Genomic DNA, 72,089 nt, shown 5'->3' on the forward strand with positions numbered 1-72,089 from the left:
CACCAAAGACATAGATTGTAATCTCTCCGGGGCAGGGACTGTGTCTGCAAAATGTCTCTGTAAAGCGCTGCGTAAAACTAGCAGCGCTATATAAGAACAAACAATTATTAATTCATTATTTCTGGACATTTTGTCACCATTTATTAGTGATTGTGTTAGCGCCCTAGTTTTTTTGCCCCTCCATATTTCTCAAGACAAGTGAAAACTTCCTTTCTGGGAGCTGCACCACTTTCACTTCACATTTTTAAAATCACTTATTTCACATTGGATAATTAATTTGTGCTTGTTTCACCCCACTCAAAACACTTGAATTATATGTCTCCATTTGCCTCTCTATGGATCTCTGTTTCACTTTGTCACTGGTGTTTGTGATCCTCTCTCTGTGTCACATTCTCACTGTCTCATTAGCAGTCTGTGTCCTTGACCCTCTCTGCATACTGTATATGTATCCGTGTCTGTCACTCTGTCAGTGTCCAGTCTGTTTTGCTTTCTCTGTCACTCTCCGCCTCTGCCCTCCTGCTCTCTCTCTCATTATCAGTATGTGTGTCCTTGTCCCTCTCTCTGTGTATTTACCACTTTTCCAGTCTGTGTGCCTGGTTTCATCACCTGTGTGTGTGATTCACTTTCTCACAACCTCCCTCTCTCCTCTCACTCTGTCCTCTTGTGTCTGCCCTTGAAGAGTCATACCTGATTCCTTTTACTATAGTTACTGTTTGCATTTTTAACATAATCTGACTCAGGAGTCGGACAGTTTTTTTATTTTATTTTTAACTGCGAGACCTCCGTGGTTACATAGAAACGTAATTATTTTTTCCCCTTGGACCTTATTTATCATCTTGGGGAAATATCAAGGACACGAGGGTCAAATCTCATTACACAGACAACAGAAAACTTTGCAGTGATTGGGACTTATTATGTGGAATTCAGCCATGGTAAGTAAGCAGTGTTTAATCTGGGGTTGTTACTTTAATTATACATATATTAGGCTACGGCCCCGCTGCTTGCGCTGCACACGCGCCTGTGAGGCAGGCGGCGCGTGCAGCCGAATTCCACGGTCTGCAGTGAGCTGCAGGGGGAAAGATTGGGGTTGGGGGCGTGACGGGGCGCAGCCATAACTTCACCCGGCAGGTTCGCCCTCATTTGCTGAACCGCCAGGGGGCGTGGCCTAGCGCTCTGTCACCCGTGTCCATGTCAATTTTTGGGTCTGGAAGGAAAACTCGCCGCACAGCGGGCCCGGCCCCATTGAGAGGCGGCTCTTGTCCTCGCAGAGCCCGCCATAGCGACCGCTGCAGTAGCCAGTGGGGACCAAGCCTTAGAAGCTATATGTGAAGTTCTTAAAGGAGCAGGTTTTCATATTTAATTTTTTCTTCCCCATACAACACAGGTGTGATTTCACCTCTCTAGTCTTCCCGGATCAGTCTTTTTTTTTTTTTTTTAATATTCACTATGTTTTATTTCTAGAAAATGAGCCCCAAATCTCTGTGACATTAATAGATCTCAAAGGGCTAGATCCTCAAAGCTGAGTTAAATCAGGGCTCGTAACGGGACCCCACATAGAACAGGAACGGAGCTTCCCTGAGCACTGCCTCTCAGTTGCATAGGCTTAATATCGCATTATTGCAGCGAAACATTTCATTATCTTCCAATAATTGGCTGTGTGCGGCAATCCCATGGAAACATGCAGCGGGATCCGGCTCCCGCCGTGGTGGGGGAGCACAGGTGGAAAGTGCATAGGCAAGGGGTCGCCAACTCCAGTCCTCAATGACCACCAACAGGTTAGGCTCTAAGGATATCCCTGCTTCAGCACAGGTGGCGCAATCTTTATGCATGTCGGTGACCATACCACTTTGATTTACAGCTTAAGGGCTCGGACTACACAACTGTAATAATGTATAGGGCTTTATTATAGGGCATTATATTTCACTGCACACTTATCTGCTGCTTTGGTAGCCGTTGTGTGTTGAGAGGCTCAATTTTGGCAGGTAATCTAAATGACTAAGATCCCATCATTTTACGGTATTCAGCAATATGATTAGCTCTTGTTCAGTAGGTTAACATGCCCTACTGTGTTTTCCTTCAAGCCTAAAAAAAATGAGTCATCTATTTAAGATGTTTAGTCATGCCGCAGGCAAAACATTCAGGCTCACAGCCTGGGGTGCTACGTCCTGCAAATTAGGATATGGATATATATAGATATATGTGAAAACAAAACCAATACGAGGTAGCGCGTACTGCTTATTAAACCACACTGTGGATAAGGCTGGCTACAATGAAGCTATCACTGACCAATGGAAAGGAAATGGAGTGCTAATTGTGAATATATAATGTTGTTGACCAATGTCAACCCAATATACAGCCTATATATAACATAAAACAATAAAAATACAATGAAGATGGTGTGAAAAAATGCAAAAAATGCTTAAAAATTAAAACGTGCATATAAAAAAGAAAAAAACAGCCCCAGAACACAATCCTCCGGAGTCTTGCAGCCTGAATAAGAGGATCACCAATCCCACAAAGATATCTGCAAAAAGACAAATAAAAAACAGGCGCACTCCTAGTGTGTTAAAGTATAAAAATAATTTTATCGGGCTGGAAAAATATAAAATGTGCACTCACACAGAGCTTGAATCACAGCATGTATGAGAAAATCTCAAACCCCAAAAATACAGCACGGATCCAAACAGAGCGCCCTTGGAGGATATGGTGCCTCTCTCACTGCACACGTTGTTCCATGTTATTTCCTGGTTCCTCTGTATACCGGATAAGGTAGTCGCACCCTGTGTCTCACAGTGCTGTCTCCTCCAGCTACAGACACTCCAAGGAATAGGTACCCACACAATAAACACCTTGCGGTAAGGACCCGACAAGTTACACTGATCCTCTGCTGTTCAGGGATAAGTAAGCTCACTCTTCTGCTTGCACTCAAAAACGCGGCTGTGTCACTCGCTGCTCACTGCTCCAGAAACACCCTACGCGTTTCGTCACAGGGAACTCGTCAGGTGATGATTCCATTGCTCAGATAGCTTCCTTATATATTGTGTAAACTAACTAGCGTTTCAATTACCAATATTCCAGATACAAATAATCAACTCGCAAGTAGTTTTAACCCATTAGATTGCTGAACAGAACATAGTACCAAAGTGATCCCTACCTATATTTCCATATGAATTACATGAAACAGAAAACATTGAACAACATTAATCTAACAATGGTAGTAAGATCTAAACATATGCAATATAAATCCCTTTTACCCCACATAATGTGACAACTATAAACTAATACAGAGAGGCACATATTATACAATAATCGTAAAATTACTTGTCTATAGCTAAATAGATAAACTAATCAAAATACATATTACCAATGATTTGGAGAAAAATAATTCATAAAATATTAATGAAATGTATGTATATAGAACTAAATACATACAGTAGATACATTTAAATAGAGGTTTTCAAATAGAGTAGATCATAAAGATAATTAATTACGGGAGAAATAATCCATACGATAATAGATGATAAGTATATACATTACTAAATGAATAGGCAAATTGAAATAGATCTTACCAATTCCCTAGACCTTATTTATTATATAAAGTGTATTGAAATACATTGACTAAATGGTACCTAAGATAGGTTACCAACAGATATAAATGGGTAAAAGAAATATAGGATCCAGTATTCGATCCCAAGATTAAGGAAAGATCTGAAACACATATATATATATATATATATATATATATATATATATATATATATATATATATATATATATTGAAAGATATGGAAACCGATGGTGACCACGGCGGCAAACCTCACACATTATTGTACAGTGTATGGCACGAATATTCACACTTAACCAGACACTGCACACATTAGATCCTCTTAAATGTAAACATGAATAACCAATGGGAGTGATGAATGGGCTTAATGTGAATATTAGATAAAATAGAATGATATACAGTTAGGTCCGGAAATAATTGGACACTGACACAATTTTCATAATTTAGGCTCTGTACGCCACCACAATGGATTTGAAATGAAACAACCGAGATGCAATAGAAGTGCAGACTTTCAGCTTTAACTCAAGGGGTTGAACAAAAATATCGTATGAAACGTGTAGGAATTGCACCCATTTTCATACACAGTCCCCTTATTTAAGGGGCTCAAATGTAATTGGACAAATTAACACAATCATAAATAAAATGTTCATTTTTAATACTTTGTCGAGAATCCTTTGCAGGCAATGACTGCTTGAAGTCTGGAACTCATGGATATCACCAAACGCTGGGTTTCCTCCTTTGTGATGCTTTGCCAAGCCTTTACTGCAGCTGACTTCAGTTGTTGTTTGTTCGTGAGTCTTTCTGCATTAAGTTTTGTCTTCAACAAGTGAAATGCATGCTCGATCGGGTAGAGATCAGGTGATTGACTCTGCCATTGCAGAATATTCCACTTCTTTGCCTTAACTCCTGGGTTGCTTTCGCAGTATGTTTTGGGTCATTGTTCAATCAACTTAGCTGAATTTGGCTGAATCTGAGCAGACAATATAAACCTATACACTTCAGAATTCAACCGGCTGCTTCTGTCTCATCATCAATAAACTCTAGGGACCCAGTGCCATTGTAGCTATGCATGCCATCACACTGCCTCCACCGTGTTTTACAGATTATGTGGTATGCTTTGGATCATGAGCCGTTCCAAGCCTTCTCCATACTTTTTTCTTCCCATCATTCTGGTAAAGGTTGATCTTAGTTTCATCTGTCCAAAGAATGCTGTTCCAGAACTGGGCTGGCTTTTTTAGATATTGTTTGGCAAAGTCTAATCTGGCCTTTCTATTCTTGAGACTTATGAATGGTTTGCACCTTGTGGTGAACCCTCTGTATTTGCTCTCGTGAAGTCTTCTCTTTATGGTAGACTTGGATAATGATATGCCTACCTCCTGGAGAGTGTTCTTCACTTGGCTGGATGTTGTGAAGGGGTTTTTCTTTACCAAGGAAAGGATCCTACGATCATCCACCACTGTTGTCATCCGTGGTCGTCCAGGCCTTTTTGTGTTGCTGAGCTCACCAGTGCGTTCTCTTTTTCTCAGAATGTACCAAACTGCTGATTTGGCCAATCCTAATGTTCCTGCTATCTCTCTAAAGGATTTTCTTTTTTTTTTGCAGCCTAAGGATGCCCTGTTTCACTTGCATTGAGAGCTCCTTTGACCGCATGTTGTGGGTTCACAGCAACAGCTTCCAAATGCGAATGCCACACCTGGAATCAACTCCAGACCTTTTACCTGCTTAATTGATGATGAAATAACGAAGGAACAGCCCACACCTGGCCATAAAACAGCTTGAGTCAATTGTCCAATTACTTTTGGTCCCTTGAAAAAGAGGGGGCTACATATTAAAAAGAGATGTAATTCCTAAACCCTTCCTCCAATTTGGATGTGAATACCCTCAAATTAAAGCTGATAGACTGCCCTTTAAGCCCACATTCATTATTTAACTGTAACTTGAATTTATTGTGGTACACAGCCAAAATAACCAAAATAACCAAACTTGTATCAGTGTCCAATTATTTCCGGACCTAACTGTATATTGAAAATATGTGGATTACATAAGGGTAAATATAAAAGCCAAGCAACTCCAACGCTGCCCCTGGAGAACCCCAGCCCAGCAGGTCTTATTAATTGAACAGAATAATGCTGAAGCTGGGCAGCTGACCTGATTATTGGAGCAGCAAAACCATTTCCCGTAAACCTCTCCTTCCCTGCACACGCACACACCATTTGGGGGGGGGGGGCCAGGGGGGCAGCTGAGAGAGGGGTTTGAGACAGTGGTGGGATTCAGAAATTTTAGAAACCGGCTCTCTCTCACCTCTCGCCCTTTCATAGTGAAATCACCAACATCAGATCTCCTCCTCAGCATCATCAGCTTCTCCCCGTCCCCCTCATCCTCAGACCTCCCCCAGTCCCCCTCATCCTCAGACCTCCCCCAGTCCCCCTCATCCTCAGACCTCCCCCAGTCCCCCTCATCCTCAGACCTCCCCCAGTCCCTCATCCTCAGATCTCCCCCAGTCCCCCCTAAACCAGTCCCGCTCAGATCTCCCTCAGCATCCTCATATCTCCCCCAGCATCCTCAGATCTCCCCCAGCCCCCCTCAGATCTCCGCCAGTACCCCTCATATCTCCCCCAGCATCTTCAGATCTCCCCCAGTCCCCCTCATCCTCAGACCTCCCCCAGATCTGCCCCAATCCCCCTCAGCATCTTCAAATCTCCTCCAGTCCCCCTGTCAATAACTGAGACACCTGTGCTGAAGCAGGGATATCCTTATAACTTGACCTGTTGGTGGCCCTTGAGGACTGGAGTTGACCATCCCTGCTCTAAACACCAACAGCCAATAAAGTGACCACCAGCCCCACGTATTCCCAAGAAATACGGTAATAACAACATCCTAAGCCAACTATTTTATTGACAACATACTGTACACCAAAGTAATGACATCTGTAGTTAATTTTACACAGTTCTACAACTATTTCCAAACACACTTCTTCCTCCTAACTCCACATTTTGAGCCTGAGGAAGCCGTCGAGAACGGCGAAACGCGTTGCTCTAATTCACCACATCATTTTGGACGTTGGAGGCATTCGTAGCAAGTGGAAGCGGACTGCAGTCACAGCCGCGTCAGAAGTTTCCATCACTTCTGAATCCGGATACGGAAGACAGCGCAGCTGGAAGGCGACCTGCAGCCACGCTGATCGGAGTGCCACGGGGTGCTCTAAACATTATTCTGTGAGTCTTTTGTTCTGTTTAAAATGTTTAATAAAACGCTCATTTAATTGAAGACTGTAACTGACGCCCTGCTATCATTTTACCCCACGCATCCCCGTTTCCTGAATCGGGGAGGGGGGAGGATTGGAACGTGTGAGGGAAGGGGAACCGCCAGCAATTACTTTGCCCGCAAGCAGCTGATTATACGTTGCCACGGGAAGTACCACGGACGGGTCCATCAGACAACCCCACATTATTCTCTCCCAGGATTGAGCTTACACATGGCCGTGTAAGTAGTACATGATTATTATTTTTTCTAAACCCCCCCCTTTCATCTGAACAACATTTGGGCTAAGAAGTGGATACCAGGAACAAGATACCCTTACACATATGTGCTCACACAGGGCCGTGTGAGTATTGGATTACAATATACCGTCATTTCGTCACCCCACCTTTATTAAACAGCCAGATATGCTATGAAGTCATCTTAGTTATGTTAATATAGGTCCATCTAATCCTTTGCTCCCCCTTTTTTCCTTTTCGTTCTCCCATACCTTGAGGGTTTGGATACCCCTCTCTGGGGTCGAGCAGAGGAATTCATCGCAAGCCACGGATTGCACTGTGAAAGACTACATCCATTGGTTTTGGGATAAGTATTTTACTTTATTCTCTACCCTGTACTAATACCCTAAGGTAAGCGCCCGTTTTTTTGCCTGCATTTCTTCCTCCTAACTCTCACTGTTCGCGTGCTCCCTTTTGTGCTTCAGAATTTCTGTCGGGGTCAACACCAAATCCTTCTGGCAGATGTCACAGTGGTAGTTCCTGTGCAGAGCAGTCATTGTCGTTGCCCCACTCTCCTGCTCCTCGGCACCTGTCGTGAACAAAGACAAAAACAACTTTTAGAACAGGGATGCGCAAGCTGGGGGGAGCGAGATTCACTGCAGGGGGCGTGGGGATTACAGAGGTGCCGCGCTCTTCCCAAAGGCATTTAAATTAAATGCCGGGGGAGCGGCGAAAGCCTCTGTAAACTTCACGTACCTTGGCTCAGACGTCGCGGGGTCACATGACGCCGCGTTGCCATGGCATGCCACGCCGGAGCCAAAGTGAGGAAGGGGGGGGGGGGGCGCAAGGAGGGAGGGAGAGCCGGCAGGGGGAAAAGATTGCTCACCCCTGCATTAGAACACAAAGACGAGAGAGGTAAGGAGGTAATTTAATAAGAGAAGGAAGGGGTTGAGGAGGTAATTTAATAAGAGAAGGAAGGGGTTGAGGAGGTAATTTAATAAGAGAAGGGCTTTAAAAAAATGTAAGAGAAAGGCATGGGAGAGGTGACCAGGAAGGAAGATTTCCAGGAGGCAGATTCTCTGACGTTGCTGCATGTGGAAACTTCTCTCGCTGAGCTTCCAGGTAGAAAAGGAGCCGGCGGGTTTTTTCTAGTTTTTATTTATTTTGAACAATGAAATTCATTTTCTAAGGTTTATCTTTTACAATAAATGACATTGATCAATTTGTGATGTTTTTTTTTTCTATGGCATATTTTCTCTATAAATTACCCAATGCCGTTATTGTAGGAATTGGTTTGTTATTGCCCACCCCGATACAGAAGAGCTCGATAAAACACCAAGTCTTGATTTCCGGTACTATTCCTGCTTAAACCCAAAACAACAATCACAATATCTTACTTAACCATCAATTTCTTCTGATCGCGTGATCAAAATTCTACAAATGTTCCACCCAGAGAAGGAAAAACAAAAAAAAGCCTTACAATGAAACAAATGAAATAAGAAATATATCTTTCTGGGGCCACTTCTCCCCAAACACTCCTAACAAACAGGACACAGAACTCACATTAGTGCAGCAAAATAACCCTAGAATGTTATTACATCTTATGGATCAGAAAACCTACCTAGACTAAGATGATAGCAGCAGCACAGGCCCCCAATGGACTTTAGCAAATTGACCTATTTCTTTGGCATTGAAGCAGCGATACTTCAGCCCTGGCAGTGACACAGGCTCCTTCGAGGACCCATACTGTACGTTGGTCCTTTAATAAATCGCCATGTTTCTTTTGCATAAACCCTGTGAGCACCGAGTCCTTGAGATGGCAGCTTTTTTTCTTTGTGCCTTGCGCTGCTTCTCCTGCTGAGTTAATTAGACGCTCACACACGCTCAGCGGCGTAGATTTGCACAGATGAGGCCTTACGGTGCTGCCAACCAAACAACGCACAAGGTCAATGCTTATTTCCCTAAAATGAAAGTCAGGCGATGGTTTTCCATTGTTTAAATGTGTCTCAATACTAATGCGGCCAGACAGCAATAATGACCACATAAAATGATGGATTACACTGGCAGTCTCACCAGCTTGAAAATAACTTTAGTAATTCACCTGCCTTGCTGAATGTAAAATAGGGTTGCCAGGTGGCTTGTGCAAAAGTACTGGACACAATGGTGAAAGGTGCGACGCACGAGAATCGTTGGCGAGTAAGAATGTTATTTATAAATGACCTGACTGTTATGTAATTTTTTCTAAATTTCACTCCAAGTATTCACCAATTTGCACCAACTTGTATTCTATTTCGTAAAAAATCTGGGGAGGAGTCTTGTGGGGGGGGGGGGGGGGGGGGAAAGCACCCTTCCGAGGATTGTTTTAGGAAATAGAATATGAAATTGTGCAAATTGGTGCACGCTTGGAATGAAATTTAGAACAAATGACGTAATGGTCAGATCATTTAGAAATAACTGACCTGCAGTCATACTGTACATGGCGAGCAATACTGATCTTACTGCTCCTCCCACAAATTCCAAGATTGTTACACCCCTCCTCATCCTCACTCTCCCTCCCCTTGTCCTCTCACCCCTCCCTTCATCCCCCCCAACCCCCCTCCGTTTATCCTCTCCCATCCCCCTCCCCTTCATCCTCTCATCCCTCCATCCCCCCATCCCTTCATCCTCTCACCCCCCCCCCCCCCGTGTCATTACCAGTACAGTAGCTTTCAAATTTAGACTTTAAAATCCAGCTTTAAATTGCATATTGAATCATGCCATTGATTAAGTAACCTGCTCTGCCTTCTTGGGGATGATCTGAAGGTAAGAGTGCTGCAGAGATTGCAATGCTGCTGGGATGAGAGCTGAGTTATGGAGCCTTTCTGAGAATTTACAATGCTGGTTATTTTTTAATAGATCTTGAAAATGGGAAGACTGTTAGTATAGTAACAGAAAAGTAAGTGGGAGTGAGCAATTAAACAAAGGTGCCAGTACTGTATGTACTGTCTGTCACCACACACACACACACTCACACTCCCACTCACACACACACATATACAGGCAGGACACAGACAGAAAGACAGACACAGACACAGACACACACACACCGAGACAGGACACACACACACACACACACACACACACACACACACACACACATATACAGATAGACAGACACAGCCTCACCTCTCTGCTGCATGCTTTTCCTCCGCTCTTTGCCCCACCCCCCAGGCTTCTGCCACTTCCTGATTGGTTGCTGCTGTGTAATTCAGCCAATCAGAAGCTGCCCAGCCCCCTAAAAGCAGCAGCCCTGCTCTATCCCATGTCCGGTATTATCTCTCATATTTTACCAGACAGGGGAACCAAATACCGGCCTGTCCGGTTCAATACCGGACACCTGGCAACCCTAAAAGTGTTAAGCGAATAAGAAATGGCGGAAAGGCTATGTTGGTAGTGTAGAATCACAATATCCAGGTACTGATATAAACCATCAGAAGTCAGAAGGCTTCACCCTGTGTTTCAGCCTCTTGCATGGTTAACAACTCCACCATTGCTCAGCTACACTGACTCTTAGGCTAAAGTCCATAGTGACTTAAGCCGCGCTGAGGCTGAGGGAAAGCGGGTGCTTTCCCTGGCCTTAGTTCGCGCACCGTCCGGGGGCGTGTCGGGGGGTGGGCCCAGTGACGTCACGGAGCTGGTTCACCCTCATTGGGCGAACCGCTCACGTGACCGGCCCTGCTCTCCCGTGAGCGCCAAAACTAAAACTGAATTGTCGGCTACGCTTCCGCACGCCTGCGGAAGCGTGCGCGAGCCCCTGCTAATGCCGCTCCCATTGCGGCTGCAGGGGCTCACCGCCGAGCGTGACTCAGCGGCTAAGCGCTGATCATGCCTGCGGCCTTAGACACAACACCTATTCTGTACACTTCCCAGCTCCACTCATTCTCACACTGCATAATCACAGAATACAGCTGCGGCCACCTTTATCCCAATGCGGCCGTAGCGGCGCAACTCTGATAACCGCGGGCAGATGCAGTATATTTTCTTTTTTTCCGGTATATGTTCCGGTATTTTAGCGCTCGGAATATTAGCATATTATTAGCGCTGTCTGCAATACCGTCTAAAAACTCAGGGGGGCGTTCGCGAGCTGTTGTCTTCAAAGTCTAATACTGTAGCAGTTGAACCTACGTCAGTACACAGTCTGTGTGCGCGCGCAGTAATTGTAAATTTGCATACTTATACATGCATGTACAGTGCTGTATGTCTCATTTGAACATTGTTGAAACGCATAGGCGTGTGCTGTAACAGTATCACATTTTGGCGTACTGTATACAGCGCTCTCCCCTCGCTCGCCCCCGCGCACACACAGGCTAATTTACTGCACTCACTTAGGGAAAAGGGGGGGAGGGGGAAGGGAAAGGAAAACCCTCGCTCTAACCTGGCTCAAGGTGCTGCAATCAGGGGCAAACTACAATATGCCACAGAAGAAAAAGAAACCCCTATAACGAGAGCACTCTTGGATAGGCCAAATCACTGAAAACACCAGAAATGTATATGAAGTGTATTGATGAATAAATTAAAAATATCTTTATTGGGAGATTACTCAATATTAAAATAATGCAGATTATGTGAACCTGTCTCTCAACTATGGCTAACCTAAATATAACGTGCAAATGTAAAATAAGATAGGTATGAGCTGGGGTATAACGTCCCACTGAAGCGTGAGGTGAATATGCTTGCAAGAGAACCCCTGTTAGAATGGAGAGGAACTCTAAGTGGTAACAAAGTTCCTAAACAGGATGTGGTGTGGTACTGTGATACAAAGTAGTACTACACTGTGGGGGGATGTAGAGCCTTAACCTAATGAATAGGTGAGTGTCAATCTATAACACTTAAATACGCTCATGCCCCCTATTGGATATCCAGTGTATCAAGTATAAGTACTAATAATTGTATATATACACTTAAATCCCCTTTGGATAAATGTATGTATTGGAGCGTATAGTGGCACTCCTGGTGTTAGTATACATTGATCTTAACCACGTATGTGCTCAAGCAAATAGTTCAACATTGTAACTCCCGTGCAGTGAGCATAGTGTGAATACAGCTACTGCCTATGGCTAGGTACATAGAAGGAACGCTGTGCTTGTATTTGTCTGTGTAACAGTGGTACACACTCACTGCCAAGACATAGTGAGTGGATGTAATAGGGCTGCGAGTCTGGACAGATTGTCATACAGTTATTGTATGGCAGAGTGTCACTGTTGACAACGTCTTACGCCAAAGATAGCCTGCAGTGAACATTAACACAATTATGGCAGTGTACTTGAAAAACACACCATGTGTCAAAACTGAATGCTTCAACACCATAACTAGGTACCTGCACAGGTTTTCAGACGGAGCGTGTCTGACAGATTGTTTCTATCCCATACAGCCAATAGATCCACATATAAATTCTGTATTGCTGCACAAAAAGTGTGAAATTACTATATGTGACTGGAGAGAGTGACAGACTGGTATTGTCTGGCACGGTGTCTCCGGTGTCACGGTAAATGCTATGGTAGATCGATAAATCAGTATACCAACTTACAGTATATACCCCAGTCTCATATATGCCCTGTGTAAACTTAAAAAATATAGACGTAATAGTACTTCGTGAAACGTCTATACTTAGAATGCAGAGCGTAAGTAATAAAACTGTTCTTTCTCAAGGAGTACAGTGCTCTGATGTATGTAGGTAGATGGCATTACTAATTAACATACTATTTACAGGTGTTTGATCCTGACTAGAAGAGTGGAGGTGATGTTTAAATAGTACCCTCCCCCCCACTGACCTTGTACTCTTTGAGAAAGAACAGTTTTGTTCGAAACGCGTGGGAGGAGGTTGTTCTGTGTGTGGATCCAGTATCCGTTTTATGTAGCTTCAATAAAGGATATTTTTTAACTTTCTGCCGGTGAGTCTGAGTTTGCTACAGGAGCGGCTGTTTTCCTGATCTCCGCTACTTCCCCCTCTCCCATAAAAGCCTTGTCAGGGTGCGAGTAATGCTAGAGCAACCTCAATGCAGACACCACCGCAGTTTACACTTCATCCCTATTTACAAGCAAACAGCTTGGGGGACAGGTTCACGTCTGTAATGAAAGCCCTGGGGTTCCATAAACTCAGATGGAAAAGCTGCGGGAGCTTGCAACTCTCTCCACTGAACTAAAGTTTCTTACATTGCTGCTATTCCAGCCTCTGCCGCCGCTGCTAATCCAGCCTCTGCTGCCGCTGCTATTCCAGCCTCTGCTGCCGCCGCCGCTATTCCAGCCTCTGCTGCCGCCGCCGCTATTCCAGCCTCTGCTGCTGCCGCCGCTATTCCAGCCTCTGCCGCCGCCGCCGCTATTCCAGCCTCTGCCGCCGCTGCTAATCCAGCCTCTGCTGCCGCCGCCGCTATTCCAGCCTCTGCTGCTGCCGCCGCTATTCCAGCCTCTGCCGCCGCTGCTAATCCAGCCTCTGCTGCCGCCGCCGCTATTCCAGCCTCTGCTGCTGCCGCCGCTATTCCAGCCTCTGCCGCCGCCGCTATTCCAGCCTCTGCTGCTGCCGCCGCTATTCCAGCCTCTGCTGCCGCTGCTATTCCAGCCTCTGCTGCCGCCGCCGCTATTCCACCCTCTGCTGCCGCCGCTATTCCAGCCTCTGCTGCTGCTATTCCAGCCTCTGCTGCCTCCGCTGCTATTCCAGCCTCTGCTGCCGCCGCTATTCCAGCCTCTGCGGCCGCCGCTGCTATTCCAGCCTCTGCTGCTGCCGCTGCTATTCCAGCCTCTGCTGCTGCCGCCGCTATTCCAGCCTCTGCTGCCGCTGCTATTCCAGCCTCTGCTGCCTCCGCTGCTATTCCAGCCTCTGCTGCCGCCGCCGCTATTCCAGCCTCTGCTGCCGCCGCTGCTATTCCAGCCTCTGCTGCCGCCGCTATTCCAGCCTCTGCGGCCGCCGCTGCTATTCCAGCCTCTGCTGCTGCCGCCGCTATTCCAGCCTCTGCTGCCGCCGCCGCTATTCCAGCCTCTGCTGCCGCCGCTGCTATTCCAGCCTCTGCTGCCGCCGCTATTCCAGCCTCTGCGGCCGCCGCTGCTATTCCAGCCTCTGCTGCCGCCGCCGCTATTCCAGCCTCTGCTGCTGCCGCTGCTATTCCAGCCTCTGCTGCTGCTATTCCAGCCTCTGCTGCCGCCGCTATTCCAGCCTCTGCGGCCGCCGCTGCTATTCCAGCCTCTGCTGCTGCCGCCGCTATTCCAGCCTCTGCTGCCGCCGCCGCTATTCCAGCCTCTGCTGCCGCCGCCGCTATTCCAGCCTCTGCCGCCGCCGCTATTCCAGCCTCTGCTGCCGCCGCCGCTATTCCAGCCTCTGCTGCCGCCGCTATTCCAGCCTCTGCGGCCGCCGCTGCTATTCCAGCCTCTGCTGCTGCCGCCGCTATTCCAGCCTCTCCTGCTGCCGCCGCTGCTATTCCAGCCTCTGCTGCCGCCGCTATTCCAGCCTCTGCTGCCGCCGCTGCTATTCCAGCCTCTGCTGCCGCCGCCGCTATTCCAGCCTCTGCTGCTGCCGCTGCTATTCCAGCCTCTGCTGCCGCCGCCGCTATTCCAGCCTCTGCTGCTGCCGCTGCTATTCCAGCCTCTGCTGCTGCCGCTGCTATTCCAGCCTCTGCTGCCGCCGCCGCTATTCCAGCCTCTGCTGCCGCCGCCGCTATTCCAGCCTCTGCTGCCGCCGCCGCTATTCCAGCCTCTGCTGCCGCCGCTATTCCAGCCTCTGCTGCTGCCGCCGCTATTCCAGCCCCTGCTGCCGCCGCCGCTATTCCAGCCTCTGCTGCCGCCGCCGCTATTCCAGCCTCTGCTGCCGCCGCCGCTATTCCAGCCTCTGCTGCTGCCGCCGCTATTCCAGCCTCTGCTGCTGCCGCCGCTATTCCAGCCTCTGCTGCTGCCGCCGCTATTCCAGCCTCTGCTGCTGCCGCCGCTATTCCAGCCTCTGCTGCCGCCGCCGCTATTCCAGCCTCTGCTGCCGCCGCCGCTATTCCAGCCTCTGCTGCCGCCGCCGCTATTCCAGCCTCTGCTGCTGCCGCCGCTATTCCAGCCTCTGCTGCTGCCGCCGCTATTCCAGCCTCTGCTGCCGCCGCTATTCCAGCCTCTGCTGCCGCCGCTATTCCAGCCTCTGCTGCCGCCGCTATTCCAGCCTCTGCTGCCGCCGCTATTCCAGCCTCTGCTGCTGCCGCTATTTGTTTTTTTTTTTTTTAAATGACACTAAACTCATAAGCTTTGCTAAATGTTTAAGTACTTCTACTAAACTCATTTCAACTCAAGGCCACTCTCTCCTGTACAAATAACCACATATATTCAGTACCTAGAGATCACTCTTTTCTACAGTCAGTGGTTGCGTATCACAATAAATATAATCACTCAACTTTGTTAAACTTGGCTAATGCTAAACCACTCAAGATCACTATAGACGCTTTAACACACTCATATCGATCTATTCCTGCCCCATTTACATCATCTGTCTATAATCAATACTCCTGCAAAGAATAATCAGAATTACAGATGTGACTAATGAAACACCCACGAGGCATTGCACGTTTCACTTTTTGCCAAAAATTATTTTATACCGACATAGGCGACCTCCAAACCGAGCCTCTAACCCTCTTTGAAAAAGGTGCAGTCTCTCGTCCTAGGGCCAACAGTATGTAACCCACTGCCGACATATTTAAGGGGTGAAATCTAGAGGAGTTACATCTCCGCAGTTCCAAGCAAATGTACTAAAAGTTCGCAAAACCAGCAAATAATTTGTTAGAACTTTTGGGGTCAAAATTTCTAGTTTAAGGAGCAATCCAAGCAATATCCTACGTGTGCGGTGTCTTAAATAAATCAGTTCTGGAGTATTACAGATAATAACTTGCTACCTTCTTTATTTTAAAATTCAGCTCTAAATGCCATTTTGAATGAGTTTTAATATACGGGGCACCTTTTGGCTTCTATAGCCGGCTTTAGTTCCCCTCTCCAGCAGTGCAAGATCTTTGCCACACTTTCCTGTTTGGGATCATTTCATCTACAAAGAACTCCTGTTTGATCCGCTAACCGGTAATAGGTACAGCAAGTAGAGATTAAGAAAGCGATAAATGGTAAAAGCAACCCGAGAGAGAAAGCAGAAGAAACAGATATAGGTAGAAAAGAGAAGATATAAAAAAGTGTTTTTTTTAAATGTAGTCCAGATGAGCCACATACGCCAGGATTAAGCTCCGGTGGGGGATATCACACCCAATAAGGTGTTTGTCTCTGGTTGACTTGAGTGGCAGGTAACACTGTATTATTGAGGGTGATACCCAATGTCAGAACTTGATGAAACTGCCTGTGACAGAAACCAGGGGATGGTAATAAATTCCGTATATAGGGCTCCCAGGATACTAGACAGTTTCTATCCTGTTTGGCCTGGGAGTGCAGCCTTATAATACATACACTCCATCCCACAGTTTGGCAAGCGCTGGAACTGAGGGATGAGAGATCCAGACCAGAGTTTGTCTGCTGCCTGATTTCTGTCACCTGTCATGCTAATTAGGAATCAGGTATGAAAGACTGATTTCCTGTTTGCTCTGGTCTCCCCACAAGAGCCAGGAGGCTGGAAGGCTGCTGAACTACAGAGGGGAGAAGCCTCTTCCCCAAACAGGTTCAATCTTTCTGTTCATTTGTGTAAGACTGCAAAAGTACCGTGTTTTGATGTTGGAAGTGGAAAAGCCACTTCCAACCCTGAGTCAGGGATATCTAAGTTAAGTTATCGCTCAGGTGAGCAGCTTTTGTTTTGATCTGTTTTCTGTTGTATGCACTGTGGCAGTCTCAGTGCCTGGGACTGAATAAACCAGGCATAGCCTGTTAAAGGAACAGTACGTGACGCCTCATCATTTAACCTACCCTAAAAGACCGTGTTCTAAACAGTCCCGGACAAACGACGGAGCCCCGGAGTAAGCCGTTTGTCACATATGGTGGAGAATGCGGGCAGAGCACTAGGGGGTCTGCGGGTTGAAGAATTTTGAAAAAAAAAAAAAAAAAAAAAAAAGTTTTTTCATCCTCTGCAAACAAGATGGAAGACGTGGTGGGTGCGCTGGTACGCAATGTCGCTGCCCAGAAAGACGCGAATGAAACCCAGCAACAGCTGTTAATAGCCCAGCAAGAAACTAATGCAAACCAGCAGCAGACGAATGCAGCCCAGCAACAGCTGCTAATAGCCCAGCAAGAGATTAATGCCAACCAGCAACAGGCGAATGCCAACCAGCAACAGGCGAATGCAAACCAGCAACAGTGGTTCGCACACTAAGGGCAATAGCCAACATGGGGAGCCGGGAAAAGGCTCTAAGTGGGACACAGACTATGTACCTAAATGTGTAAATTGTCATGAGAGGGGCCACACAGCAAAAATCTGCCCACTAAATGATGAGCCCATGCAATGCAACAGCGTGGAACCTTATTCGCTGTTGTCCCAGTGTATGGGCCCTAGCCCAGAGGACCCCTTGAATAACCATCTGTGGGCATTTGTAAAGGTTAATGGTAAGAGGGTTCGGGCACTTCTTGACTCTGGGAGCATGGTCACACTAGTGTCCGAATACCTCTTGCCCATTAAGAAGAAACAGGGAAACAGTTCACAAAGAGTGGCAATTTGTTGTATACATGGGGATAATCATGAATATTCCACTGTTGATGTTTTTTTTGAAACAGAGTTTGGTTCTTTAGATTTCAAGGTGGGTATTGTACCCAAACTGGCACATGATGTGTTAATAGGGACCGACTTTCCCCATTTTCTAAAAATGTGGTCCCCCGCTCAGAATAGCGCCCAGAGTTCAATAGCGGACCATAACGAAGTATTAGAAGAAACAAATCCTTTCCCTTTTTCAGAAATGGAGGTTGACGAGGGCCCAAATAAGAAGGGGGAAAAGGAGGAGTGCTGTAAAATTCCCTTCCCCATCACTACTTTGGTAGGGAATACCCCAAATCAAGATGTTGAGCAGACACTTACCACCCCAGAACCGGATAAGACCCTCGCTGACCTAGAGGTCAGTCCTGGGAGTTTTAAGAAGGCCCAGTGGGAGGACCCCACATTAGCGGTAGCAAGGGGAAATATACGGGACCAGAATAGTACTCCTGGCCAACCAGATAGGTCACTTGCTTACCCCTACTTCGAGGTAGAGAACGACCTAGTATATCGGGTTGATAAAAGGAAATCAGTTACAACTAAACAATTGTTGGTACCACGGACATTCCGTAACGTAGTATTACACCTCGCACATAGTCATCCATTGGGGGGACACCTAGGGGTGGAAAAGACAAAAGAAAAGGTTCTCCGAAGCTTCTATTGGCCTGGGGTTCTGGCAGAAATTACGAATTATTGTTCCTCATGCCCAGAATGTCAGATCACCGCCCCGTTCAAGGCGTACCGCAGCCCATTGGTACCCCTTCCCATAATAGAGGTACCATTTGACCGGATTGCTATGGATCTAGTAGGACCCCTAATAAAGTCTGCTAGGGGACATCAGCATATATTGGTAATATTAGATTATGCCACCCGATATCCGGAGGCAGTTCCCCTACGTAGCACCTCAGCTAAAAACATAGCAAAAGAGTTAGTAGTTCTGTTTTCCCGGGTCGGGATTCCTAAAGAGATTCTATCTGACCAGGGAACACCATTTATGTCCCAAGTAACGAAAGAGCTATGTAAACTCCTAAAAATCAAGCATCTCAGAACCTCAGTCTATCATCCACAAACAGATGGTTTAGTGGAAAGGTTCAATAAAACCTTAAAGAGCATGTTACGGCGGGCGGTTGATAAAGATGGGAAAAACTGGGATTGTTTGTTACCATACCTGTTATTTGCCATTAGGGAAGTTCCCCAATCATCCACTGGCTTCTCCCCGTTTGAACTATTGTATGGCCGACACCCAAGGGGCTTACTGGATATAGCCAAAGAGACTTGGGAACACGAGGTTACCCCTTACAGAAGTGTAATAGAGCATGTTGCCCAGATGCAGGACCGCATTGCTGCAGTCCTACCCATAGTGAGGGAACACATGGAGAAAGCTCAAGAAGCACAGAGGAATACATATAATAAGGGTGCTAGGGTCAGAATTTTTTCTCCAGGTGATAGGGTACTAGTTCTGGTTCCCACCGTGGAGAGTAAATTCCTTGCTAAATGGCATGGGCCATATGAGGTCTTGGAAAGAGTGGGAGAAGTAAATTATAAGGTAAGACAGCCAGGTAGGAGGAAACCTGAGCAAATTTACCATATAAACCTACTCAAGCCCTGGAAAGATAGAGAAGTCTTGTTAACCCTAGTACCCCCAGGTCCGTCAGAGAATCAAGAAACTGACCCAGAGGTTAGCATAGCTGAAACCCTGTCTGTTCATCAGAAACGAGAGGTTCAGAATTTAGTGAAAAGAAACAAAGAAATCTTCTCTATACGGCCAGGTAAAACTAGCGTAATTGAACATGACCTAGTCTCTGAACCGGGGGTCCGAGTTAACCTTAAACCGTACCGAATCCCAGAGGCCAAAAGAAAGGCTATAAGTTTAGAGGTTAAAAAAATGCTAAAACTAGGTGTAATTGAGGAATCCCAAAGTGGGTGGAACAGCCCTATAGTCTTAGTCCCAAAGCCAGATGGTACAACAAGGTTTTGTAATGACTACCGGAAACTAAACGCGGTGTCAAAATTTGATACTTATCCTATGCCCAGGGTAGATGAACTTGTAGAGAGACTGGGCAAAGCCCGATATCTCACAACCCTAGACCTAACAAAAGGGTACTGGCAGGTTCCCCTCACAGAAAGGGCAAAAGAAAAGACAGCCTTCTCAACCCCAGACGGCCTCTTTCAGTATAAGGTGTTGCCTTTTGGCTTACATGGAGCTCCCGCCACATTCCAAAGAATGATGGATAAAATTTTAAAACCACATGCTCGGTATGCTGCCGCCTACCTGGATGATGTGGTAATCCATAGTGAAGATTGGCAATCCCACCTTCCAAAGGTCCAAGCTGTGCTTGACGCAGTCCGGTCTGCTGGACTAACTGCTAACCCCGCTAAATGCACTATTGGTCTGGAGGAGGCCAAGTATCTGGGATATTCTATTGGCAGAGGTTTACTCAAACCCCAAACACTCAAAGTGGAGGCGATACAAAATTGGCCAAGGCCAGTTACAAAAAAACAAGTAAGGACCTTTTTGGGGTTAATTGGGTACTATAGAAGGTTTATTCCCAATTTTGCAACTAAGGCAACCCCACTAACTGACCTCACAAAAGCAAGAGGACCGCTAATGGTAAAGTGGTCCCCCGAAACCGAACAGGCCTTTAGAAGCCTGAAAGAAGCTCTCTGTGCCCAACCAGTGTTGGTCACACCTGACTTCTCCAAAGAGTTCGTAGTCCAAACCGACGCATCTGAGGTAGGGCTGGGGGCGGTACTCTCCCAGGAGTCTCAAGGTGAGGAGCACCCCATCCTTTATTTAAGTAGGAAACTAAATCCCCAGGAGAAAAATTACTCCATAGTAGAGAAAGAGTGTCTCGCAATAAAGTGGGCTGTAGAGACGCTCAAATACTACCTGTTGGGGAGAAAATTCCGGTTGGTCACAGATCATGCACCCCTTACCTGGATGTGTCAAAACAGGGAAAAGAATGCTAGAGTGACCAGGTGGTTCCTAAGCCTACAACCCTTTAAATTTTCTGTGGAACACAGGTCAGGGCACAAACATGGCAATGCTGACGGGTTGTCAAGGATGCACTCCCTAATATCCATGGTCGCTCATCCCTCGAGGTCTGAGCTGGGGGGGAGGATATGTGACAGAAACCAGGGGATGGTAATAAATTCCGTATATAGGGCTCCCAGGATACTAGACAGTTTCTATCCTGTTTGGCCTGGGAGTGCAGCCTTATAATACATACACTCCATCCCACAGTTTGGCAAGCGCTGGAACTGAGGGATGAGAGATCCAGACCAGAGTTTGTCTGCTGCCTGATTTCTGTCACCTGTCATGCTAATTAGGAATCAGGTATGAAAGACTGATTTCCTGTTTGCTCTGGTCTCCCCACAAGAGCCAGGAGGCTGGAAGGCTGCTGAACTACAGAGGGGAGAAGCCTCTTCCCCAAACAGGTTCAATCTTTCTGTTCATTTGTGTAAGACTGCAAAAGTACCGTGTTTTGATGTTGGAAGTGGAAAAGCCACTTCCAACCCTGAGTCAGGGATATCTAAGTTAAGTTATCGCTCAGGTGAGCAGCTTTTGTTTTGATCTGTTTTCTGTTGTATGCACTGTGGCAGTCTCAGTGCCTGGGACTGAATAAACCAGGCATAGCCTGTTTAAAGGAACAGTACGTGACGCCTCATCATTTAACCTACCCTAAAAGACCGTGTTCTAAACAGTCCCGGACAAACGACGGAGCCCCGGAGTAAGCCGTTTGTCACACTGCCCCATAGAGAAAAAAAAAGAGAAATAAGAGACAGAAAGATAGCGACAGAGCGGCACATCACTCAAGATCGAGACACAGAGAATGCGACAAAATATATATATATATGTTTCTTATTTTTAGTATAAACATAGAATCATAGAGATAGAATAAGATGGCAAACCGAGGGGAAATACAGATAGATATGCAGACAGATGGAGAAAGAACCAAAAAAAAATTGTATTTTGCTGACTTTCTTTGATCTATCAAGTAATATCAAAGGAAAACAAACAATGAAAACGCTGTAAAGACAAATAATGTAAAAGCTGTACCCCTGAAAAAAAAAAAAAAAAAAAGAGTAGAAACAGATGGAGAAAAAGATCAATAAAAGAAGACCTTGTACAGTATTAATATCTACACAGGGAGACAGAGAAACACAGAGAGAAAGACAGATGGGAGAGAGAGAGAGGTAAAGACAGAAGCCCATATTGACTAAAGGGTGCTGAGCTTTAGCACATCGTAGCGGACTTTCATTTGACAGACTTCGGTCGTGTTAAAGCTTAGCACCTTTTACACATTTGTACACACTCATACAGGTACAATCACTCACATTTATACACACTCATACAGGCACAATCACACACTCATACAGACACAATCACACACATTTATACACACTCATACAGACACAATCACACACATTTATACACACTCATACAGACACAATCACACACATTTATACACACTCATACAGACACAATCACACACATTTATACACACTCATACAGACACAATCACACACATTTATACACACTCATACAGGTACAATCACATACATTTATACACACTCATACAGACACAATCACACACTCATACAGACACAATCACATACATTTATACACACTCATACAGGTACAATCACACACATTTATACACACTCATACAGGTACAATCACACACATTTATACACGCTCATACAGGTACAATCACACACATTTAGGCAAAGGACCATCTACAAGCAAATATGTAGCACTTCAAAACTGTATGACGCCCGCTTTCCTTCCACTGCGTGCTCTCTCTGCACCTTTTCACTGACGAGACAAGTCTATAAGAGTGCTCAATATGGAATCGCAGCTACTTTAAGTAGGCGACATTCCCCAGGGTACACGAGACAGGCCGTGAACAAATGCCCAGCCAGAAACTCCTGCATCGCGCAAGAACATGTGAGACTTTCTCCAATACAACATCACCGCTCCCGTTTCGGCTGCTCTCACGGTATCAACCTGCAACTGGGACTTCTTCATGTCTACTGTGCGTCTCCGGTGTGCAGAGCGGCTGGAAATGGAACGCCGCCTTCCCCTTACCTTGGTCGCTGGTCTCCTCTCTGCAGCTGTTCTCGTGGCCCATACGTTCCATGGGCGTGAACGGCATGTACAGGCCACAGCGAGGGCAGGTCCAGAATGAGCGCAGGCAGTCGCTGTACAGATCCGTGTTGCTCTGCACACAAACAGCATACACCCATTACCACCGGATCCCTACCATTATAAGATCTCTCTGGTACGCAGGGAACCCTTTAACTGTAATGCGTTGCTATGCAATTATTCCCTATATTTTAAATGTATTTTGTAATGTGCTGCCTATATTGACACGGCGTCATCCCTTATTAAATGAAAAGGAGATTATCAGCAGCAAAAGTAAAAGGTTCTTTAAACCAATAATATGCTTTTTACCATATAATATATATGGTAAAAAAAAGTGACAAAAACGCTCCACAGCAAAGCATATAGCAAATGGAAATATTACTGTGTGCTCATTTGCATGTCTTAGACAGGTCTGCAACCCCACCTTTCACCATTATCACCCAGCACAGTGCTTCCACTGCAGCAAGGGATTCTGGGAAATGACATGCAAATGAGCAAACAGCTCAGAGTTGTGAAATGCAGCAAGCAAAAGCTTACAGGGGACCATGTTATATGGTTTTGAAGCGAAAGGTGTGATAATTTGCATATTATTTCCCAGAATCCCTTGCTGCAGTGGAAGTGCTGGGTGATAATGGTGAAAGGCGGGGTTGCAGACCTGTCCAAGACATGCAAATGAGCATATAGTAATATTTCCATTATATACACATATATATAAATAAATCAATGTGTGCGCATGTATGTATATACATATAATACACACACACACAAAATGGAAATAGCCGTGTTAGTCCAGTTGCGATAGTGCAGAATAAATGAGTTCTTCAGTATTAGGTGACACCTTTTTTATTTGGACTAACAATTTATGTCATAGGACAAGCTTGAGAGAGTTCTCCTCTCTTCCTCAGGTCGGCAATACTAATTTGCAAAGGAATCTACGGCTAAAACAGAGGTTTAGAAGGCAGGAAAAAAAAAAACAGATTTAGATAAGGGTGGGTGGGAATGGGACATCCCTTTTTTTCTGCCTTCTAAACTTCTGTTTTAGCATTGACACCTTGTGTCAATGTGTGGGTCCAGTGTGGGCGTGAATATCAGTGGGTGTGTATATCTGTGTGTGTATGTATGTATATGCATCAGTGTGTGTGTGCACATGTATATATCAGTGTGTGTGCGCACGCGTGTATATAGCAGTGTATGTGCATGTATGGATATGTATATATATCAGTATGTGTGTATCAGAGTCATTGTGCACTGTGTGAATCTGTGTGTGTGTGTTTGTGTGTGTGTGTGTTTGTGTGTGTGTGCCAGAGGTCCTAATACTACAGTAGGTATAGATGCACTGAGCTGGTCACTCAGCTCTTCCACACTCACAGTCAGACAGTTGTAAGTCAGGAAGCTGGTCACATTGTATCCGCCTTTTATGGGATCAGGCTTCATGTCCTCATTGCTGAACACCCCGGGCAGGCTGGGAACGATGTCGACTGTCTGAGGTCCCACGTACAGGTTCTGGGTCTCTACACCAGCCAGTCTGCGCATGCTATACACTGCCTGCAACAACACAGCAAGGGAGTCAAACTCACACACATCATGTACTCCTGGTGCGTCAACATTAAGCAGCAGTACTCATGGTGTGTCAAGAATAAGTTAGTGGCACTCCTGTTGCATAAATAATTCAGGGTTTTAACTAGGAGAATTGTTATTTTACTTGGAACAAGGCTTCTCCTGGGGCTGAACGGCAGCAGTTACACCTCCAAGGACCCTGCAGCTCCCAGGATATTTAATGTTACAATTCGCATGCAAGAATTCTTCTCCAGAAGAAACAATGTTACCCCGCTGGGGTCAGCCTCCCTCTGGCAGCCAATAGAAAGTGGTGACATCACCGTCAGAGGACATTGCAGCTTCCAATTGGGTGGTCCCGCAGCCATCTTTGTTTTTCCTCGCAGGTGGTGGCAAAAATGAAACACTAAATATCTCAGCAACCTGGCAGTCTCGTTGCTTTGAGTGCCGCATGTACTTGATATGGGTGGAATTGTAGATTTAATATTATTGTATAGCTCCGACAGTGTATCCAGCATTGTACTGTACATAGAATTTTGCAAACCTGGCAAGTCACTGCGCTGAAGAGCTTACAATATAATTTAGGCATCTGAGGCACTAGGGGGGTCAACCACAATAAAAGCTTGCCCTCCATCCGCTCTCACCCACTTCAAAGGCAATACGATAACCCTTACTCACCTTTGGTCTCATGTAATCGAGCAAACTCCGACCCAAGCGCTCTATCTGCCGCCTTCTCTCCCTCGTATCGTCGCCGTCCTCGTCCTCTCTCCTGAAAGACTTCTCCAGCTTGGACTTCAGCAGCTTCTCCCAGGCCAACCGCAGATGCACCGCGTCCGAAATCAACCGCAGGGCGCACTCGGGATCCTCCACAGTAATCTCTATCCATCCATTGCACACAATGCGGCAACAGTCAGCGCTGGTATCCAGGGAGCGTGCAAGGAGCAGAAGACCCTGTTACAAAGACAATACAATCGCAATTACTGGTGTGTGGTGTAGGTGTGTATGTGTGTGGTGTAGGTGTGTATGTGTGTGGTGTAGGTGTGTATGGTGTGTATGGTGTAGGTGTGTGTGGTGTAGGTGTGTATGGTGTAGTTGTGTATGGTGTAGTTGTGTAGTTGTGTATGGTGTAGTTGTGTAGGTGTGTATGGTGTAGTTGTGTAGGTGTGTATGGTGTAGTTGTATAGGTGTGTATGGTGTAGTTGTGTAGGTGTGTATGGTGTAGTTGTGTATGTGTGTGGTGTAGTTGTGTATGTGTGTGGTGTAGTTGTGTATGTGTGTGGTGTAGTTGTGTATGTGCGTGGTGTAGTTGTGTATGTGCGTGGTGTAGTTGTGTATGTGCGTGGTGTAGTTGTATATGTGTGTGGTGTGAGTGTGTATGTGTGTGGTGTAAGTGTGTATGTGTTATAGGTGTGTATGTATGTGTGTGTATACATACGCATATGCCTATAAACTTATGCATACACACAATTTTTTGATCCCTTGGAGAAAAAGGTGCAAGTCCCACCACAATAAGAACCTTGGGTACTACTAATAAGTCAAAGCAAATTAATGTTAATTTACATTTAACATCCCCCCTGTGTCAACAGGGCTGGCAACGCATTACAAAGCAAAACATTGCTGACCCCTTCAGCACTGGAGAGGTAAAACGCCTGTCTCCCTATAATGTACTCAACACAGAATACAGAACACTGACCTGCAGAGCTGGCAATCTTACACAGTTCAGCAGGTAAGGCTTGTTCGTTTCCAGGAGAGATACAAACCCCAAAATCTGATGTCGGCTGCTCTGTCCTTTGGTCTTGGAGTCTGCTGGTGAAGAAAACACACGCTGTGTTTATTCTGATGATAAAGAACATTTAAGGGCACATTCACGTGTCACGCTGGTCCCCAAACTGTCACAGTATATAGTGCTTCCACCACAGCCAGGGATTCTGGGTAATTACATGACCACTCATGACGGTAACAGGAGGAGTAACATTAAGATTAGCTATAACCAACTTCACTTACGGGACCGTTTCCTAAATATTCCTTTAATATCCGGTTGAATTCTGGAATAATTCTCTTTTACCCTTTTATTTATGTTTTTTGGTCTTGTAGCCCAATATTAATAATAATAATAATAATAATAATAATAATAATAATAATATTGTTTTACTTCTAAAGCAGGGCTGTATATGACTGTATGCAGCCAATATAATTTAGGTTCCTTGGGCACAGGGAAATAAAGTAACTTTGCTCAAGGTCATAAAGAGTGAACACTGGGAATCAAACCATGGATCGTCCACTTTAGATGGCTCTCTCTACAGATGCTACATTTCAAGTACAAAATGCTTTAGTATTATACCCAGTGTTTGTACATGCAGCGCCCTCTTGGGTGCTACACATTTATATATACACACCACAGAAACACATGCAAAAATAAATACACATACAAACATACATTGAAAGAGAAGTGCTAGAACAAGGTCATGTTGCGAGTTGGAGGCTCATGGAAACTGTGACAAAGTCCTTCACTGAAAGGCTGGTGGATTTGTGGCGTAGTCTCAGCAGAGGTAGTATGCATACAAATACTGTATACATATATTCCAAGTCCCAAGATTGTCACTCACAGTTTGATTATTATATCTGCAGATGCAGCCACCAGTATCCAATCACCTGCCTTGGAAAAACTGGGGCAATCTCACAATAAACTGCAACATTTCTGTGAGATTTCTGCAGCCAGACTAATGGCCCATCGGATTAACACAGTGGGGGGTCCCTGCAGTCCCATTCAAACTGAATGGGACCCCTGCTGTGTTAATCCGATGGGCCATTAGTCTGGCTGCAGAATCTCACAGAAATGCTGAGGCATGTACAGTGAGATGGCTTAGTTTTTACCCAGGCAAGTGATCGGATACTGGTGGCTGCATCTGTGTGTGTTGTAACTCGAAAAACCTCACAGGTGCACAGGGCCACCGACAAGGAGGCGGGGGGGGGGGGGGGCGGGAGAGCCGGAACATGGGTCCCGGGCCCGGTGGCTGCAGGCCTGCCTCTCCCTCAAGCTCTCTGCCCACTGGTGCGCGCCGGGCCTCTCTAATGTGGGCACGTGCCGAAAGCTGGGTCCAGCTTCCGGCAGCACTGGCATGAGAGCGGCGTTTGGCGTGCGCCAGAATCGGAGAGAGACTCGGCATGGGACAGTGAGTCAGGCTTGCAGCTGGAAAGATCCGGGGCCCGATGGTCAACGAGAGTCAAAGAAGTTGTGACAACTGCTCTTATGGCCACCGGGCCCCAGCTCACCCCAGTTGTGGGACTTCCTCACTGTCCCAAGCAGGGCCGCTCTCTGATATCTGCACACGCATGAGAGGCCCTGCGTGGGAGAGTGATAGAGGCCCACACAGCGTGGGAGACCATCGCCAAGGTAAGAGTGTGTTTTGTATGTATTTGGGGGGATTTGTATGTGTTTTTTTTTGGGGGGGGGGGTTGTATGTATTTGGGGGGTGGGGAATGAGTGAGAGGGGCGTCATCGATGGAGAGGAGGGAAGAGTGAGAAGGGTGTAAGAGCAGGAGTAAGAGAGAGGGTGAGGGGGGGAGAGAATGAGGGAGAGGGGGTAAGAGTGGGATATGGAGGGGGGGGGGGGGAGAGAAATACATGGGAAGATGGGGAAATAGGTGTGAAATGGGGGGGCTCGCAAAAACGCCATGTGGGGGCCCTGTCGGAAACTCTAGTCCTGGGCCTTGGAAAATCTGTCGGCCCCTGTAGGTGCATATCAAATAACACAGAACAAAGGGGACCCCGGAGATCTATACAACCCTTAGACGTAATTATATATAAAACCAATACATTTATGTGATCTTCCATAAAAACTAACACCTATATATACACAAGCAAAGCAAATAGGTTTCTGCACTCGAGCTGTCAATCCTGTAAATGGTATAATCCGCTTGCAGCTAACACGTAAGGGGTCACTCCTCACAAAGCCCCTATAGAGGGAGAGAACCCCCAACAAAGGGGGAGTCTCCCAATGGAAACAAAAAGAAAGGTACGCGAAGCGCACAGCAGCATTACAATTGATGCTTTAATACAAAGAATATAGCCCAATGAAGGGACTAAAAAAAACAGACAATGTACAGATAAAACAAAAAATACATGAATAAGGTCTTCACAAAAGACCACACCAGAAAACAAGTGATATCAAAAATAATAAAAACAAATACCAATCCCACAAACCTAGAAGGGACCACGTGAGTGGGAATACCCCCAAACAAGCTCACTAAGAACACGAGCTGTGGGTGGGTAACACAACCAGAGTAGCAAGAAAGTTCAAGTGAAAGCCTCAAAACACCCTGGTAGTGTAAGTACGCCGAGGGGAAGGAACACTAACCGTGAGAGAGGTCGGCAAGCGCGACCACGTAAATGGTCCGGACGCCGTGACCGCACCGCAGATGTAGAGCTCAACTCTCTCTCAAAGGCAGCGTCTCTCCAGCCGGCGTACACATGCGCAAAACAACCTCCCATGACATCTACGCGTTTAAGAAGCATGCGGTGCGAAACGCGTAGATGTCACGGGAGGTTGTTCTGAGTGACTATGACGACATACTGGAACATCAAAGGTGTCCTATGAACCTTCAAACCTGTTCCTCCTGTGACATAACTGCGCATGTGTACGCCGGCTGGAGAGACGCTGCCTTTGAGAGAGAGTTGAGCTCTACATCTGCGGTGCGGTCACGGCGTCCGGACCCTTTACGTGGTCGCGCTTGCCGACCTCTCTCACGGTTAGTGTTCCTTCCCCTCGGCGTACTTACAGTACCAGGGTGTTTTGAGGCTTTCACTTGAGCTTTCTTGCTATTCTGGTTGTGTTACCCACCCACATCTCGTGTTCTTAGTGAGCTTGTATGGGGGTATTCCCACTCACGTGGTCCCTTCTAGGTTTGTGGGATTGGTATTTGTTTTTATTATTTTTGTTATCACTTGTTTTTTGGTGTGGTCTTTTGTGAAGACCTTATTCATGTATTTTTTGTTTGGCTATATTCTTTGTATTAAAGTATCAATTTTAATCCTGCGGTGCGATTCGCGTACCTTTCTTTTTGTTTCCTATATATACACACACGAGAATCCATACAGACAAGAAAACGTACAACTGCTGTCCAACAACATCAGGCCACATTCAGATCTCTCCAAGGATAGCGACCCCGGATGTACAGAAATTGGCACAGAAAAACAAGCGACAGAGAGGGTCCAAGAAAGTGACAGAAAAGGGCCATTAACCCAATTAATACTGTACTGTATGTTACACGGAATTAACCATCCTTATTTTTTTTCTGATGGGCTATTTTGGGGACCAAACCCATGGGAGAATGGGGGGTCCCAAAGGCAAAACAAGGGGGCGTGTCAACAATTCTCCCCACAGGGTGGCACCTCCCGGCTTCAGATGGGGCCGCAGGCAAATGATAGGAGCTCATGACAAGACAGAAAGTATCCCAGAGATGGTCTGCAGTGAAGTCACTTCCTGCATGCTTCCCTTGGGCACATGTATCTGCCACTGCAAAATCTTCCATGTTCAATCAAGTCTGTAGTGAAACCTTAAAGTCAACAGAACTTCTAATATTATGTACACAGTCGGAAAGGTTCAAATGACATACTGTATATCCATAGAGTTCAACCTTTGTTACATTCTACAGTAACTGGGCAAGATATGTCTAGTTCATTTGAACCCGAGGAAGGCAAATAAAATAAAAAAATTGAAGTGAAACCTTTGCCAATTATAATCAGTACTACAAATTGTAAATTCGTGTCTATTTCTGAGTGCTTGGAGGTCCTTGTTCTCCTGGCACTTAATTAATAGTTTGATCTGATATATATTTACGTCAAATTTTTTTTTAGTTCTGTTCTAAGATTATAGGTATATAATTTGCCAATTATGTCTCTTTAGGGGGAAACATTTTTCTGGCCACAATAATGGAGATTAGATTTGCCCCTGGGTCAACATCCTTCCTATGTTTAATTTATTTGGCATTCCCCTGTATAGCTCGCCTTTCTACAAAGATGTCTACCCTTTTCTTAAAGACGTCTACTGTATCTGCCATCACAGTCTCCATGGGTAGTAAATCCTGGATGGTCACAGCCCTTACTGGAACGAACCCTTCCCTTTGCTGCTGATGAAATGTCCAATTCTCTAATCTCAAGGGAGACTCCGTGTCATGTGCACTGTCCGCGGGTTGAAAGTTCTTTGGTATCGCCCTTGGACATATTGTAAATAGTAATCATATCCCCGTCCCATAATCTAATTAATCTCCTTGAATTTATTTTCAAAATGTTGCTTAGTCTGCACAACCTCAATTATTATTCCATGACGAGTCCATATAAAAGTATATTATCATCTGATGGAGTGGCCTAGTAGCACAAGTTATAATGCCAGTTTCAGCCCTCGGTGACCTTCAGCAAGTCATATTGTATCCCTGTGACTCAGGTACGAAAAAGAGATTGAAAGCTTTTCAGGACAGGGATTTATTGCGCCTGCAAGATTATGTACACAGCGCTGTATACACCGTCTGTGCCATATGAGCTAAATATATTCTTATACCATAAAATCAGTTAGGACACCCACTCCATTTTTTAGTTTATGTTGCTTGCTTAGACTCATCAGCAATAACAGTTATTGGAATCTGAACCAGTTATCTCTGGTATTATATGAGCTTCACATCACTAGGGGTTAGTACCTGTCTGAGCTGCACTAGAATCCTCCTCCACGTTCTCCACTTGTAGCAGGTCCGGGTTACTGGAGAACACGCACGTTGGGTGCAGAACGACGCCCTGCTTATTCTTCGTATGGAAGACCTAACGGGAGAAGACGATGAGCATTATTACAGCCAGAGAAAATGTGTAGGAGTATACTAAAAGGACAGTGACGTGTTTAATGGGTTAAATGGTAAGCCCGCTCTTTCATATAATGTTGTTACACAAGTGTGTACATTGTCACCTGGTCAGAGTCCTTTCGGCTGCTGTTGAAGGCGTCGGGCACTGCCAGCTGTGGGTACAGCCCTCGGCACACGATAAGCTTCAGCAGGGACAGCTGCTGGCTGGACAGACCTTGGGCTGCGCTGGAGGACGCCTGCAGCTCATCTACGTTATGCCGCAATTTGAACTTCACATCCTGCAAGGAGACCGCGCAAGAGTGACACACAGACACAAGGGAACCGACACCTCTCACTGCAGGGTGCCACCTGTAGACACTCCATCTCACTGGCATGAGTGACTATGACGACATACTGGAACATCAAAGGTGTCCTATGAACCTTCAAACCTGTTCCTCCTGTGACATAATAAGGGAACAGTCAATTTGTCCCCATGACCAAAGAAAGATACAAAAGGCACCTATGAACCATTAAAATGCAGTTCCTCAAAAGACCAAAGTACACTAATTGCAGTGGGGAATGGGGCCGTGTTTGTTTCTTTATCCAACCCTGCCCTTATCAGAGAGATATTAGAGATAAGGAGGCTTTGCCTGTGCAAACTCTTGTTGAAGACACGTTGACATCAGGCGAAAGGGAGAGGCAGAGGAAATCAAACCGCTCCCAAATTTCAGTTTAAACAAATTAATTAAAACCGTATAGATGTCAGATATGGGAAAAATGCAATCACCCACCCAGATGTCAATGCCATTAGTACACTTCGGTCCTAGGAGTAACTGCTCCTTTAACATTCAGTAATTCACCTCAGTGGACATCACGCCATAGTGACTAGCGATGGGCGATAAGTGGTCAATGCTTACAAACGCCACGTCTGTCCTAAAATGTTTTTATGTTATCCCCCTCCTTCCTGCGCCTGGTATCAATGCACAGACCTGGATATCTACGCTCTTGTCTGTGTTAGAGGGCTCCCCGTCTTCACTGGAGGAGCCGGCGTCTTCATCCTGCAGTTTCAGCACCTTGCGCTTGTGCCTGTCCTCCCGATCGTGCTGCCTCTTCAGCTGATACAGCTCCTTGCGCTGCTTGTGCTGTCGCTGACGGCTGTTCCTATCTCCTGTTTGGGTTCTGCTCTCTTCCAGCAACCCATGAGATTTCAGCAGCTCCTGCAGACCAATCATAAAGAAGAGTGTGTCAATGTACAAGGCCTCGTCCAGGGTGCAACCGAGCGCGCTGTGACTTCAGGCGCTCAGGTTTGCCAGGCAAATCCTGGCCAGCTCTTTCCACACGTGGGAGGCGTGTCGGTGGGCGTGGCCATGACATCACGAAGCTGGTTCGCCCTCATTGAGCGAGCGGCACAATCAAATTGGTCTCTGCAAGCAGCTGAGCGCCGAGCGCTCACGGGCGCGCTGAACAGACTCATTGCGATCAAACTCCTGATCGCGAGTCGCATGAGCGCGCAAGCGCTCTCATCTTCACCCTGGATAGAGCCTAATAATACAGTGACCACTTGCACCTAAACAGATTTGCATATATGCATCATTAAGTTAAAGGAGCTCCTAGCTACGTGCTGGTATGTACGTGGACAAATTGTTTTTAAATATATTTTGTTAATACATGCTTAGCGGGGATCTTTCTTAAGTGGTGTTGCCTTTGAGAATCTACGACATAACACACCGCGGCCGACGCAACAGTATGATAGAACACGCCGGGCGACATAGAACGACGCGCTGAGCAATGTAACGCACAGAGCGTTGTGATAACCGTGATCTAACGCAGAGCAATGTAACGCACAGAGCGTTGTGATAACCGTGATCTAACGCAGAGCAATGTAACGCACGGAGCGTTGTGATAACCGTGATCTAACGCAGAGCAATGTAACGCACGGAGCGTTATGATAACCGTTATCTAACGCAGAGCAATGTAACGCGCAGAGCGTTGTGATAACCGTGATCTAACGCAGAGCAATGTAACGCACAGAGCGTTGTGATAACCGTGATCTAACGCAGAGCAATGTAACGCACAGAGCGTTGTGATAACCGTGATCTAACGCAGAGCAATGTAACGCACAGAGCGTTGTGATAACCGTGATCTAACGCAGAGCAAAGTAACGCACAGAGCGTTATGATAACCGTGATCTAACGCAGAGCAATGTAACGCACAGAGCGTTGTGATAACCGTGATCTAACGCAGAGCAATGTAACGCACGGAGCGTTGTGATAACCGTGTTCTAACGCAGAGCAATGTAACGCACAGAGCGTTGTGATAACCGTGATCTAACGCAGAGCAATGTAACGCACAGAGCGTTGTGATAACCGTGATCTAACGCAGAGCAATGTAACGCACAGAGCGTTGTGATAACGTGATCTAACGCAGAGCAATGTAACGCACAGAGCGTTGTGATAACCGTGATCTAACGCAGAGCAATGTAACGCACAGAGCGTTGTGATAACCGTGATCTAACGCAGAGCAATGTAACGCACAGAGCGTTGTGATAACCGTGATCTAACGCAGAGCAATGTAACGCACAGAGCGTTATGATAACCGTGATCTAACGCAGAGCAAAGTAACGCACAGAGCGTTGTGATAACCGTGATCTAACGCAGAGCAATGTAACGCACAGAGCGTTGTGATAACCGTGATCTAACGCAGAGCAATGTAACGCGCAGAGCGTTGTGATAACGTGATCTAACGCAGAGCAATGTAACGCACAGAGCGTTATGATAACCGTGATCTAACGCAGAGCAAAGTAACGCACAGAGCGTTGTGATAACCGTGATCTAACGCAGAGCAATGTAACGCGCAGAGCGTTGTGATAACGTGATCTAACGCAGAGCAATGTAACGCACAGAGCGTTATGATAACCGTGATCTAACGCAGAGCAAAGTAACGCACAGAGCGTTGTGATAACGTGATCTAACGCAGAGCAATGTAACGCACAGAGCGTTGTGATAACCGTGATCTAACGCAGAGCAATGTAATGCACGGAGCGTTGTGATAACCGTGATCTAACGCAGAGCAATGTAACGCACAGAGCGTTGTGATAACCGTGATCTAACGCAGAGCAATGTAACGCACAGAGCGTTGTGATAACCGTGATCTAACGCAGAGCAATGTAACGCACAGAGCGTTGTGATAACCGTGATCTAACGCAGAGCAATGTAACGCGCAGAGCGTTGTGATAACCGTGATCTAACGCAGAGCAATGTAACGCACAGAGCGTTGTGATAACGTGATCTAACGCAGAGCAAAGTAACGCACAGAGCGTTATGATAACCGTGATCTAACGCAGAGCAATGTAACGCACAGAGCGTTGTGATAACGTGATCTAACGCAGAGCAATGTAACGCACAGAGCGTTATGATAACCGTGATCTAACGCAGAGCAATGTAACGCACAGAGCGTTGTGATAACCGTGATCTAACGCAGAGCAATGTAACGCACAGAGCGTTGTGATAACCGTGATCTAACGCAGAGCAATGTAACGCGCAGAGCGTTGTGATAACCGTGATCTAACGCAGAGCAATGTAACGCACAGAGCGTTGTGATAACCGTGATCTAACGCAGAGCAATGTAACGCACAGAGCGTTGTGATAACCGTGATCTAACGCAGAGCAAAGTAACGCACGGACCGTTGTGATAACCGTGATCTAACGCAGAGCAATGTAACGCACAGAGCGTTGTGATAACCGTGATCTAACGCAGAGCAATGTAACGCACAGAGCGTTGTGATAACCGTGATCTAACGCAAAGCAAAGTAACGCACAGAGCGTTGTGATAACCGTGATCTAACGCAGAGCAATGTAACGCACAGAGCGTTGTGATAACCGTGATCTAACGCAGAGCAATGTAACGCACAGAGCGTTGTGATAACCGTGATCTAACGCAGAGCAATGTAACGCACAGAGCGTTGTGATAACCGTGATCTAACGCAGAGCAATGTAACGCACAGAGCGTTGTGATAACCGTGATCTAACGCAGAGCAATGTAACGCACAGAGCGTTGTGATAACCGTGATCTAACGCAGAGCAAAGTAACGCACGGACCGTTGTGATAACCGTGATCTAACGCAGAGCAATGTAACGCACAGAGCGTTGTGATAACCGTGATCTAACGCAGAGCAATGTAACGCACAGAGCGTTGTGATAACCGTGATCTAACGCAGAGCAATGTAACGCACAGAGCGTTATGATAACCGCGATCTAACGCAGAGCAATGTAACGCACAGAGCGTTATGATAACCGTGATCTAACGCAGAGCAATGTAACGCACAGAGCGTTGTGATAACCGTGATCTAACGCAGAGCAATGTAACGCACAGAGCGTTGTGATAACGTGATCTAACGCAGAGCAATGTAACGCACAGAGCGTTGTGATAACCGTGATCTAACGCAGAGCAATGTAACGCACAGAGCGTTGTGATAACCGTGATCTAACGCAGAGCAATGTAACGCGCAGAGCGTTGTGATAACCGTGATCTAACGCAGAGCAATGTAACGCACAGAGCGTTGTGATAACCGTGATCTAACGCAGAGCAAAGTAACGCACAGAGCGTTATGATAACCGTGATCTAACGCAGAGCAATGTAACGCACAGAGCGTTGTGATAACCGTGATCTAACGCAGAGCAATGTAACGCACAGAGCGTTGTGATAACCGTGATCTAACGCAGAGCAATGTAACGCACAGAGCGTTGTGATAACCGTGATCTAACGCAGAGCAAAGTAACGCACAGAGCGTTGTGATAACCGTGATCTAACGCAGAGCAATGTAACGCACGGAGCGTTGTGATAACCGTGATCTAACGCAGAGCAATGTAACGCACAGAGCGTTGTGATAACCGTGATCTAACGCAGAGCAATGTAACGCACAGAGCGTTGTGATAACCGTGATCTAACGCAGAGCAATGTAACGCACAGAGCGTTGTGATAACCGTGATCTAACGCAGAGCAATGTAACGCACGGAGCGTTGTGATAACCGTGATCTAACGCAGAGCAATGTAACGCACAGAGCGTTGTGATAACCGTGATCTAACGCAGAGCAATGTAACGCACAGAGCGTTGTGATAACCGTGATCTAACGCAGAGCAATGTAACGCACAGAGCGTTGTGATAACCGTGATCTAACGCAGAGCAATGTAACGCACAGAGCGTTATGATAACCGTGATCTAACGCAGAGCAAAGTAACGCACAGAGCGTTGTGATAACCGTGATCTAACGCAGAGCAAAGTAACGCACAGAGCGTTGTGATAACCGTGATCTAACGCAGAGCAATGTAACGCACAGAGCGTTGTGATAACGTGATCTAACGCAGAGCAATGTAACGCACAGAGCGTTGTGATAACCGTGATCTAACGCAGAGCAATGTAACGCACGGAGCGTTGTGATAACCGTGATCTAACGCAGAGCAATGTAACGCACAGAGCGTTGTGATAACCGTGATCTAACGCAGAGCAATGTAACGCACAGAGCGTTGTGATAACCGTGATCTAACGCAGAGCAATGTAACGCACAGAGCGTTGTGATAACCGTGATCTAACGCAGAGCAATGTAACGCACAGAGCGTTGTGATAACCGTGATCTAACGCAGAGCAATGTAACGCACAGAGCGTTATGATAACCGTGATCTAACGCAGAGCAATGTAACGCACAGAGCGTTGTGATAACCGTGATCTAACGCAGAGCAATGTAACGCACAGAGCGTTGTGATAACGTGATCTAACGCAGAGCAATGTAACGCACAGAGCGTTGTGATAACCGTGATCTAACGCAGAGCAATGTAACGCACAGAGCGTTATGATAACCGTGATCTAACGCAGAGCAATGTAACGCACAGAGCGTTGTGATAACCGTGATCTAACGCAGAGCAATGTAACGCACGGAGCGTTGTGATAACCGTGATCTAACGCAGAGCAATGTAACGCACAGAGCGTTGTGATAACCGTGATCTAACGCAGAGCAAAGTAACGCACGGAGCGTTATGATAACCGTGATCTAACGCAGAGCAATGTAACGCACGGAGCGTTGTGATAACGTGATCTAACGCAGAGCAATGTAACGCACAGAGCGTTGTGATAACCGTGATCTAACGCAGAGCAATGTAACGCACAGAGCGTTGTGATAACCGTGATCTAACGCAGAGCAATGTAACGCACAGAGCGTTGTGATAACGTGATCTAACGCAGAGCAATGTAACGCACAGAGCGTTGTGATAACCGTGATCTAACGCAGAGCAATGTAACGCACAGAGCGTTATGATAACCGTGATCTAACGCAGAGCAATGTAACGCACAGAGCGTTGTGATAACCGTGATCTAACGCAGAGCAATGTAACGCACAGAGCGTTATGATAACCGTGATCTAACGCAGAGCAATGTAACGCACAGAGCGTTGTGATAACCGTGATCTAACGCAGAGCAATGTAACGCACAGAGCGTTGTGATAACCGTGATCTAACGCAGAGCAATGTAACGCACAGAGCGTTATGATAACCGTGATCTAACGCAGAGCAATGTAACGCACAGAGCGTTATGATAACCGTGATCTAACGCAGAGCAATGTAACGCACGAAGCGTTATGATAACCGTGATCTAACGCAGAGCAATGTAACGCACAGAGCGTTGTGATAACCGTGATCTAACGCAGAGCAATGTAACGCACAGAGCGTTATGATAACCGTGATCTAACGCAGAGCAATGTAACGCACGGAGCGTTGTGATAACCGTGATCTAACGCAGAGCAATGTAACGCACAGAGCGTTGTGATAACCGTGATCTAACGCAGAGCAATGTAACGCACAGAGCGTTGTGATAACCGTGATCTAACGCAGAGCAAAGTAACGCACAGAGCGTTGTGATAACCGTGATCTAACGCAGAGCAATGTAACGCACAGAGCGTTGTGATAACCGTGATCTAACGCAGAGCAATGTAACGCGCAGAGCGTTGTGATAATCGTGATCTAACGCAGAGCAATGTAACGCACAGAGCGTTGTGATAACCGTGATCTAACGCAGAGCAATGTAACGCACAGAGCGTTGTGATAACCGTGATCTAACGCAGAGCAATGTAACGCACAGAGCGTTGTGATAACCGTGATCTAACGCAGAGCAATGTAACGCACAGAGCGTTGTGATAACCGTGATCTAACGCAGAGCAATGTAACGCACAGAGCGTTGTGATAACGTGATCTAACGCAGAGCAATGTAACGCACAGAGCGTTGTGATAACCGTGATCTAACGCAGAGCAATGTAACGCACAGAGCGTTATGATAACCGTGATCTAACGCAGAGCAATGTAACGCACAGAGCGTTGTGATAACCGTGATCTAACGCAGAGCAATGTAACGCACAGAGCGTTGTGATAACCGTGATCTAACGCAGAGCAATGTAACGCACAGAGCGTTGTGATAACCGTGATCTAACGCAGAGCAATGTAACGCACAGAGCGTTGTGATAACCGTGATCTAACGCAGAGCAATGTAACGCACAGAGCGTTGTGATAACGTGATCTAACGCAGAGCAATGTAACGCACAGAGCGTTATGATAACCGTGATCTAACGCAGAGCAATGTAACGCACAGAGCGTTGTGATAACCGTGATCTAACGCAGAGCAATGTAACGCACAGAGCGTTGTGATAACCGTGATCTAACGCAGAGCAATGTAACGCACAGAGCGTTGTGATAACCGTGATCTAACGCAGAGCAATGTAACGCACAGAGCGTTGTGATAACGTGATCTAACGCAGAGCAATGTAACGCACAGAGCGTTGTGATAACCGTGATCTAACGCAGAGCAATGTAACGCACAGAGCGTTGTGATAACCGTGATCTAACGCAGAGCAATGTAACGCACAGAGCGTTGTGATAACCGTGATCTAACGCAGAGCAATGTAACGCACAGAGCGTTGTGATAACCGTGATCTAACGCAGAGCAATGTAACGCACAGAGCGTTATGATAACCGTGATCTAACGCAGAGCAATGTAACGCACGGAGCGTTGTGATAACCGTGATCTAACGCAGAGCAATGTAACGCACGGAGCGTTGTGATAACCGTGATCTAACGCAGAGCAATGTAACGCACAGAGCGTTGTGATAACCGTGATCTAACGCAGAGCAATGTAACGCACAGAGCGTTGTGATAACCGTGATCTAACGCAGAGCAATGTAACGCGCAGAGCGTTGTGATAACCGTGATCTAACGCAGAGCAATGTAACGCACAGAGCGTTGTGATAACGTGATCTAACGCAGAGCAATGTAACGCACAGAGCGTTATGATAACCGTGATCTAACGCAGAGCAATGTAACGCACAGAGCGTTGTGATAACCGTGATCTAACGCAGAGCAATGTAACGCACGGAGCGTTATGATAACCGTGATCTAACGCAGAGCAATGTAACGCACAGAGCGTTGTGATAACCGTGATCTAACGCAGAGCAATGTAACGCACGGAGCGTTATGATAACCGTGATCTAACGCAGAGCAATGTAACGCACAGAGCGTTGTGATAACCGTGATCTAACGCAGAGCAATGTAACGCACAGAGCGTTGTGATAACCGTGATCTAACGCAGAGCAATGTAACGCACAGAGCGTTATGATAACCGTGATCTAACGCAGAGCAATGTAACGCACAGAGCGTTGTGATAACCGTGATCTAACGCAGAGCAATGTAACGCACGGAGCGTTATGATAACCGTGATCTAACGCAGAGCAATGTAACGCACAGAGCGTTGTGATAACCGTGATCTAACGCAGAGCAATGTAACGCACGGAGCGTTATGATAACCGTGATCTAACGCAGAGCAATGTAACGCACAGAGCGTTATGATAACCGTGATCTAACGCAGAGCAATGTAACGCACAGAGCGTTGTGATAACCGTGATCTAACGCAGAGCAATGTAACGCACAGAGCGTTATGATAACCGTGATCTAACGCAGAGCAATGTAACGCACAGAGCGTTATGATAACCGTGATCTAACGCAGAGCAATGTAACGCACAGAGCGTTGTGATAACGTGATCTAACGCAGAGCAATGTAACGCACAGAGCGTTGTGATAACCGTGATCTAACGCAGAGCAATGTAACGCACAGAGCGTTGTGATAACCGTGATCTAACGCAGAGCAATGTAACGCACGGAGCGTTATGATAACCGTGATCTAACGCAGAGCAATGTAACGCACAGAGCGTTGTGATAACCGTGATCTAACGCAGAGCAATGTAACGCACAGAACATTGTGATAACCGTGATCTAACGCAGAGCAATGTAACGCACAGAGCATTGTGATAACCGTGACCTAACGCAGAGCAATGTAACGCACAGAGCGTTGTGATAACCGTGATCTAACGCAGAGCAATGTAACGCACAGAGCGTTGTGATAACCGTGATCTAACGCAGAGCAATGTAACGCACAGAGCGTTGTGATAACCGTGATCTAACGCAGAGCAATGTAACGCACGGAGCGTTGTGATAACCGTGATCTAACGCAGAGCAATGTAACGCACGGAGCGTTGTGATAACCGTGATCTAACGCAGAGCAATGTAACGCACAGAGCGTTGTGATAACCGTGATCTAACGCAGAGCAATGTAACGCACAGAGCGTTGTGATAACCGTGATCTAACGCAGAGCAATGTAACGCGCAGAGCGTTGTGATAACCGTGATCTAACGCAGAGCAATGTAACGCACAGAGCGTTGTGATAACGTGATCTAACGCAGAGCAATGTAACGCACAGAGCGTTATGATAACCGTGATCTAACGCAGAGCAATGTAACGCACAGAGCGTTGTGATAACCGTGATCTAACGCAGAGCAATGTAACGCACAGAGCGTTGTGATAACCGTGATCTAACGCAGAGCAATGTAACGCACAGAGCGTTGTGATAACCGTGATCTAACGCAGAGCAATGTAACGCACAGAGCGTTGTGATAACCGTGATCTAACGCAGAGCAATGTAACGCACAGAGCGTTGTGATAACCGTGATCTAACGCAGAGCAATGTAACGCACAGAGCGTTGTGATAACCGTGATCTAACGCAGAGCAATGTAACGCACAGAGCGTTGTGATAACCGTGATCTAACGCAGAGCAATGTAACGCACAGAGCGTTGTGATAACCGTGATCTAACGCAGAGCAATGTAACGCACAGAGCGTTGTGATAACCGTGATCTAACGCAGAGCAATGTAACGCACAGAGCGTTGTGATAACCGTGATCTAACGCAGAGCAATGTAACGCACAGAGCGTTGTGATAACCGTGATCTAACGCAGAGCAATGTAACGCACAGAGCGTTGTGATAACCGTGATCTAACGCAGAGCAATGTAACGCACAGAGCGTTGTGATAACCGTGATCTAACGCAGAGCAATGTAACGCACAGAGCGTTGTGATAACCGTGATCTAACGCAGAGCAATGTAACGCACAGAGCGTTGTGATAACCGTGATCTAACGCAGAGCAATGTAACGCACAGAGCGTTATGATAACCGTGATCTAACGCAGAGCAATGTAACGCACAGAGCGTTGTGATAACCGTGATCTAACGCAGAGCAATGTAACGCACAGAGCGTTGTGATAACGTGATCTAACGCAGAGCAATGTAACGCACAGAGCGTTGTGATAACCGTGATCTAACGCAGAGCAATGTAACGCACAGAGCGTTGTGATAACCGTGATCTAACGCAGAGCAATGTAACGCACAGAGCGTTATGATAACCGTGATCTAACGCAGAGCAATGTAACGCACAGAGCGTTATGATAACCGTGATCTAACGCAGAGCAATGTAACGCACAGAGCGTTATGATAACCGTGATCTAACGCAGAGCAATGTAACGCACGGAGCGTTATGATAACCGTGATCTAACGCAGAGCAATGTAACGCACAGAGCGTTGTGATAACCGTGATCTAACGCAGAGCAATGTAACGCACGGAGCGTTATGATAACCGTGATCTAACGCAGAGCAATGTAACGCACAGAGCGTTATGATAACCGTGATCTAACGCAGAGCAATGTAACGCACAGAGCGTTATGATAACCGTGATCTAACGCAGAGCAATGTAACGCACAGAGCGTTGTGATAACCGTGATCTAACGCAGAGCAATGTAACGCACGGAGCGTTATGATAACCGTGATCTAACGCAGAGCAATGTAACGCACAGAGCGTTGTGATAACCGTGATCTAACGCAGAGCAATGTAACGCACAGAGCGTTATGATAACCGTGATCTAACGCAGAGCAATGTAACGCACAGAGCGTTGTGATAACCGTGATCTAACGCAGAGCAATGTAACGCACGGAGCGTTGTGATAACCGTGATCTAACGCAGAGCAATGTAACGCACAGAGCGTTGTGATAACCGTGATCTAACGCAGAGCAATGTAACGCACAGAGCGTTGTGATAACCGTGATCTAACGCAGAGCAATGTAACGCACAGAGCTTTATGATAACCGTGATCTAACGCAGAGCAATGTAACGCACAGAGCGTTATGATAACCGTGATCTAACGCAGAGCAATGTAACGCACAGAGCGTTGTGATAACCGTGATCTAACGCAGAGCAATGTAACGCACAGAGCGTTGTGATAACCGTGATCTAACGCAGAGCAATGTAACGCACAGAGCGTTGTGATAACCGTGATCTAACGCAGAGCAATGTAACGCACAGAGCGTTGTGATAACCGTGATCTAACGCAGAGCAATGTAACGCACAGAGCGTTATGATAACCGTGATCTAACGCAGAGCAATGTAACGCACAGAGCGTTGTGATAACCGTGATCTAACGCAGAGCAATGTAACGCACGGAGCGTTGTGATAACCGTGATCTAACGCAGAGCAATGTAACGCAGAGCGTTGTGATAACCGTGATCTAACGCTGAGCAATGTAACGCACGGAGCGTTGTGATAACCGTGATCTAACGCAGAGCAATGTAACGCACAGAGCGTTGTGATAACCGTGATCTAACGCTGAGCAATGGAAGAGATTTTCCCTTAAGAGTAGAATCACAAAAGCTCTCTTCGAGATCCCCTGAAGCCGCTCGTCAGTGCTGAAGAGATGAGCTCCATTCACTTAGATTGCAAGCACTTGGGGCAGGACGTCCCTGTGCCTTGCGTGTCATTTACATGCTGCTCATTTCTTCTTTATTTGCACCTTATTTTCTCCTATATTGTCATTTTGTAAAGCAATACATACACTGTTGGCACTATATAAATACAGTTCTATACATGTTCAAATGCATGGGACTAAACTCTTCTCCAGCGCTGGGGAAACACTTTACAGCGTATCGAATAGTGCACAATAAATGAGCAAAAGTAACCAAGAGGTTTCAACTAAACAAACAATAAAAATGAGCATTTGAGCCCCCGGGAAGTTGGCCTCATTTTAATGGGGGTCAGAGTGTTTCCGGACACGCAGAAGCAGCATCACTGCGTTCCGAATTAGGCCCTTAGGCCGCAGCTTCTTCTCACACGGCCCTTACTCCCCCTAATGACACAACGCAAATCATTTCACACAGCTGTTCCGCACTGACCTTGAACTGACGCCGCAGGTTGGTGATTTCATACAATCTCTGCTCCTCCAGCCCCCGCCGGCGACACCACTTCCTGGAGTTACTGCTCCGGCTCGATTTAACCTGTTCCACACAGAATAAAGGACATTGTTAAACATTTAAAGGGTCAGTCCCTCCTAGACCTCAAGTGTACCAATGGAAGTGACGTTTAAGGGGTCAGTCCCTGCTAGGACCAAAGTGTACAAATGGTAGTGGCATAGGGAAGGTGGGGAGGGGGCTTTGCCTGTGCAAACTCCTGTTGAACACACATTGACAGACAAAATGGAACAGCCAGAGGGGGGGAAAAAAATCAACCCTCTACCAAGTGTCAGCATATCATGGACTTTAAATAATGATTTACAATACCTGCAGGTGTCACATTTGGGTAAAAAAGGCAATCACAGAGATGTAACCCCTTAAACAGCTCACCGTTATTAATACCCTTTAGTCCTAGGAAGCTCTTTTTAAAAAAAACATTATTTATATAAACAGTGCAAAGAACCCTGCTCAAATTTTTCACCCCTTTTGCACTGATGGGGTTTATACACGTCGAGTTCTTTTAATTCAGGCACAACAACACTTCTAAAGCCGCGCTTATAGTGCACGCGACAGCGACGGTAACGTCACCCGTCGCCACGAGCGACAGTTGTAATTCGCTATCCGGCGACCAGGTCATTGATTGGTTAAGAGGTTGTCACATGTGGCGACAGCCTCTGAAAAATCAAATTTGACCGGCTCCCAAATTTTGCGTCGCTGCGTCGCACTTTCTATAAGCGCACGCAACGGCGGCAATACATTTGTTTCTGGGCGACGTCGCGTCGCCGGCACTATAAGCGCAGCCTAACACTGATTACAGCCACTAACTTACACAGGGACACGGTCACCTTCCCATATAGCTCTAGACAAGAGCAGCTTACCTGCACCCACTCATTGAAGGCATTGAGCAAAGTAAAGGGGTCACCGTGATCGCTCTCCAGGGGCTTCCGGGCAGTGCTGCATTCTGGGTTGCTGGACACGTTTCGGAGGAAGGGGGACTGCACACTCAATGCGGCCGCGACCGTCAAGACTGGTTCCACCAGGCTGAAGAGTGAGCCAAGGATCAGCATCTTCCCTGAGAGACGGGAGACCGGAGTAAACAGTCGCTCGGCAGGACAAGAAGCATGGCTGCCGATCGCCACCAATTACAGTCTAACCGGAGTAGCTCGGTAGAAATGTCGCTGCCATTGAAGAGGGCAAACATTGTTGGAATCAGTGTCCGATCTCCCTTGGGCAAGTCACTTTATCTCCCTGTCACTTATGGACTAAACGTAGATTGTAAGCTCTTTAGGACAGGGAGTTATTGTGCCTGAAAAATTGTATGTGCAGCACTCTATAGACTATCAGCACTATATACTGAAATAACATTTTTTTCCAAGGTGATATTATACATGTCAACGTAAAGAAAAAGAAAACACTCTACACTATATATAAATGGAGAAATCCCACATTGTCAACTTTTTGGCACAAATTTTCCTGTCTAATTGGCAGAAGGGGACAGTTGGGCAGCAGAGAGATGCAGAACACTGAACATGGCAGTGGGAAGACATGAAGTCCATTACTTGGGATTATTTAGCAGGATTCTTTGAGATTTAGTCCTTTATTGATCTATTTAACACACCACATCAAAAACTTCAGAAAAAACGTTCCTCTTAATTGGGATGTAGCCTTACTTTAAAAGTCCCCCGTGTTGAGATACACCGAGATGGAAGATAACAGAAGTGGATCCAGAACATGATGATGATGGGGTTAGAATTAAGGCAGACACATTGTAGTAGCTCATCTCACCTATCACAACGTCTACAGGCAACTTGGCCAACAGCTCCCCGATGGGTGTCAGCTCCTCTTTAGTGTCTAATGCCCCCTGCTCACGCAGGTACAAAATAGCCGTCTCTAAGCTGGACATGGGGGGCTTCTCTATGAACGGAAAGGAACGAGGGTCCCCCAGCTCCATACTCTTCATCTGATGACAAGAGAAAGATTAATTCATGGTTTAGGAATACTTCATTACTCACAGCTGTCAAAGTGTGATGGTAGTGTTAAGGATTATCGCTACATTTTAATTACAAAGCCATTTCTCTTCTCCACATGTACAGCGCTTTCCAAGCCCCACAGGCTTCTTCTCCACATGTACAGCGCTTTCCAAGCCCCACAGGCTTCTTCTTCACATGTACAGAGCTTTCGAAACCTTACAGGTCTCTTAAAAGGCCTTACATGAGAAGAGACCTGTGAAGTTGTAATAGTTCTGTACATCTGGGGAAGAAACCTGTGAGGTTTGGAGATCTCTGTACACTAGAATGTCAATAACTGTACATGTACAAAGAACTCATGTTGTTCTATTAAAAAGGTATCCCAGCCTGCAACTAGTCTACTAGCCAAATCATTCTTGTTCCTAAATACCATCAATGAAATGCTTATTATCTCTACAATTCTTCTCCAAAAAGAGAATTTATGGAGAACAAAAATTGTGCACAAACTTCCAATGTACTGTTGGTGCAGTGAACCACCCTGATGATACCTCTATCCAGAGGCCAAAATGTTGCCATAACATTCTGGTTCCAGGAACATGAGCAGTGAGATACCTGCAGAACCAGCGCGTCCAAGGCTACCCTCTGGATTTCTGGGACTGGATACGGTGCAAAGGCGTCGTAATCTGACTCCGCGTAGAGGCGGTAACACACACCGGGCCCCGTCCTACCAGCCCGGCCCTTCCGCTGCTCTGCGCTGGCCCGGCTGATCCAGAACTCCTGTAGACGCTGCATCTTTGCCTTGGGGTCAAAGCTCATTTCCTTCACTTTCCCTAAAATCAAAATGTTACCGTAAGAATAGATGAATAGAAAAATAAAAAAAAAATCTAATGCAGACTGACTTGGGTGTCAGAATGGAGCACGCCGCCTGGCCTACGTTATCAGGATGGATACACTGAGTCACTTACCTGCCCAGATGCCTCTTTGAATGTCCCATTCGTTCTCACATTATGGGGGGGTTACAACGTAGAGTAGAACGGTTCATAAATAGCCAGTCGCCCTAGCTCTAACGTTAACTAATGGCAGCGACATGTTAAGTAAGGTAAATAGACTTATTACATGTGTAAACAAACCAGACAAGTGCAAGTATTTTTTTTAATATTTCTTAACACTTAATGTTCCCATATTGACCAAATGATTAAGGGGGGAAGGGAGGGGTTATGATCTTTACACTGCCGTTTAAATGTACCTGGTGCATCACAGGCCGTGGCACACCAGTGGCCCTATCAACATGCAGCACCAGGTACACCATGGCACAAATGCACATTTTCTATGGCATGTTCAGGCTAACCGCCCGACGCAGCCCACTCAACTTCCGTTCGCGTCACCCGGGGGGGGCAGTCATGTGATCACTGCCAAAGCGTTCAAATGACCGCAGATGCGGGGAGTCTGGGGGCAGCCTGGTGCCGCTCAACCTCCAGCAGTGAAAAGGTTCTTCTCTTTTATAAGACTGTTTGTAAAATGTAGTTCGTATACAGTGATTATTGCTCAAACAGGGCCATTTACTTGTGTTGTTTTGTATTGCTAGAGATAGAAGAATAGTTACTTTAAAGAGATAATGGGGAAGAACTATATTTTCTAGATAAGGGTAGACTACAATAGACTCAAACAATTAATCTTAAACAGTTATTATTACACATGGCGTACTGTACACAAGTGATTTTTTTTTTACTTAATAGCCAACGCCCCCCAAATTATTATATTCTCATCTTGTCCTTTACTTAAAGCAGCCGCTCACGGCTGTATGTTTATTATTATTTTGGCCTCACCTGAACCGGTGTGTCCCCCGACGTCCGGAACACACATAGGTACAAATATGCACACATATGCACACATAGGTACAAATACTCACCTCGACACCAGGTAACTGGTATAAAAGGTATTAGTACCTGAGTGCCTGAAGCAAAATCACTTATTTTCATATACATACATACGATATCAGGTTCATATTGACATCATTAACTACATAAAGAATGCTCCGGGTGGTCCTATAAACGGTATCACATCTACAATCAGCCTACCCCAGCTAATACAACAAACACCAGGTCACAGAAACAGAATTTGACATCAGATAAGAAACACCTGCCCCACCCGGTCTGCCCATTTCCCGGCCTGATGTAAAATCTCACACCACCTTTAGATGCTCGGCTCCCTCTCATATTTAGGATCCCCTTATGTCTATCCCAAGCATCCTTTCATTCCTTTACCACCTCTGTTGGGAGGCTACTCCACAAACCCACCACCATTTTTTCAGTTGGCATTCTGATTTTAAACAGGGGAACCCAAACCTCCGGAGAAACACACACTCCAAATTCTCACCGGAGTCCACAACAAATCTCACTCCGTCGATAGTGACCGAGGTCTCGGCGATGTTGGTGGAGATGATGCATTTCCGGATGCCTGGAGGAGCCAAGTCAAACACCTGGAGATGAAATGCATCAAATGTATATATAGAATGTCTACACACACGTACGTTTTATCACCCCAATCCCTGCCACCTCGCCGTTTCTACTCGCCATTTTGGAGGTACATAATGTTTGGCCCTACAATTTTTGACCTGTGCTGGTAACTTGACCAATTTTTGTGACGTGTGTACACACACACACACACACACACACACACACAGTGTGAGATGAGCGTAATAATCAAAAATGAATAGTCGATACCGTTCTGTGGCTAACCAAATGCTTTTATTTGAACTTTCGAGATACAATGATCTCCTCTTCCGGCGATGTTACAATGGATAAAGCACGAAAGGGTATTACTTATACACAGTGCATTCAGGAATGTATCAGTTACTGGAGGGGAAAACAAACAGAGTAGTATGTCTGATTAGGCGTCACATATAAATTGTGAGAGATACACACAATTAGATGGTTTAAAAAAAGCCTTTATCCAAATCAATTGGATCTGGAACGCTGTCTTGTTATCTGGTAGATTGGGACGGGATATTTATTTTTTCATGAGTCTCTCACGCTCAGTTTGATTATTATCTCTCCTACTGCCCTTTTATATACTTACAAAGTGCGAGTAGATACAGGTAAACCCCGTTATAGCGCCCCCCGTTATACCGCGGTTTTCACGTGGTTCCCGTTTAAAAAAAAATAATAATAATAATTTAATTTTTTTTTGCACACTGCACACACACTACACTGCACACACTCCCAGCACTCACTGCACACACTCTACACTGCACACTGCTCACAGCACACTGCACACACTCCCAGCACTCACTCTACACTGCACACACTGCGCACACTGCACACACTGCACACTCTGCACACTCTGCACACTCTGCACACTCTGCACACTCTGCACACTCTGCACACTCTGCACACTCTGCACACTCTGCACACTCTGCACACTCTGCACACTCTGCACACTCTGCACACTCTGCACACTCTGCACACTCTGCACACTCTACACACTCTACACACTCTGCACACTCTACACACTCTACACACTCTACACACTCTACACACTCTACACACTCTACACTGCACACTGCACACACTCCCAGCACTCACTCTCACTGCATCACTGCATCACTGCACACACTCTCACTGAACACACTCTCACAGCACACACAGTAGAAAAAGGAGCATTTGTGCCAGTCTGGAACTATAATATATCCCAGTCTGGAGGTGTGTTTTTTTTCTCTTTTCTCTGAGATTGCTGACCCATATACCACACCTCCAGACCGGCATGAATTATAGTTCCAGGCTGGCACAAATGCTCCTTTTTCTACTTTGTTTGTGAGTAGGAATTTGGAAGCTCTTTACTAATTTAATATCACGCTTTTACTGTATTACACTATCCACATTTCTTCTTTTTTGGGCACTCGACGACGCTCCCCTGGATTTCCATCAACTATATATACACGCAAGCATATATGCCTCAGTATTCCCTCTTCCATTCAGGTCGCTCATACCTTGTCCTGATCTGCGATGGACAGCGTGCTGTGTAAGGGGAGAACAATCCAGCGCTGGGTGTGAGAGGCGTACACCTGTGCTGCCTCTTGCACGGTGGTTATCTCCATCACCCCGCTCAGGAAGATAAGCAGGTCCCCGCGCTCCTCCGCTGGGTACTTGTTATCGATGGCCTGCAGCACGCGCAGGTATGGCCGGGGGTCCAGCTTCTCGGACTTGGACACAGACTCCTCCTGCGGGATCGGCTGGTAAATCACCTGGGAGCCAAAGACACACACTGTAAAACTAATGATAAATAAAATGGCATTGTGTAAAGGGGAGGAGATGTAGTGCAATGGGTAAAGGGAAGAGAAAAAAGACAAATTACAACAACAAAAAATAAATTAAAAAAAACGAGATAGTGAACACCCTTGTGATGAGCAGTGGAAGATACTTACATCTACATAATAGAAACTGACCAAAGTTAGTTGTAAAAAAGGTAAATTCATATTTTCACAACGACTACATCTACTAAATTCTCAACACCAAACAATTCCCTACACAACGTGGACAGAAACGGTAGGTATCTCCACCACATCTGACTGCGACTAGCCAATTCCCTGGCAGAGTTTCACATTTTACGGACTGTAACAGGGTGAAGTCAGGTACTGATAATTATGCCTGGGAAACATACATCAAAGTCCTTCATCCAGCCCTCAGAAGGTTAACCCAGTAAGAATACTTGGGCAATCAGGAAGTAAGCTGACACAGCTGACAACCAGCTTGATAAGGAGGCTACTGCTTGTAGTAGGTGGCTGATTCAGACTATAGAGCTGTCCTGTGCAAGCTTCTATACAGAAGGATTTCCTAAACTCTCTCTAGGGACAGAGATTCCCAAACAAAGATACAGTAAGGACTTTAATATTGTTCCATAACTATTGTGGTATATGTTATGGGGTTGGGCCAGCAAGCCCCATAGATAGGGAGATCATGCTAAACATTCCAGGCCCTATGAGGATTAAGCATTATTTTTATGAGTTTTGTTTTGCCTTAAAATGGACAGTGTGCCCAATGTTAATTTGTGTTGTGGAGAAATAAAACCACCTAACATTTGGTTTAGCCTGAAAATGCACGTGGACTCTTGTCTGACCTCGCCTACAGGCCATCCTGCCACACAGACCTTACAGTTCCTCATCTGACAACACATATACACACCAGAGGGCTCCAAAAAACATACAAAGCCACCGGAGTTTTTGCTAATATTTCTTCACGTTCCCCGATTCCTTACAGGCCCTCACTCCCGATACCATTGGGCTTACTCTCTGATAAAATAAGTCCATCAATTCGATCCGGAAAAGTTAACCTCCATTTGGAGGGTCCCGTCCTTTATATTATATACGCGACGGTTTTGTAAGCGCAATGGAAGGTTTCACCTTCCACATAGTAACTTCCTACCTGCTGGGTCTGTTCTGAATCATCCTGCAAATATGTCTATACGTGGGATGGTAAACCCTTGTTAAATGACTTATGGTTCAACGGACTAGGCCTTCTGACCACTGTACCCAGTACATTGAGGACATCCCATTCCTCCTTTAACCCTTTATTGAACCGTGGGAAACCTAAATGTTGGGAGACATGCCCGGGATAGCTTATACTGCTGGGTTACAGCACAGTACTTACTGTTCTTTTTGCCTTTAGTTTATTTATACACTTAGTTCCTTTTTTCGTCATTCTCGTTTTTGCCACTCTGCTACTTCAGCATATTCCTCAACTGGAGTTTCCCCATCATGCACACATTTTTATTGAGACCGTCAAGATGAGTGCGTGATAGTGACAAAAGGCGCTAACTACAATATAATTACTCAAATAAATAATGTGATGATCACGTGCAATAATAAAAATGATACTGATGACCAGCTCAAACCCTCTGGTGGATCCTGTCTTCACTGGCTCCAAAAACTTGAATGATATTCTTGTAATCCAGGGGGAGCATATCGGCCGGAAGAGAATGGAAAAAAAACCACTACTAAGTGTAGATGGTTCAGCAATAGAGAGATAAAGCGATAACTTGGCTCTATGGATATCCTACTTACAGGATTCCCGTGGAAAACAAGTACTGGAATGAGGTGACGATATGTAGATGTCACCTAATTCCAGTACCTGTTTTCCACTGGAGTCCTGTAAGTAGGATATCCATAGAGCCAAGTTATCGCTTTATCTCTCTATTGCTGAACCATCTACACTTAGTAGTGTTTTTTTTCCATTCTCTTCCGGCCAATATGCTCCCCCTGGATTACAAGAATATTATTGAGACCGTCAACCCATCGTCCAGATAGCTACTAAAAAATACCTTGTTACAGTCTTGCATACACGAGCAACAGTCTTGCTTTTTCATTTTCTGTTACACTTTTCTTATGTATGGCTCATTTTCCCCGACATGCCTCAGTATGCTCTGTGTACAAGGAGATTACACTAATGTACATCAGCTTCCGACACATACAGGTATATGGTAAGGGTCTTCTTTTTTAATATACTTTTTTCATGTGTAAATGTTGCGCCGTCACTGTTTATCGCACATGCGTGTGTGTGTGCACGGTGGGTAGGGTATATTACAATATGTGTGCGTTCGGGAAGAAGGCAGAGGGTGCCAAGAATGCCCAGAGATTAAACAAAAGTAGTCACTCAAACCTAAACCTGGCTACCCAAAACTTCCGGACGCTCTCCAGGGAAGCAGCACTGCAAGAACTGGAAGGCGAATTAGAAAGATTAAATTGGATATTGTTGGCCTTAGTGATATTAGAAGAAAAGATGAAGGCCTCATTGAGCTCAAAAGCAAAAATCCACTTCTATTACAGAGGAACAGATAATGGAAGAATCAGTGGAGAAGGCTTCATCGTTACCAAGAGATGGAGAAACATAGTAGAGTATGAAAGCTCATCGGAAAGAGCTGCAAGTGAATTGTCATTCAGTTGACAGAGATACAGGCTTCAAATAATCCAAGTCTATACTCCAAAATCAAGTCATACAGACGATGACGTGGAAGACTTCTACAATAAAATCAACCAATTGTAACAATGGAAATTGTCACCTTAAGATCGTTATGGGAGATTTCAATGCAAAGATTGGTGCTCATCAGAAAGACGAAACATCAGTTGGCAAGTATGGTTACTGTAACAGGAATGAGCGTGGGGACAGATGGGTGGAATTTGCAGAATCTGAAAAATTCTGCATCGTGAATTCATTCTTCAACAAGAATCCAACGAGAAAATGGTCCCAATGGAGTCAGGAATTCAAAATGGAGTTAAACCTAACCAACAAGAAACACGTGATTAAGGACTGCAGTCCTTAACCATTTTGTCACAAGGAGCGATCACTGATTGGTTCGCTGCAGATTACATCTGAATGCAAAGTTGGAAAGAAGAAAAAACGGATTAAAAAGAAGACAAACACATCAACAACAGCAGAGAATTTCAACTAGAACTATAAAAAAAAAAAGACAATCCGCAAGCGTATAACCGACGATGTAAGGAAATGTAACTGTGATATGGTGAGGAAAACGTGAAGATAACAAAAGCTTAAAGAAGACAAAGCAGCGACTTATGGTTGGAAAGAAGTAAATCATCGCACTCCACTAACAACACAGATAACACCGGGCATAATCTAGCAGAGGACACGCAGAAAGAAAGTACCATGCGTCCTTCCAGAAGAAGTGGCCAAAGCAAGAAAATGCATGAAGTGGGAAGGCTCCCAGGGAAGATGGAATTACAACTGAAAACTTGAAAGAAGCTGGAGAAGAAGCTCAAAAAAAATCCTTGCAAAAAAAACTCTTTACTTGCTGCTTGAAGAACAGGAAAATCCCAGACCAATGTAGTAATGCCATAGTTATCCTCGGCCTCAAGAAGCACAACAAAGAAGACCTCAAGAACTACAGACCAACCAGCCTACTTCCAATCACTGACAAGATTTTAATGAAGATACCAACTGATCGGAGGCACCATACCCTAGATTTTACAGTGAATACAACACAATAGATCACATCCAAGTCGTACAAGAAGTGATTTCCCGAAGTAACGAATACAATTTAACACTCCATTTAGGATTCGTAGATTACAAAAAAGCATTTGACCGTCTACACCTCAGCGATCCAAGATGCACTAAGAAGACAAAATGTTGTATGTCTTTATTTATATAGCGCCATTAATGTACATAGTGCTTCACAGCAGTAATATACGTGACAATCATATAAATAACAAATAACACAATGAGAAGAAGTGCTTCAGACATAAAAGTGACATTTAGGAAAAGGAGTCCCTGCTCCGAAGAGTTTACAATCTAATTGGTTGGTAGGAAGAACATATAGAGACGACAGTAGGAGAGCGTTCTTGTAAGTGCGTCTGCAAGGGGCCAAGGTTTATGTATGAGGTGTTTAATTATCAGCCATGGAGCTACTAATATGCTTCTTTAAGCAGATGTGTTTTGAGGTGGGTCTTAAAGGTGGATAGAGAGGGTGCTAGTCGGATATTGAAGGGGAGGGCATTCCAGAGGTGTGGGGAAGTCAGTGAGAAAGGTTTAAGGCGGGAGAGGGCTTTAGTTACGAAGGGGGTAGAGAGAAGTCTTCCTTGAGCAGAACACAAGAGTCGGGATGGCGTATAGCGACAAATTAGGGCTGAGATGTAAGGAGTAGCAGAAGAGTGTAAAGCTTTAAAAGTGAGGAGGAGAATTGAGTGTGTGATACGGGATTTGATAGGAAGCCAGGAGAGTGATTTCAGCCCTGTGTCCTCCTGAGTCAGTAAACAGTCTTAGAGATGTAATCAAAAAGGGGTTTTACTTAGCTTCGGTTATGTTCTCAGTTACAGCTTGCACAGCTATACAGCATTCAACAGGAAAACGCTCCAAACACCCGAGAAGCCCCAATCAGTCCAGTCTGATCCCGAGCGAGCAAGGGGAATTCTTGGCCAGGGAACCAGCACGGTCCATGGAGAAGCTTCACATTACAAAGATGGTACGCGACTGGATTTCAAGAGAGATTAAAAGACCAAGACGACGACCAAAAGTAAGATGGGAGGATGAAATTAGAAAATGTGATGGAGTAACGTGGAGAAGAGAGGCTTACAACCACAATACCTGCAAGATCATTGGGGAGGCCTTCATCCAGCAGGATCAACAAGGGTTGAAGATGATATATCATATGTCATGTGAAGATAGGAGTGCACTCTGATTGGTAATATACATTACGAGGCTGGGTCGAGTTACCTGTATGGGGAAAAGCCTCCCGGGAACCTGCAGGACAGGTGCTTTGTCAAAATAGCCCGAGAAGAGCTTGATATTGATGGTGGCTGACATGAGGATGACCTTCAGGTCTGGGCGCAAGGGGAGGAGTCGGCGCAGGACGCCCAGCAGGAAATCACTGTGAAGGTGCCTCTCATGGACCTCATCCACAATCAGGACCTGGTAGTGGGGCAGGTCAGGCTCCCGCTGGATCTGACGCAGAAGAAGACCCTCGGTCAGGAACACAATCTTCGTGGCCGGTGAGCGGCTGCTCTCAAAACGGATTTGGTACCCGACCTGTAAAGAACAATGTTAATGACCATATAACCCATTAAATATGTCAATCTCATAAGGCCATTATGCGCCTAGGTAGGGTGGACTCTGTAATTCATTAAACATGTCACTGTCATTAGGTCACATTGCTCCTACAGATGTAGTCAAACTTAAAAGACGCTGCTACCTCCGGGAGGTCCGTTCCTCTGAATGGGACCCCCGACAGATTTTCCACTGCTAGGGATGCTGTAGCTTCCTTTGTCAGTAGGGTAGAGTTAGTCTGGCTACATCTGTACATGGTAAAAAAGTGTCAGGGTGCTCAAGAAATTAGATCCTGTAGAATGTATCTTTTACATATAAAAAGAACTCCATAATAGGTGAGATTTGAGAAATAAATGCATATATATCCAATCCTGGAGAGATCAATCCTTATTTGCAATATGACAATTATCCCCTGAAGGTTAAAGAAAGGTGAGGTACTCCACACTTATCTAAAAGCTCATTGGGGGTGTCTTAAACATAGTCCTCATTTAGGAAGGTACTCACCGTTGTTGTACTGTAACATGAATATCCACTTCAGGAGATTTTCTGTGGCATGCCAGCCACTGTAGTAAGATCCAATGAAGAAAAAAAAAAGTGGGGGGGGGGGGGAAGTGCGGCGCACAACCAAGGGAGTAGGATCCAAAACAAGAAAAAGTCCTTGATAAAGTACAGAAGTGTACAAAACGCGTAGGAGAGCCATGTACCTCCTTTTTAAATTATGTTTCAATACATTTTTCTTCTTTTAAACCCTACTCCCTTGGTTGTGCGCTGCTTTTTCCCCATTACATCTGTACATGGGACTGACCATTCCAACCAATCAAATATAAAACATATATAAAGGTCGCTTACTTTTGACCCATACTGATTGAGGCTCTCAAATCCAACTCGTTTGGCTAATGAAATGCAGGCGATTCTGCGGGGCTGGGTGCAGGCGATGTGCCCGAAACCTGCAGCCAACAGGTACTGCGGCACCTGCGTGGACTTTCCACATCCTGTGTCTCCTGCTACCACAACTACCTGGTGCTCCCTCAAAACCCGGACTACCCGCTCCATGTACTGGAATATGGGGAGACTCGACCTCTCCTTCCTAAGCTTGGCCAGCTTCCCGAAGCTCTGCTTCTGCGTGAAGTCCAAGTAATGAAGGACGGCCATCTTAAATTCAGTCAGTTTCTCCTTGGGCATGTCATCATGGTCTCTGGATCTGCGTCCCTTCTCCTTATGATGTCCACTGACAACCTTCTCCAGATCTCGGCTGAGGAGAATGGACACATTGATACGATACCTTGAATCATATTCCTTAGGCAGGTCCGTCAACTTGACACTTTGTCCTTCCTGCGTCCTCCTCTCCCTCACATCTGGTTTCTGGAGGCTCTGGAATCTTTGGAAGCGATCAAAAAACACCCAGAACTCTTTGCTCTCCTCAGAACCAGCCCTGATGTAACCTCGCTCGCCAAAGAATAGGTCTTCCAGGCGCCTACGGGTGTGAGGGCAGCTCCAGTCCCACCGGTTACTCCCTCCTCTTTCCATCTCATCCCGTCGTCATTGAATACAGATCTGTGTTAGTCTAACATCGGAAACAAACACAGTGAAAGAACACTGCATTTATATAAGAATATGCATAGAAACATGGAGTTTATGGATAAGGTTCTCACCATATAAGCAACCTTTGCACTTAAAACAGGCAGCAACACTTTGCAGACTATGTATACATACAACAAATAAATAATTAGACTGGCTACATCTACATATGTATCCAGACTAATTATAGATATACATTAAACATGTCACTGTGTGACATATACTACTCACCCACTCATAATAGAGACATCAGGGAGACATAGTTTTCACCCGTCATACATGCCTCTCACACACTCCTAATACAGAGACATCGAGAACACCTACCTCTCACACCATCCTTATATACAGCTACTGTATTAGGGACACGGACCTCTCATTCCCTTCTAATACAGACTCGCATGTATAACGAATCCCTTCTTCACACACTTCCAGCTTTGCGTTCCACGCCTCAGTACCTACATTGTGCTCCAAAGCGAGGCTTGAAATGCAACATACGTCACTGCCCACAGCCCTCGACAGACGTCTCTACAGACCAATCACTAACAGTGCGTTATCGACGTGCGGGCGATGCCACAACATACTGGGCTACAGTTGCCTAGTTACAGTTGCTTACCTGTCGTGTGTATCCCTGGTTGCCGTGGAAGTGACAGAGAGGCCATGTTCCTATAGAACAGCTAAAACTCCCCCCACATCCACAAACACTCATATAATGATACAGAATAAGAGGCAAAGTTACCATTAAAGCAGATTTACAGAGTATAATAAATAAAAATTCTCAACGACACAAAATAAAGGGATCTATCCAAACATAATATTTAAACAACAGTAATAATGTATTTCATATGATCTTTTAGAAGATTAATAAAGCAATAATAGTTAAACACTTTCACTGTGTTGTGTAAAAAGAGACAAGTGCCATTTCTTAACATTTCAAACGTCTTATAGTACATTTCTTGTTTCTGTGTCTCCTATGTATGTGTTCTATGTATATGTCTATGTCGTCTATGGACTATTAATAAATGTATTGCAATCATTTGTAAACAATTGATTTGATGTGCCTTTTCTGATTGCAGTTTGACATCATTGCAAGCCCCTCTGGCAATGAAAGGGTTAAAAAAAAAATACCATCGGAATAGCCTATAAATAATGTATATAAACAGAGCAAAAAGAAGCGCCAGTTCCGTTTGATGGTGTAGTAAATAGGAATTTATTAATTAACCAGAGCAGTCAAAATAGACCAATGTGAAATTGGTGTGATTAAAAAGCAAACATAAAACAAGTATTAGCAGTGTGCAGCAATGTGTAGGTGACATGCAGAGGATGATACACAGCGAGGTAACCATATAATGGTAAGGAGAAAATGAACAGTGGTGCTAGAGATGGATAATAGCAGTAAACATAGCTGCTGACAGCCAAATGGATTTGAAATAGTCACCGGTAACAGATTGTTCTTTGTCAATGAAGATCTGGTGTGCTCTTCTCAGACCCGACAGTCTGGTTCCAGATGGAGCAATGATATATCCAAATGCCGTTTCCAGATGGTAATATCGCCCACTTCCTCCTGTGGCAAACAGAGAAGTACTGCGTGCCAGAGCCTTATGTGAGGCAGACACTACCTGTGTGTCAGACCTCGCTGTGGCCCCAAATGAAGATGAACAACGGGCGCCTCTATCTCCAGATACAAAACGGTGATCCGTTCTTGGAGCTCCTCACTGGTTGTAACTGCGTCACCACGTGGCTGCGTTACTGCGTGTCTACGTATCAAGGTCCAACGCGTTTCGTCTCTAACAAGTGACTTTCTCAAGGATGGGGTTTGTTTCTGTGTTTATAAATAATGTATGTTTGTGTATGCTGTGCTAGACCTGCCATCTCTCCCTGATTTTCTCTGTCTTACTGATTTGGTCTCACTCAGCCTAACTGATTTTTAACCTCAACGTTTCATAGACTTCTGCAGACTCACTGATAAAAATGAACAATTGTCACTGATTTTAGTGCTTGACCGCTACATCTCTGCTATGCCTATGGTGACCATTTGTCCCGGTTTTGCCGGGACAGTCCCGTTTTTTTCTGTCCTGTCCCGGTTTCAGGTCCGTCCCAGAAATGTGTTGTTTTTTGTCCCTTTTCCCGGTATTGCGGGGCAGCGGCGATGAGGAGAATGCGGCGGCCGGTAAGTATTTTCTATGTGTGTGTATGAATGAATGCATGCTGCCGGGGGGATTGAATGAAGGAGGCGGGTGCGGGACTTAGAATGTCAGCCGGCCCGCAGGGGATTGGTCGCAGGCATGTCAGAAGATGCCGGGGGCGGGGCTTCCGCTTTGTGCAGAGCACACGTGAGTGTGTCTGTCTTCCCGCTCCTGGCTCCTCTGTCGGCAGCGCGGTGAGTGTCCCCCTTCTGTCCCGGGTCCCAGCCAGGGGGGTAATAGGAGGTGGTAGCGGGGGTGCGCCTGCCTTTGTACCACCTTGTACCTTTGCCCCCCGGCGCTCCCACCTTTGCTCCCCGGTGATCCCACCTTTGCCCCTCGGCGCTCACACCTTTGCCCCCCGGCACTCCCACCTTTGCCCCCCAGCGCTCCCACCTTTGTCCCCCGGCGCTCCCACCTTTGCCCCCTGGAGCTCCCACCTTTGCCCCCCGGCACTCCCATCTTTGCCCCCCGGCACTCCCACCTTTGCCCCCCGGCACTCCCACCTTTGCCCCCCGGCGCTCCCACCTTTGCCCCCCGGCGCTCCCACCTTTGCCCCCTGGAGCTCCCACCATTGCCCCCCGGCGCTCCCACCTTTTTCCCCCGGCGCTCCCACCTTTGCCCCCTGGAGCTCCCACCTTTGTCTCTCCTGGCGCTCACTTCCCCCCGTCCCCTTGGTGCGGGAGATGGGCTCGGGGACGGGCAGTGGTGGCTGCGCGGTCACTGGCGGGCGGTGCAGGGGCTGGCGGGCGGTGTAGGGGGAGGCGGAGTGTATCAGTTTGTGTGTATCAGTGTGTGTATCAGTGTGTGTGTGTATCAGTGTGTGTGTGTATCAGTGTGTGTGTGTGTATCAGTGTGTGTGTATCAGTGTGTGTGTATCAGTGTGTGTGTGTATCATTGTGTGTGTGTGTGTATCAGTGTGCATGTGTGTGTATCAGTGTGTGTGTGTGTGTGTGTGTGTGTGTGTGTGTTTGTGTGTCTCAGTGTGTGTGTGTACCAGTGGGTGTATCAGTGTGTGTGTGTGTATCAGTGTGTGTGTATCAATGGGTGTGGGTGGGTGTATCAGTGGGTGTGGGTGTGTGTATCAGTGGGTGAGTGTCTGTGTGTATCAGTGGGTGAGTGTGTGTATCAGTGGGGAAGTGTGTGTGTATCAGTGGGTGAGTGTGTGTGTATCAGTGGGTGAGTGTGTGTGTATCAGTGGGTGTGTGTGTGTATTAGTGTGTGGGTGTATCTGTGTGTGTGTGTGTGTGTGTATCAGTGTGTGTGTGTGTGTGTGTGTGTGTGTGTGTGTGTGTATCAGTGTGTGTGTGTGTGTGTTTGTGTGTGTGTGTGTGTATCAGTGTGTGTGTGTGTGTATCAGTGTGTGTGTGTGTGTGTGTGTGTGTGTGTATCAGTGTGTGTGTGTACCAGTGGGTGTATCAGTGTGTGTGTATCAATGGGTGTGGGTGGGTGTATCAGTGGGTGTGGGTGTGTTTGTGTATCAGTGGGTGAGTGTGTGTTTATCAGTGGTTGAGTGTGTGTGTGTATCAGTGGGTGAGTGTGTGTGTGTGTGTCAGTGGGTGTGTGTGTGTCTATCAGTGGGTGAGTGTGTGTGTATCAGTGGGTGAGTGTGTGTGTGTATCAGTGTGTAGGGGTGTGTTAGGTACCTTATGCTGTTGCAGTACGTGCCCGGAGAGAGTGGTGTAAGGTTCTGCGGCAGCCCGGCAGTATAGGGCGCCGCCATGTTTATTGCGCAGCAATCAGAGGGCACTGGCAGAGCAGAGAGGTCGCGCATGCGCAATGCAAGCGTGCGAACGACGGGCCAATAAGGGAAAGGCTCCGTTGGTGTACTACAACTCCCATGAGCTCTAGCGCAGTCACCTGAGGGCTGGAATTGCGGGAGGAGGAAAGGGAAGCGTGGGGGAGAGACCACGCTAGGCAGAGGGGAACCGGAGGGCAAAGGAAGAGGTAGTGTGGGTGCAGAGGGTCCGTGACCTGCCTGCATAGGACAGATCTTCCCCGCAGGCCCTAAGAGAATCCCTGAGCCACCGTAGAGTGAGTTGCTGCAGGGACGCCCTATAGTAGTAGCGTTATTCCCTTACTGAGTAACGGTTAGGGACAAAGGCGTAGAGTTGCGGTTGCAACAGTCATCTGGGACCAGACGGCTGGACACTGCGACATCTGGAAGCAAAGCGTTGGATTGACGGTCCTTTTCGAAGCTGTTACCGGTCAGCGCAGTGACCGGAAGGTATTTACCACAAGGGCGCCAACACCGGTCAACAGGCGCTGATCCCGCCTTAGGGAACACTCTTTGGGGACACTAAGGGAGTGGCCAAAGGACTGAGCCTCATATACATTATAAGTACATGGACACGGTGTGGGGCACGCGGTGACGGGACAGAGACATTACTCCTTAAGAGAGTGGCTGAGCCACTAGTGTTATAAGGACAGTTCAAGCTAGCTATGTGTTATTTGTTATTGCTACTGTATGATAAGGTGATAAGTATGGTATGATATGTGCTATTGCCTCAGTTAAGCATTAAGGTTATTATTGCATTCTAGTAAAGTCAGTTCAAGCATTCATATATATGTGTGTGGATATGGTTCTTGCCCAGGGGAATCTTATATGATGGGGATCCTGGGTAAGTGGTGGCCCTGCCGTTAGTATAAAGTGTTACCCCAGATTTCCATGCTAGCGGAGGCTCAGATCTCCTGGAGCCACAGGTGTATGCAGTACCCGTAGTCTCTTTAGAGCGTCAGAAAGAGGGCTACAAGTGTATCAGTGTATTTCTATCAAACCTATGTGAGCAAGCTAAACTAAGTTATGGGCCATACAAGGCAACCACTAGTTGAGATAGACCTAAGGCTGCAGTCCCAGTCAGCACTGTGGCATGCGTGCCCGGCGGGGGGGTGGGGGGGGTTGGTTTCGGTGGCGCGTGCACAGCGCTAACCGCTATCTGCGGTCTTCCAGGAAGAGAGGTAGATTGCGACGGGAGGGGGCGTGGTGGGGTTTTGCGGGGGACGTGGCCATGACCTCATGCGGCTGGTTCGCCCTCATTTGGTGAACCGCCGACGGGGGCGTGGCACGCCTCCGTCGCAAGTTCTAAACCCAATTTCATCGAGTTTAAAAAACCTTGCAGTACGGCGCGGCTGCACCTTCAGCGGGAAGGTGCGTACTGGGCCCAGCCCCATTAAGGGGCAGTGCTTATACGCACAGCGCACGCAGATGCGGGTGCTGTAGCAGTGACTGGGGCCGCAGCCTTATGCTGCAATTGCTCTGTTGCTATTTTGGGTTTATTACTAATACATGGTAACGCTCTGGGAGCATTCTAAGGCTGCGCTTATAGTGCCGGCGACAGCGATGCGACGTCGCTTCAAAACAAATGTATTGATACCGTCGTGTGCGCTTATATTAGGAGCGGCGCGATGGAGCAACGGATTGGTCGCTGGAAGTCACTTCAATTTGATTTTTCCAGAGACCGTAGTGTGAGGTCAGTGTCGCATCGCTGTCGCCGTTGCCGGCACTAACGGCAGCCTAAGGGGTATAGCCATATAATACGGCTTTAGCTACCTCTTATGTGTGGGAGGTTTGTCGCAAAGGGATGTGGTTATCTTTGTCCCACTTTCTGCCGATAACTAATAATACTATTATAACTGCCACTACTGTTGGGATCTTTGTTGATACAGGGTGGAACTCTGGTTTGATCTGTATGGGGACTCAACGAGCATGACCACTCTGTATACCCTGCATATATGTCCTCTAGCATTTTTTCTCAGCTTTAAGCTGTGATAAGTGTGGTTATGCATGTGTAGAAACATGGATATAGCAGTTTTTGTTTTTTTGTTACACAGGGAAAGTAGACAATACTGCTTTAACAGCCTTGAATTCGACCAAAGTATTTTCATAAGAGGAATGTAAATACTTACCTTACTACCTGCAACCATATATCTTGTGATAGTGAACAGGCATTAGCTTCACAATAGCTAGCTAAATACTAGGGAGGTGATTAAAGGCTTATAAATATCCCATGCATTAACAATAAGGAGTACATACACGACAGAGACATATAATACCATTAAGTGGCTGTATTTATATACTGCTTCTCACTTAATATAGTGGGTATTTAACTTTGAGATATTAAGAATTTAGTATATAACAGTGACTTAGCAATAACCACACAGAAAAGGAAATACATTTATTCCTTTATTCTTTTGTAAACCCAGTGCAAGTTGCGCAAGAAATGTGAATTTCACAAGAAATAGCCCAATATAGAGTATGACAGTTGATTTATGTATTCTAATCTTCTTCTAACATATGGATCCAGATGTGAACATTCGCAGGGAGGTCTAATTTAGGCAGTCCTGTAAGAGAGTATTCATGTGTGAAGATAATGACTTTATCAGGGTCATACACTGCAAAGAAGGCATTGTGGTTTCGGTTAGAATTTCTACTACACATATAAGGATAACATTTCTCCCAAGATACAACTTACATTATAAAGTAGTTGTGTTCTCAGCACTAAGTTTATAGGCTTCTATGTGTAACATATTATACAAGGGGATAATAATTTCCTGTTAGGTATTACCCCCGTTCTATCAGACAACATATTAGTCAATGTGTGAGCCTATCTTTTCTCACAATTCTATTGAGAGTCTTTAAGAGTCACTAGACATTCAAGTGCTTCAGTATAGGGTTTAATCGTCCTAGCTTTGTTGTTTAGTTCTATTTCAATAACATTTATTTATTTTTGAAGTGAAACTTCTTTAGTGGCACCTCTGATGGGATAAAACTGGATGATGTGGGGCGAAATGTGAAACGGAAGTGACGTCACGTAATGGACGCCACTCCGCTCACACCGCCCCTATCGCCGCCGGCGCTGCTCCTAATCGCCGCCGCACCCCCCCAGCCCTTCCCCCCCGAGCCCCACCCCCCCCCACCCCCCCCCGGAGCCCCACCCCCCCCCACACACTGTGACATATGCGGCGGCGATAGCCGGCGCTCCTAACGGCCGCTGCCATGCCGCGCATGCGCAGTTGTGATGGTGCCGCTGACGGACGCCACACATGCGCAGAAGCAGCTGGCAGCGGCGTCGTTCCCCCCACACGTGTTCGCGGGCCTCCTGCGCTCGCAGGAAGCGGTGACATACGGCGCAACACACGCGCGGCACAGGGGCTCGGCGCCGGCTCCTGGAAAAAAGGGTGACCCGGGCGGCGCGCATGTACCCTGCGGGGGGGGGGGGGAAGGGTGTGCGCAGAATTTGTGGCGGGGGGGGGGGTGCGCAGGATTTGTGAAGGGGGGGGGGGGGCGCAGAAGGGGAGGGGGAGAAGTGGTGCGCAATTTTACACCCCGCCCCTGGCTGCAGCAGGACACAAACACACACTGACTGCCCCCCCCACACACACACACACACACACACTGACTGACCCACCCACACCTCCCCACACACTGACTGACCCACCCACACCTCCCCACACACTGGCTGACCCACCCACCCACACCTCCCCACACACTGACTGACCCACCCACCCACACCTCCCCACACACTGACTGACCCACCCACACCTCCCCACACACTGGCTGACCCACCCACCCACACCTCCCCACACACTGACTGACCCACCCACCCACACCTCCCCACACACTGACTGACCCACCCACACCTCCCCACACACTGACTGACCCACCCACACCTCCCCACACACTGACTGACCCACCCACACCTCCCCACACACTGACTGACCCACCCACAACTCCCCACACACTGACTGACCCACCCACACCTCCCCACACACTGACTGACCCACCCACACCTCCCCACACACTGACTGACCCACCCACCCCTCCCCACAAACTGACTGACCCACCCACCCCTGCCCACACACTGACTGACCCACCCACCCCTCCCCACACACTGACTGACCCAACCACCCCTCCCCACACACTGACTGACCCACCCACCCAAACAAACCCAACCACCCACACCCACCCACCCACACCCACCCACCCACACATCCCACACACCCACACACCCACCCACCCACCCACCCACACAAAAACCCACCCACACAAACCCACCCACCCACACAAACCCACCCACCCACACACACACTGACTGAAACCCAACCCATACACACTGACTCAACACACACTGACTGAACCCACACACTGACTGAACACACACTGACTGAACCCACCCACACACTGACTGAAAACACACTGACTGACCCAGACACACTGACTGACCCAACACACACACAAACACACCCACCCACCCACACAACACACACCCACCCACCCACACAACACACACACACACCCACACACCCACACACCCACCCACACACCCACCCACACACCCACACAACACACTGACTGACCCAAACACACTGACTGACCCAACCCACACACTGACTAAATCCCACCCACCCACACACTGACTGACCCACCCACCCCTCCCCACACACTGACTGACCCACCCACCCCTCCCCACACACTGACTGACCCACCCACCCCTCCCCACACACTGACTGACCCACCCACACACACAAACCCACCCACCCACACAAACACAATCCACACAAACCCACCCACACAAACCCACCCACCCACACAAACCCACCCACACACCCACCCACCCACACAACCCACACACTGACTGACCCAACCACCCACCCACACACTGACTCACCCAACACACTGAGACAACCCACCCACACAATGACTGACCCAACACACACTGACTGAAACACACTGACTGACCCACCCACCCAACCCACACACTGACTGACCCACCCACCCACACACCCACCCACCCACACACCTACCCACACACACACACAACACACTGACTGACCCAAACACACTGACTGAAAACACACACACACTGATACACTGACTGAACACAAAACCCACACACCCACCCACCCACACACCCACACACCCACCCACACACCCACCCACACACCCACACAACACACTGACTGACCCAAACACACTGACTGACACACACACCCACACACTGACTGACCCACCCACCCAAACACCCACCCACCCACACACTGACTAACCCACCCACACACTGACTGACCCACCCACCCACACACTGACTAAAACACACTGACTGACCCAAAACCCACACACTGACTGAACCCACCCACCCACACACTGACTGAACACACCCACCCACCCACACACCCACCCACCCACACACCCACACACCCACCCACACACCCACACAACACACTGACTGACCCAAACACACAGACTGACCCACCCAACCCACACACTGACTGAACACACCACACACACACACCCACACACCCACACACCCACCCACACAACACACTGACTGACCCAAACACACTGACTGACACACACACCCACACACTGACTGACCCACCCACCCAAACACCCACCCACCCACACACTGACTGACCCACCCAAACACTGACTGACCCACCCACCCACCTACTGACTGACCCACCCACACACTGACTGACCCAACTGACTGACCCACCCACCCACACACTGACTGAACCCAACACACACTGACTGAACCCACCCACACACTGACTGACCCACCCACACACTTACTGACCCACCCACCCACACACTGACTGAACACACTGACTGAACCCACCCACACACTGACTGAACCCACACACTGACTGACACACCCACCCACCCACCCACACACTGACTGACCCACACACACACTGACTGACCCACCCACCCACACACTGACTGACCCACCCAACACACTGACTGACCGACCCACCCAACACACTGACTGACCAACCCACCCACACACTGACTGACACACACTGACTGAAACACACTGACTGACTGACTCACCCACCCACCCACACACTGACTGACTGACTGACTGACTCACCCACCCACCCACACACTGACTGACTGAAACACACACACACACACACACTGACTGATGTCAACACACTGACTGACCCACCCACCCTCACACTGAGTGACCCACCCACCCACACACTGACTGACTGACCCAAACACACTGACTGACCTATTGACCAATCTTCTATTGAAGGCTGACCCTGAGTTAACATTTTTTAGATTGATCTTTTTCATATTATTTATCTTACCTTCATCTGCGGCGGCGTCTCCCGGCACCCTCCCCTCCAAATCCCGTCAACATGGCTACACGACGGCACGTGATGCCTGTTGCCATGACAATGAGACACTCCCTGACGGCACGCGGCATCAAGTTGTCATGACAACGGGACACCTCATGGCACCGTGATGCCACGTTGTCATGTCAATGTGACGCCTCTTGACGTCGTGACGTCACGGAGCGTCAAGTTGTCCTGACAACTGGGCTTCACGCGACACTGTGACATCACGTCGTGTCCCGTTGCCATGGCAACACGGCGCCATTTGATGTCGAGCAGCCATGTTGACTTGATTTGCATGGGAAGATGCTAGGAGTATGACGGAGGATGCCGGGAGAAGCCCCCGCCACCCGAAGACCTACGAGGTAAACCCGTGGCCGAAACCCGTAGTCTCCGAGTCAAACCAGGAGTGGTTGCAACCCTGATTATAAATAGACACCAACTAATTCCAATTGCTACAATGTAAACTGTACGGGATATAAAATCTTTTCTGAAACTTCCTATGTATTATTGGTTTATTTCATATAACTAGAAGAAATGGAAAGTGAACTCCTGTGATCCAAATGCTAAACAATCATATGTGTTATGATATGCAATCACTGTCCAGGTGTAGCTTTAGGATTGGAGTCTCCAAGCAGGTATGAGATATAAAGTGCATATGGTATAAACATGGGGTGGTTATATTAGTATGCATAAACCAGGCGGTGGTTAATGAGCAAATGTGGACAAGGGACACAGGGAAATGTGACCTCCGTCATACCAACTGTGACCCATAACTAGTCCCAATAATGATAACCTAACCGACTGGTATCAATACCACCCTTTCCAGCCAAGTTTTTGGACTGAAATAATGTCCCGTAATGAACCATAAACGGCTGTCGTTTAATCCGTGGCTGGAGCTCTCACGTGTATGTTTCATATAACTGCCCACCACCGGTGGTGGGAGGATGTTCCATGCACTCACTACTCCAAAGAGGATAGAGGGAGAGAAACATGTGAGAGAGAAAGGCGGGAGAGGGGTGATATGAATGAAAAAGGAGGGAGAGGTGGGATTATTATTATTAATATTATTATTATTAATATTTTATTTGTATGGCGCCAACATTTTTTGCAGCACAGTACAATGTGAGAGGACAATAACATGGTATGACGATGTAAAACTCTGTGTCTGCAAGCAGCACAGGACGCTACCCCTTTACTGTAAGAACAACATTCCACAGGAGGAGGTGACTGTGCTCAGCCAGTGGATTACAGTTGGTGACAGTTGGAAAGTCTGCTGAGGGAGTGAGCGTATGCAGGTCCTTCCTGGAGAGAGGGATCTTCAGGAGCCCATGTAGAGAGAGGAGAGAGTATAAGCAGAGCCCAGACTGTAAGCAGTCAGGGGCCAGAGAGGTAGAGACCCTGCAGATAGCCAGAATCCCAGTGAAAGCAGCAGCAGAAGTAGCTGCAGTGAGCTGGCAAGGCTGCAGACTGGCTCCCACAGCAGGAGTACCAGTGGATCATAAGCCTCCCCCTTGGTAGAGGAACAGTGAGTAACTGGAGAGGGGATCTGTGACAGGGTAAATAAAAGCCACCAGCTATATGCCTGGCAGACATATGTTTAGTCTGCAGTGCAGCAGTGATGAGTTTAACTTCAGCTGGGAAGCTCATGGCAATTAGTTGAATCCCAGCTGATTAATCAAGGTGTGTTAAAAACACCAGGATGTGCACACATGCAGCCTAGCTGGTCAGCAGACAGGAGTGAGTTACTGAAGAGATTACTGCTACAATGTCTGTCTTTTTGTATGCTGTCTGAAGCAGGGAAATACCCTGAAAACTCTGGAGAGAGAACAGCTTGATTTAAGGTCTGTTTGCAAAGTACATTTTGATTAACTGTTGTGTCCTGCACGCTGAAGAAAACTTGTTTTGTTTACATGCTGAAGATAAGCTATTTTTCTTTTGTTTGCTGATGAGAAGCTATTTGTTTTTGGTGTGCTGTATGTTTTAAGGCTAAAATAAATAAGCCTTATCCAAAGAACCCGCATGTGTAGTTGCATGTACACTGCAACATATGGTGTCAGAAGTGCCCGGATTTTGAAAGGCTCCTGCAGTAAAAGGGCCACACACACACAAGAATGAGAAAAATGGAAGAATATTTAAAAGAGTTTCTGTGCCAGCAGGCCCAACTACAAGCAGAGAGAGATGAAAGACTATTACAGCACCAAACCCAGCTCCAAACCCATCAGCAGGCAGCACAAGATGAGCGGATGGCCAGACTGCTGATCCAATTCCAGGGGTCTGCCAGTCCCAAACCTGCAAACAAACCCCCAATACTCTTGAGGAAAATGGCTCCGAACGAGGACCCAGAGGCTTTTTTACTGACATTTAAAAGGGTTGCCGAAGCTTAGGGCTGGACTGCAGATCGCTGAGCCACTGCTTTGGCCCCGCTCCTCATAGGAGAAGCCCAGGCCTCATATCAGGGCCTCCCTGCAGATCAGGCAATGGACTACCGACAAGTAAAAGCCGCCATACTGGATCGCTTAGGTCTGACCCCAGAGACCTACCGGCAGCAGTTCCGGAACATGAAGTACACCGCGAAGATGAGACCCCGGGTCCTCGCTCATCAGTTATTGGACTTGTGTACACGTTGGATACAACCCGAGGAGTGCACTAAGGAGGCAATTCTTGAGCAGGTGGTGTTGGAACAATTCCTACAGATAATACCCCCTTCCGCACGCTTGTGGGTAAAACGCCACGCTGCTGAAACCCTAGCTTTGGCGGTCCGACTCGTGGAGAACTTCCTTGGGGCTGAGGAGCAGGCGAGTGTCCTGGACCCGATGGATCCGACTCTACCGGCACTTGCGGACGCCCAAAGAGGGAGGTCGGATCAACGGGGAACCTACGGCCCGTTCATACGCAACCGCCAAGTCCAACGGAAGGAGCAGTCGTTCCAGCAAGAGCGGACTCCAAATGCTGGTCCCCACCGAGAACTTCATCCCCTTCATGATGTCGGCTGGTCGCCAAATGAAAGGAACCTCCAAGGACGTCGCCCAGAGGACCCACCAGATGCCTGGTCTCCAGTATCCGGTCCACAGATGGATTGTTCCTTCAGCAGGACCGTCGCCTCGTCCTTCACTGGAGAAAGTTACAAGCCCTGGCTACTTCAAGCCCAGGTGGGAGAGAAAACCGTCCAGGCCCTTGTAGATTCGGGCTCTGGGAAAACTTTGGTCCTCCAGGAACTGTTACCGCCTAACGTGTGTTCTTTTTACTCCCCATGGAGTATAGAATGTATACACGGTGATGTAAAGCGGTATCCGACTGCCAAAATCCGGCTACAGGTAAAAGGCCAGGAGGCCTACCTCGAAGTAGGAGTCGCTCCTTGGCTCCCTGCCCTCATTATGCTCGGCCGGGACTGGCCTTTCTTTGCCTAATGGCTCCAGTCTCTCACGAGGAGCCTTATTCTATGGCTCAGGAGAACCTGGCAAACTGTTCCCATTCTCGGCAGACCTTTTTCCCAGTAGACACTGGGTTCAAAAGACTCGGAAGCAAATACGCTTTGACAAACAGGACTGGTTGCAGAAATCTGGGTCTCAAGGTGACCATTCTAATAGCCAGAAGTCACAAGTGATGACTGGGGATGGCCAGAGGGAGGGGTATATGGGCCCGGGAGATTTACCAGACCTATACCTCCCTGATTTTCACCAGAGGCAAAGGGAAGACCCAGTCCTTGCTAGACAGTATGACAAGGTGGTAAAAATTGATGAGCAAATTTTGAATGCACAGGGGGTGATAGTATTCCCCCATTTTGAGTTATCAAATGATATCCTGTATAGGGTGAATATGCAGACACAAACAGGGGAAGTCACCAGATATTGGTTCCCAAGGCATTTGTTAAATCTGTGTTCACTCTAGCCCATACTGTCCCTTGGGGTGGTCACCTGGGCAGGGATAAAACATTGGACCGTATTTCGTCCCAATTCTATTGGCCAGGGATGCATAGTGATATTGCTAAGTTATGTGCGGCATGTCCGGAGTGCCAGCTAACTAGTCCAAAGGGACAAAAACCAGCCCCTTTGGTTCCTGCACCCTTGGTGTCAGTTCCCTTTGAGAGGATTGGGGTAGACTTGGTAGGACCTCTAGAACCTTCTGCGAAAGGACACAGGTTATAATAGTTGATTATGCATCAAGATATCCTGAGGCGTTCCCCCTGAGAACAGCAACGGCGAAGCAAGTAGCCAACAAGTTGTTGGAGCTGTTCTCACGGGTTGGACTTCCCCAGGTTATGTTGACAGACCAAGGTACAAATTTTATGGCTAAATTGATGCAGGATGTCTTAAAATTACTAGAGGTCAAGTCTGTTCAGACATCGGTCTACCATCCATTTCCACCTGCACTGGGAATTATAACTGCAGGGAAAACAACATTAAATAAAGGGCTAGCAGGCAGAGCTGCAAAGAAAGGGGGGAGGAACAGGGGGCTACAGAAATAGGCATTCCAGTTCCAGGTCAAGAGGGGACTTAGAAACTGTTCCCACTGGAGGGTTTGAGCAACAATTTGATTTTATACTGTTGTATTTGATACAATTACACTTTTAAATACGTTATCTATATTGATTATAGTCACAAAGACCTATTTGTACATTAATAGCGATTGCAGTCACAAATACCTCTCTGTACACTATAAGTGATTGAAATATTCTTGCTACTTAATACTGTTTATTTGCACTTGCACGTGTATCTGTGGTAGCGCCGTTCTAAACCTCTTTCTGGGTATCAATAGATCTTTATCTGAGCTCCTAGAGTGATGAGTTCCAGTTGGTTGAGGTTGAATCCT

The 72,089-nt window shown here is 46.8% G+C and overlaps 1 protein-coding gene across 5 annotated transcripts; it reads right to left on the minus strand.

Moving 5' to 3' along the window:
• Positions 1-6,442: 6,442 nt before the first annotated feature.
• On the minus strand, positions 6,443-57,451 carry DHX34 (DExH-box helicase 34). 5 transcript variants are annotated; one of them, XM_075607044.1, is made up of 18 exons: positions 57,298-57,451; positions 56,245-56,959; positions 55,066-55,377; positions 49,836-50,090; positions 48,224-48,326; positions 46,460-46,677; positions 45,666-45,840; positions 44,759-44,952; positions 43,824-43,925; positions 32,231-32,458; positions 31,367-31,540; positions 31,107-31,224; positions 26,107-26,219; positions 25,092-25,364; positions 24,228-24,404; positions 22,803-22,935; positions 7,479-7,630; positions 6,443-6,536 (listed from the first exon to the last, which is right to left on the minus strand). In XM_075607044.1, the coding sequence occupies exons 2-17, from the start codon at positions 56,920-56,922 to the stop codon at positions 7,488-7,490; spliced, it is 3,396 nt and encodes a 1,131-aa protein (XP_075463159.1). In that variant the 5' UTR covers positions 56,923-56,959; positions 57,298-57,451; the 3' UTR covers positions 6,443-6,536; positions 7,479-7,487. The 5 variants fall into 5 exon arrangements, with proteins under 5 accessions (XP_075463159.1, XP_075463160.1, XP_075463158.1 ...); XM_075607045.1 differs by having other exon boundaries at positions 6,443-7,630; positions 26,107-26,216; XM_075607043.1 differs by having other exon boundaries at positions 6,443-7,630.
• Between the last annotated feature and the right edge of the window lie 14,638 nt (positions 57,452-72,089).

This window comes from Ascaphus truei, chromosome 7 (genome assembly GCF_040206685.1).
Source record: "Ascaphus truei isolate aAscTru1 chromosome 7, aAscTru1.hap1, whole genome shotgun sequence".
In the NCBI taxonomy this organism is placed as follows: Eukaryota; Metazoa; Chordata; class Amphibia; order Anura; family Ascaphidae; genus Ascaphus; species Ascaphus truei.

Bases quoted from the DNA above. Each gene is read 5' to 3' on its own strand.
- DHX34 (XM_075607044.1), bottom strand. From the start codon at position 56,922: ATGGAAAGAGGAGGGAGTAACCGGTGGGACTGGAGCTGCCCTCACACC. The intron at 46,678-48,223 runs GTGAGAATTTGG...TTTTGATTTTAG, and splicing joins GAGATTTGTTGTGGACTCCG to GGAAAGTGAAGGAAATGAGC. The intron at 7,631-22,802 runs GTAAGGGGAAGG...TGTTCACGACAG, and splicing joins AGAGGAGACCAGCGACCAAG to GTGCCGAGGAGCAGGAGAGT.